The sequence below is a fragment of the Humulus lupulus genome, chromosome 3 (genome assembly GCF_963169125.1).
Source record: "Humulus lupulus chromosome 3, drHumLupu1.1, whole genome shotgun sequence".
In the NCBI taxonomy this organism is placed as follows: domain Eukaryota; kingdom Viridiplantae; phylum Streptophyta; class Magnoliopsida; order Rosales; family Cannabaceae; genus Humulus; species Humulus lupulus.
In genome coordinates this window covers 15252847-15323577 of record NC_084795.1, presented here as the reverse complement: position 1 = coordinate 15323577, position 70731 = coordinate 15252847, and the positions used below count along the sequence as shown (strand labels likewise).

Sequence of the window (70731 nt, the reverse complement as noted above, 5' to 3'; positions counted from 1 at the left end):
ATGATTATATGATAATTAATGATATTATGTGATGATATGAAATATTTATGTGATATATGTGAGAGCCACATTATTATGTGGGCAGGTTCATAGAGCGCAACTCAAGACGGTCCTAGGGTTAGATAGCGGGAAAAGTCACAACGGGACTTAAGATATGACTTTGGACAAGTCAGGGGTACTTTAGGTATCAGGTAGTGATTTGGACTATCGGATTATAAAAATAAATATATGGAGATATATTTGAGGTTAGGATGCCTAGGTGGGAATATTGGGGGATTTTACCGTTTTGGCCTCTTGGACGGTTCCGGCACCCCGAGCCTTGGGATTAACTTAACAAGTAAGACAAACCTAGGAAGCCTTTAGAAAGAATTAGACTGACTTTATCTTTTTCCCCTTAGCTGCTTATTCTCTTTCACTCTCAAGGAAAAAAAAACAAAGGAAATTAAACTAGAAATACTCAAGGGAAAAACAGAGGAAAATTGGGGAATTGGAGCTAAGGGATTGCTGGAAACTTAGAGGAATTCAGGGCCAACTTAGAGGTTTAGCTCAGTAAACAATCAAGAAATAAATCAAGGTTAAGGTAAAGGTTAATCCATGTGTTTTTTCTGAAGTTTAACTTTGTGTATCAACTGGTTGTTGAGGTGCTATCCAATTATTGTTTAAGGTGGGATTGAACTGGGAAATCAAGTGGGAATCAGCTGGGTTTTGGTTAAAGGAAGGGTTCTATCAAGAAGGTAAGCTTTGTTTCATGAATTTATAATTTGAGTTTGAGTTTTGACTGATTAAAATTGGGTGTTTATGTTCTTAGAGTTTCAAGGATTGAAAGTGGGATTTATATGGGTTATTGAGCTGAATTTCTGTTGAATGGTGTAGCATAAGTTGTGTAATAAGTTGTGGTAATGTTGGGTGTTGAATTAGGGAGCTTAAGGGTGGTTTTGGCTAAGGTTTTAAGCTTTGAAATGGTGGGTTTTCTGGGTTCGAAAGGAAGGGCCGCGGCTCTGTTCTAGAGCGCTGCGACCCTACGTTGAAAATGAGCCAAGGAGGCTCGGCTAGGGGTGAGCGTCGCGGCGCCCATGCAAGGGCCGTGGCGCGTGTCTTTGCCAGGGTGACCTTGGTTCTGTTTTGAGGCTAGGGCCGCGGCTAATCTTCAAGGGCCGCAACCCTTGGTTGCCCACTTGATCTTTTGGGGTTTTTAAGGACTTAGATCAAGTCTAGGAAGCTCAGGAACCATTCCAGGATTTGTTTTCCCGGAAGTTAGTTTTGTGATCGGAAACCCTAACTTAAGTTTTAATGAGACCCTATAATTTGGTTGTGACTAGGTGATAAAGGCTTAGGCTCATGAACGAATCGTGCTTGAGGGGTGTTGCTCGTAATCCAAAACCGTGAAGATTAAAGGTAAGAAAACTGCATCTGGTTGAATATATGTGACGGGACTAAGGGTTCCCTATTGTAAATGCTTGAAATGATGGTATTATGCCATGCAAGCTATTTAGTGAACCAACGACCGAAGGGTGCCAAGGGTTTCACTAGCGCACAGGGCGCGGCTCGGCCACTGGTAGCCGATGACAGCTTATTATGCACTGAGCTCGGTTTAAGCGGGCCGGAGTCAGTGGGTTAAACAGAGGGTGCGACCTAAGGTGTCGGCCCTAGTATTTGTATAAATTGAAAATTGTATTTGGTTATAGATGAGATTGTTGAATAATCTAAGTGTAGTTGGAGTATGCTTATATGCTATGGATTGAATAAATGAACATGCTTACTGGAATATATGTTTGAGATTGCTGTATATGTTGCGTATGTTGTTTTCTTGCTGGGACTCGACTCACGGGTGCTGCGTGGTGCAGGTAAAGGCAAAGGTAAGATCGATCAGCCCTGATTGGAGAGCTCTGCAGGGTGAATGTACATGGCAGGCTGCTCAGCTGCCACGGTTGAGGAGATTACAGAGATAAGAGGACCAGAACTTTGTATTTTGCCTTAGTATGGCCAATGCTTACTTTTAATTGTTGAGTTTTGTAAACCAGCTTTTAAGCATTGATCTTTTGGGGATCCCTTCTGTAAACTTTCTATAATTTATAAGATGTATCTTTTGAGGCCAAAATGTCTTTTAACCCTAGAACACTTAAACTAATGACACGTTTTTTTAAAGTTAATGGCTTGATTAGCAAGTCATGCCCTTTATAAGTACACAGTGTAGCGGTCTTGGCTATCCAAGGCGTTACAACTTGGTATCAGAGCATCCTAGGTTTAAGGGTTCCTGAAGACAGGTTGGACATGTACATTCGCTGCTAGAGACAAGCTCAAATCAGGGTTTGGTAATGTGTATATGTGTTTATGTGCTTATGTGCTTGTGATGAGCTATGAATGTGTTATTTATTGGATTATTAGGAAGCATGAGATACTGATAGGGCCTGGCCTTTGACTGTTGGGTGAGAATATTGGGGCATGTTTATCAACATTGTCGTGCATGTAAATGAATATATGGATGATTAATTGTATATAGTGCATGGATGAATGCTTGTTTACAGTCATTGTGTAGTGAGATTGAGGGCGTGCTTATTAGCAGCCAGTGCATGAGAATGGTTGTATTTTACTGATGGATCTTGGAGAAGTTTGTTTTTACCCTGTCATCATGGTCTGACTGCCGAGTTGTTATTTGCAGATTGACTTGGATAACTATGCGTCCAAGAAAATATACACGGCTAGCCGGCACTAAGTCTGGGCCCGGTAGTGATGACCAGGGCCAGAACCCTCTGCCAGTTCCTGAGAACTGGTAGTAGTTAATGGCTGATATGCAGGCTCGATTACAGAGTCAGGACGAGCAAATCCGTATTCTGCAATAGCAGGCTCCATCAGGGAGTGCTGCCCCTATTGTACCACCTGCAGTGGTACAAGTTGTGCAGCCTGGGGAGGTTGTTTATAGGTGGGAACCGTTATATGAGTGGTTCAGGAAGCAGCAACCCCCAATCTTCGAGGGTGGACCGGATCCGTTAAAAGCCGAGCAGTGGTTAACTAAGATCACTACAATTATGGATTTTATGAGGATTGAGGGGCATGATAGAGTGGCCTGTGCCACTTATATGTTGAGGGAGGATGCCCGCATTTGGTGGGAAGTGGCGTCGTAGACCAGGGATGTTTCCACTCTGAGTTGGGAAGGTTTCAAAGATTTGTTTAGTCAGAAGTACTACAATGTTGCTGTCAGAGCAGCAAATGTCAATAAGTTTGTGAGTTTGGTGCAGGGCAATATGACTGTTACTAAGTATGCCTTGAAATTTGATAGGCTTGCGAAGTTTACACCAGATCTTGTGCCTACTGATGCTGCTAGGCAAGATCGATTCATCAGGGGGCTTAATGCTATGATAGCCTGGGATGTCAGGATCAAAACGGTACCTGGAGGAACAACTTATGCCCAGGCCGTTGAGAAGGCTCTTACCGCTGAGGAAGCAGAGAACAAGATATGGAGGGAGAGTGCAGTGAGGCGTGAAGGCCGCAGGGCGGTGCCTTCTTATTCAGGGACAGGTAGGGGCGGAGGCCCCAGTGACTTCAAGAGGAAGACTCTTGACACTTCGACCGCTGCTGGTCCTGATAGGAGGGGTCGGGGTGGCCAGGATGGCCGTCAGGGGGGCGGTGAGGCATGGCGGACCTATCCAGAGTGCCCGAGGTGTAGAAGACGCCATCTGGGCGAGTGTCAGGCAAAGGCATGCTTTGTGTGCGGGGCAGTAGGGCATCTCAGAAAGGACTGCTCAACGGTGAAGAATGGTGAAGCGGGAAAGGTGGATAGCTTGACTCCAGCACGAGTATTCACCTTGACTCGGGCAGAGGCCGAGGCTAGTCTTTCGGTAGTGACAGGTCAGCTTTCTAGCGCTGGCTTTCTTTTTTCAGTGTTGATTGATTCTGGTGCCACACATTCTTTTGTTTCTTGTAGAGTGATTAATAGATTGTGTATACCTAGTGAGTATCGGACTGCAGGGTTTGAGACTTTATTGCTACAAGGGAACTGGTAGTCTCTAGGAGATGGATTAGGGCACTGCCAGTGATGGTTGATGGTAGGGAGTTGTCTGTTGATCTGATTGAGTTAGAGATAGATGATTTTGACATGATTTTGGGAATGGATTGACTATCCAAGTATGGGGCAACGATTGACTGCAAGCGCAGAATGGTGACTTTTGAACCAAAAGGGGAGGTACCCTTTGTGTTTGTGGGGTCAGTTAGAGGACCGCGTGTACCAATGATTTCAGCCTTAAGGGCTAGAGACCTGATGCAGGAAGGTTGCATAGGATTCCTGGCAAGCGTTGTGGATACTTCTAGGGCAGTGTCGGTTGGACCGGGTGAAACTAGAGTGGTGTGTGAGTTTTCGGATTTGTTTCCAGCAGATCTTCCAGGGTTGCCGCCGCAGTGAGAGATTGACTTTGTTATAGAGTTGGTACCAGGAGTGGAGCCGATATCTAGGACACCTTATAGAATGGCTCCGGCGGAGTTAAAGGAATTGAAGATCCAGTTGCAGGAGTTACTTGATTTGGGGTTCATCAGATCGAGTTTCTCGCCATGGGGTGCTCCAGTGTTGTTCGTTAAGAAGAAGGATGGGTCCCTTAGGATGTGTATTGATTACAGGGAGCTGAACAAGTTAACCATTAAGAACAAGTATCCACTGCCTAAGATCAATGATTTATCTGATCAGCTACAGGGAAGGACAGTGTTTTCCAAGATAGATCTCCGATCAGGTTACCATCAGTTAAGGATTAAAGAGGAGGACATACCAAAGACCGCTTTCCGAACGAGGTATGGACATTATGAATTCCTGGTTATGTCCTTTGGATTAACCAATGCCCCAGCAGCTTTCATGGACATGATGAATAGGGTTTTCAAGGATTATCTGGAGAAGTTCGTGATAGTGTTCATCGACGACATTCTAGTGTACTCCCAGTCAGAGGCAGAGCACGAGCATCATCTACGGTTGGTTCTACAACGGTTGAGGGAGCATAAGTTATATGCTAAGTTCAGTAAGTGTGAGTTCTCGTTGCCGCAAGTTACATTTCTGGGCCATATCATCAATAAGGAGGGGATTTTGGTTGACCCAAGTAAGATTGAGGCAGTCAGAGATTGGCCTAGACCGAGCAATGTTCCTGAAGTGAGAAGCTTTCTGGGATTGGTAGGGTATTATCGGCGGTTTGTTGAGGGGTTTTCCAGAATAGCTACGCCATTGACAGAACTGACAAAGAAGAAGACAAAGTATGTCTAGACAGACAGGTGTGAGAACAGTATTAAGGAACTGAAGCGGCGATTGATTACTGCGCCAGTGCTTAGATTGCCGACAGAGAATGAAAAGTTTGTGGTTTACTGTGATGCATCCAGACAGGGTTTGGGGTGCGTGCTGATGCAAGCTGGTAAAGTGATAGCCTATGCATCGAGACAGTTAAAGGAATATGAGCAAAGATATCCTACGCATGACTTAGAGTTAGCAGTGGTGGTGTTTGCACTTAAGATTTGGAGGCATTATCTTTATGGTGAGAAGTGCGAGATATACACCGACCATAAGAGCCTAAAGTATTTCTTTACTCAGAAGGATTTGAATATGTGCCAGAGGCGGTGGCTGGAGTTGGTTAAGGATTACGATTGTGATATCCTATACCATCATGGGAAGGAAAATGTAGTGGCTGATGCATTGAGTCGGAAAGGCCCAGGACAGTTATTTAGTTCAAGGCAGATATCTGACAAGTTAGCTGAGGAGATGTCCAGAGCAGTTATAGAGTTGGTGGTTGGTCAGTTAGCCAACATCACTCTTCAGTCTACACTCCTTGAGAGGATCAAGGAAGCGCAGGGGAAGGATTCCCAGCTGCGAGGTCATAGGGAGAGTGCCTTAGTCGGAACGACTAAGGACTTTTCCGTTTCAGAGATGGGGTTACTGAAGTACAAGGGTTGAATCTGTGTTCCAATGGATTCTGATACTCGGCGAGAGATCTTAGATGAATCGCATACCACTCCCTATTCTCTGCACTCGGGTACGACGAAGATGTACCAGGACTTGAGAGATCTGTATTGGTGGTCAGGCATGAAGAGGGATGTGGTGGATTATGTGGCTAAGTGCTTAACTTGTCAGCAGGTTAAGGCTGAGCACCAGAGGCCAGCGGGGTTGTTGCAACCTTTGGGGATCCCAGAATGGAAGTGGGAAGATATTACTATGGACTTCGTAGTTGGTTTACCAAGAATTGTGGGACAGCATGACTCAGTGTGGGTGATTGTGGATAGGTATACCAAGTCCGCCCACTTTTTACCTGTTAGGACAACTTATATTGTGGAGCAGTATGCTGAGTTGTATGTGAAAGAAATTGTCCGACTTCATGGGGCTCCGAGGTCGATAGTGTCGGACAGAGACCCCACCTTCACTTCCAAGTTTTGGGAGAGTCTGCAGAAGGCTATGGGCACGCAGTTACGGTTTAGTACCGCTTATCATCCTCAGACGGATGGGCAGTGTGAGAGGACGATTAAGATATTGAAGGATCTGCTACAAGCCTGTGTGCTTGATTTTGGGGGATCGTGGAGTAAGTATCTCCCTTTGATCGAGTTCTCGTACAACAAAAGTTATCAGGCGACCATTGGTGTGGATCCGTACGAGATGCTTTATGGAAGGAAGTGTAGATCGCCTATCCATTGGGATGGACAGGTGAGAGGAGGTATTTGGGTCCAGAGATAGTTCAGAGGACCAATGAGGCAATTGAGAAGATTAGAGCGCGTATGCTCGCCTCCCAGAGTCGACAGAAAAGTTATTCAGACCTGAAACGCAGGAGCGTGGAGTTTCAGGTTGGTGATCATGTGTTCCTTAGGGTTTCACCCATGAGGGGTGTGAAACGGTTTGGTGTTTGGGGCAAGTTGAGCCCTAGGTTTGTTGGCCCCTTCGAGATTCTGGAACAAGTTGGAGAGGTAGCTTACAGGCTAGCGATGCCTCCAGCTTTATCAAGGGTTCACGATGTTTTCCATGTATCCATGCTCCGGAAGTATATACCAAATTCAACGCATGTTCTTAGTTTTGAGAATCTGGAGCTTGATCAAGATTTTTCCTATGAGGAGAAGCCGATTCAGATTCTTGACCGAAAAGATAAAGTCTTGAGGAACAAGACCATCGCCTTGGTAAAAATGCTGTGGAGAAACAACAAGGTTGAGGAGGTGACGTGGGAACTTGAGTCAGAGATGAGGGAGCGGTACCCCGAGTTGTTCAGGTAATTTCGAAGACGAAATTTCTGTAAGGAGGGGATAGTTGTAACGACCTGAATTTAGCTGAGTATGCTAGAATTCTGTATTTGCTTGCTATGCTAAGTAGGTTATCCTGTGAATGATCGGCAAGGGCCAAGAACGGCGTTGGGCACGTTGAGTGCAAGGCCGAGAACGGCAAAGGGCTGGGAGCAGCGTTGAGCACGTGGAGTGTGAGTTGCCAGGGCGAGTCCCTAAAAGGATACCTGGGATATCCTCACGGCGTGGTCCGCGAACCCAGGGCTTGGTAACGCCTGGGACAGCTAGGCCGTATGTGTTTAGCCCGTTGGTGGCCTGTGTATATGATTGATATATGTGTTGCATATGTTATCTGTTTGTGGGTTTTCTTGCTGGGCTTCGGCTCACAGATGCTCTGTGGTGCAGGTAAGGGTAAAGAGAAGGTCAGCCAACCATGAGTATAGCAGGCGTGAGGCGGCGTGTACATGTTTGGCCAGCCTGGCTGCCACAGCCAGAGGATTTTGGGAGATGCTTGTAAATAAACTTAGATTTTGTCGTTTAGTCGACTTGGTTCAATTTTTATGTTGTAAATGTTTCTAAAATGTATTTTGGGATCCCATGTGTCAAACTTTTATGGTTTTCAATGAAATGGAATTATTTCTAAAGTTTTTCCTCTGTTTATGGCTTAATTACACTGTTTACTCTAAAACCTCGATTAGCGAGTTGATCGCACGTCTTTAAACTCACTTAGTAACGGCTCTAAGGAGGTAGAGCGTTACAATCCCAAACACCAATAATTCATATCTCGTTACCCTTTTATTCCCGGCAACGTTCTAATCATTAAAACATCCCGAGACTCACCCCGAGCCTCGAACTTAATCCCATTATGACTAAACTGCTACCTAATATTCAAAGATCGTCCCATGCCGAATAGCTCGAACAAATCCACATTATAATGTGGCCTCAACATTATATCACCGACATGCATACAAATATACAATTACGCCCTCAACTGGCCCAATTACCAAAATACCCCTGTCATGAAATGTGGACCCACATGCATGCATTTAACATCATATCATAATATAATTCACTCAAACATGCATATATTCAATTAATGGCATAATTAAACAAGTATGGCTCCCCCGGCCTACTAATCCCGCCATTAAACCATATCGGAGAATTCGGGGCATTACATTCATCCTCCTCCGCCTCCTACTACTTCGACGAATCCTGCTCCGGTTCTTCCAGCTCAAACGGTGGTGATTCCTGCTCACATCGTCGCTCTTAATCTCCATCTCACTCGCATGAACTACACATACTGGCGTTCATAAGTTCTACCTACTGTTCGTGCTCACGATCTTGAAGGCTTTCTTACTAGTGAGTGTCTCAGGCTTCCGGCAACCATCGTTGATCTTGCTAATCCTACTCATCTTGTTCCGAATCTGGAGTTTAGCTCCTGGCTATGCCTGGATCAGTTCTTGATTAGCTGGCTTCTTAACTCCATCTCTGAGAACATGCTCGAACATGTTGCTCGCTGCACTTCTACAGCTCAGATCTGGCGTGAGCTTGCTTAGATCTTCTCCAATACCTCAAAGGCCAGGGTTCTTCAGCTTCATACACACCTTCAAATGACCAAGAAATGAGCAACTCTGGTAGATGAATATGTTCTTAAGATGCGTTGTATTTCTGATTCCTTAATGTGGCTTAATGCCTGGATTAGGGGGCCAAGATGGCCATAATTGATTTATTATGCAGTTAAATGAGTACATGCATGATTATGTGAGTTATATTATTATATGATAAATGCATGCATGTGAGTCCACTTTTCATTATAAGGGTATTTTGGTAATTTGGCCCGTTGAGGGCATATTTGTATATTTTCATGCATGTTGGTGAATTATGGATGAGGCCACATTATAATGTGGATTTGTTCGAGCTATTCGGCATGAGACGATCTTTGAATACAAGCGGTTTGGTCAAAACGGGGTTATTTTTCGGGCTCGGGGTGAGTCTCGGGGTAATTTGATAATTAGTACATTACTGGGAATTACAGGGTAATGGGATATGATTTAGTACTATTTGAGAATATTGGGAATAACAAGAATTGGAGGGAATTAATTATAATTAAAAAGATAGATGGGAAATGACGACTTTGCCCTTGATAGCCTTGAAAGGAAATTATTTAACCTAGGGGCATTTTGGTCATTTGACCAAGGGATATATTTAACTAAGGAAGGTTGTAGAAAGCTCAAGCAAAACATAGTAGCTCTTTCTTCCTCCATGATCATCTCTTCCTTCTCCTTTCCTTTGGAATTTTTTAAGCTCCAATTGAGGATTCAAGCTAGGGAAGCAAGGCTTGAGGGTTTAGGTTTGTGTTCAGCCATTAAAGGGGGTTTAATTCTGAGTTTTAGGTAAGGTTTCAGTTTGTTTTTCCTAGTTTTCTCCATTTTTGAGTTAGTTTGAAGCTATGGATTTTGATTGTAGAAGTGGCTATTTGAGGTAGTTTTAAATGGTTCAAAGCTTGGGTTTTGATGAGGTTGAGGTAGTGATGAGGTTTTTGGGTTAAAATATAATTTTGGAAATGTTTGAGTAGGTTTTTGGAATGGTTTAGAAGAGGAAAAATGAAGATTTTTGGCTTGGTTTTAGGTGGGCCGCAGCACTTGGGAGGCTGGCTGCGGGGCGTGGTGCAGGCAGTGAGGCTGGTGTAATGCCCCAAATTCTCTGATTTGGTTTAATGGCGGGATTAGTAGGCCGGGAGGGCCATACTTGCTTAATTATGCCATTAATTGATAATATGCATGTATGTGTGAATTATATTATGATATGATGTTATATGCATGCATGTGGGTCCACATTTGAATATTATGATATTTTACTAATTTGGCCATTTAAGGGTATAATTGTATATTTGGGTGCATATTGTAAATTGTGAATGAGATCCCATTATTATGGAGATATATTCGAGCTATTCGGCATAAGACGATCATATATAATGGATTAGCGGTTTTCTCATAACGGGGTCAATTTTGGGGTAATAGGAATGTTTATTTGATGATAAATTGGGAATATTTGAGATCAGGAGGAAATTTCGGAGGTTTTGACTATAATGTCATCGGGGGTGTTTTCGGGACCCCGAGCACTAGGTTTTATTTGAGGTTACCTAAGCTTGAAGTAGCTTATCAGATAGAATGTACGTTAGAAAACCTCTCGTTCTCCCTTTCGTTAGTTCGTTTTACCGTTTAAGCCTTTTCGAAGAAATCTCGAGTTCTAGAAGTCAGAATCAAGCGAGGATCGAGTCATAGCGATCCTAGGAAATATTATAAGCTTCTTAATCGAAGGATTTGACGGAAAAAAACTCAATCGAAGGTAATCGAAGTTTAAGCTTTGAATTAGATTTTGTAAATTGTTGAGTTTTCGGTTCGTTCGAACCATGGGTTTTGAGGGTTTTGGAGCATTGGGAAGCTTGGGAACTTTGTTTTGATGATTGGGGAATGTTTAGGTATGATTTTGGAGGATTTGGAGTGTTGAAAACACGTTTGGGAATGGCCCAGAGTTAGGGGCTGCGATCTTGTTCTTGGGGCGCCGCGGCCCTGCTTTGAAGAAGCAGGTGGGGCTCTTTGTGCCTGCTGGGCGCCGCGGACCTTGCTTCAGGAAATTCTGGGGGCCGCGGCCCAATGTGCTAGGGCCGCAGCCCTTGCCCATTTTTCACCTCGTTTGCATGTTTTGACCCCGGGAACTTAGTTATAGGCCTCGGGAGTGTTCCTACTACTTGGATTAGGTTGGATTGTTGTCCCGGAGGCTAGATATTGGTTTGGAAACCTATGTTGATCATTATTATTAATGATGTCCCGTGTTTGGTTATGATTAGGTGACCACTAAAGGACTAAAGGTTGATCGTTCTCAAGGGTCGTTCTTTTAATCATTCTAGCTCGAATCTGAGGTAAGAAAATAGTGTAAGAAAACTGCACCCTATGTATATGTGACATGCGTGATTGTATTGAGGCATGTTTATTGATAAATGTGGACATCGATTGCATATGAAATGCTAGCGAATATTTTTTATTTGTATATGGCACTGACTAGTCAGGGACACTGACCTAAGAGTCAGAAACGGCATAAGCGTCCTGAACGCAGGGCCGAATGAAGATTAGATCTAATCGATATCAGCGTTGAATGGCTCGTAGGCATTAAAGCTGGATCGACCCTAAGGTCGATGAACTTATAAGCGCTTGCCTAGTCTAAGAGTAGTTACTGAGAGCCAGGGCTGAAGGCCCAGGTGACCGTTTGTCACATGGCTAGGGAACGATGTTCCAGGGTTATGACTCTATGGTCATGAGGAAGGTTATGTTGGTGACTAATCATCATGCACCTATCCTGTTTAAGCTAGTGAAAGGCTCACTTATTTGTTAAGCCCTGGTGACCCTATTGTCACATGGCTGAAGGGAAACTGTCCCCATCTTAGTGACTTTTGCAACTGTTACCTATCTGTTTGGACTAATAGTCTTGAATGATTATTAACATTATTGTTGATATTATATCATGCTATATTGTGTTTTCTTGCTGGGCTTTGGCTCATGGGTGCTATGTGGTGCAGGTAAAGGAAAAGAAAAGCTCACCCAGCCTTGAGTGGAGAGCTTAGGTGGTGATGTGTACATATGTGGCCGCTTGACCACCACGGCCAAGGAGTACTCAGAGGAACTAAGGGGTTTACCCTATTTTTGCCGCTTAGGTCGGCGGGATTGTAAAATTTGAAACAGTAATGACCACTTTGTACTGAGAACAACTTGTAAATGTCTTGATTAGATCTGCAGAGCAGTTTGTAATGAAAAATACCCTTTCCTTTTTATTGGTTTTTCCACCTTAACCTGTTAATCACATTTAGAGCACGTTTTTAACCAAAGGACTCGGGTAGCGAGTCAAATTTCCGGTTCACCGTTCACCGTAATTGTTCTAGGGTAACCAGGGTGTTACAGCTGGTGCCTCTGTTTTTGGGAGGCGAGCCGCAGTTCAGTAGGGTGGGGCCACGACGCTTTAGGGCATTTGTGGCCAGAATGGTGTTTTAGTCATGGGAACTCAAACCTTAGGCCTTGGGATCGTTTCTACTATCCAGTTTAGTAGGATACGATGTCCCAGAGGCTAGGTCTTGGTTCGGGAACCTTTTATTACTCATTTTATTGATGGGAGTTTATATTTGGTTATGACTAGGTGACCGCTAAGGGACCAAAGGATTGATCTTTCTCAAGGGTCATTCTTTTATTATTTCACGCTCGAACCAGAGGTAAGAAAACTGCACCCAGTATGTGACATGCATGGTTATTGATGAGGCATGTTGAGTGCTCTATATGTGGACATTGATTGCATTGTAAATGCTTAGCAGTCTTGCTTATCTGTGAATGGTACTGACTTATTAGTCAGAATCGACAATGGTGTCAGTATTGACTATGAAGCAGTGACTTATTAGTCAAGTTCGGCAGTAGTACCGAGCACTGGTCGTATGGGATTGACCTATGAGTCAAGAACGGTTTTAGCGTGTTTAACGCAAGCCGAAAAGATTAGATCTAATCGACATAAGCATTATCAACATAAGCATGAAATGCTTGATCGACCTTAAGTTCGATGAAAACAAAAGCGCTTGTCTAGTCTAAAGGATAGTTATTTAGAGCCAGAGCCAAAAGGCTAAGGTGACCTACACGTCACATGGCTTAGGGAGCGGATCCCCAGAGATAGGCTTATTAGCCATCTATTTAAGGAGAAAACCCCTAGAGATGGACTTATTAGTCATCTATACAGGGGATAGATCCTTGAGGTAGACCTATTAGTCACCTATCAAATGTGTGACTCGTTAGTCACTTAAACAACGTGTGATTCATTAATCACTCATCTGATTGTGCGGAAAGCCCCAGAATGATTACCATAATCATTTGTTGATCTTCACTTATCTAATTTGGGCTGCAAGCCCAGTATGATTATCATAGTCATCAATTGATATTGTATACATGCAGTAATGAGTTTTCTTGCTGAGCCTTGGCTCACGGGTGCTATGTGGTGCAGGTAAAGGGAAAGAAAAGCTCACTCAGCCTTGAGTGGAGAGCTTAGGTGGCGATGTGTACATATGCGGCCGCTTGACCACCACAGCCAAGGTGTTTTTCAGGGGAACTAGGGGTTACCCTATATTTTGCCGCTTAGGTCGACAGGTTGTAATTTTTACACTGTAATGACCATTTTGGATTGTAAATAACTTGTAAACACTTTTATGGGCCCATGTACAGTTTTATGTTTTAAATAAAATATACCCATTCCTTTTGATCGAGATTTTTCACCTTAGCCTATTAATAACACCTAGATGCACGTTTATAACCTAATGACTCGTTTAGCGAGTTAAGCAATGTTTAAAGTTCACAGTAATAGTCATGGAGTAACCAGGGCATTACAGTTATAACTCTAGTCGTGGTAATACAAATACCACTCACCTAATTAACACAAGGTCACATAGCCTTGAAGTGTTATCACCGATTTGACTTGAGCTATCAAGGAGAAAACAACTCCTCTGGAACTGAAGTTGAATCTACTAAGCCTGCTCCTCAAGCTAATCTTGCTTCACCAGCCACAGTAGTTGACACAAATTGGTACGTGGACAGTGGAGCCTCTCACGATGTTGCTTTGAACACAACTGCTCTCAATGCTCCTACACTGTACAAAGGCAAGGAGAAGCTAGTTTTTGGTAATGGTTCTAAACTTCTCATTAAGAATATTGGTGATGCTCACATTATTGCAAGTATATCTATGCATCCTAAGAATGTTCTTCATGTTCTTGCCATAAAGAAAAATCTTATAAGCATTTCCAAACTAACATGTGATAATAATGTTTCTATAGAATTTACACCTAACTATTGTTTTGTCAAGGACATTGTTACGAACCAGGTTCTTCTTCAGGGAATGCTTAAACATGGACTCTATCAGCTGGTGCTACCTACTTCACACTCATCTTCCAGTCAAGAACCATGTGCATCAGTCTATCACAGTGCCTTTCCGACCTCTATTGATTTTTCATCATCATCTATCAGTTGTAATACATCCATTCCTTCTACTGTTTGTAAATCTTTCAATTCAGTAGCAAATCTATGACATAAAAGGCTTGGTCATCCAGCCTCAACTATTCTATCAAAAATCTTGAATAAAATGTCAACTTCTTGTACCAAATCTGAGATTAATTTATGTGATGCTTGTCAATATGGAAAAAAAATCATCTTATGCATTTTTCAAGTTCACAAATAAAAACCAAAGCTCCTTTACAAATGGTTCATGTGGACTTATGGGGTCCTTCACCTCATCCTTCTCCTGAAGGCTATCGTTATTACATACTATTTGTGGATGACTTCACAAAGTTTTCTTGGATATATCCTATGAAGCTAAAATCTAAGGCCTACTCGATTTTTATTCAGTTTAGAACCTTAGTTGAAAAACAACTAGACTTATTAGGGTGGGGAGTTTCAAAAATTACAACCTCTATTACAACAATTAGGAATCATTTTTAGGCATCCCTGCCCTTATACACATCCACAACAAGGAAGAATTGCGATATCTCTACAAAATAGAGTTATTTTACCACTATTTATAAGCTAATTAGTGTTAAGTTCTTAAGTTTTTTATTAATTTATTAAGTTTTTAAGTAATTTTGAATTTATTAGTCTTATCATGATTTTATGTATTTTTGTGTGTTTTTATAGTTATTTTGTTGTAGTTTAATTATTTGAATTATTGTTGTTAAGTTAGAAGTAAAAAAAACATTTTTATTGATCTTAAATGTGAAATTAAATTAAGTTTTAATTAGTATTTTCAAAGAATTAATATGATTTATTTTATGATTGAAAATATTTAATTATGATTTAATTTATGTTTATTTTGTAGATAATTTGTTGCATTTTTGCTCTTGAAAAGCAAGAAAAGTGAAGAAAGAAGTGACATTTTCAAGGAAAAGAAAGGAAAAAAAATGGCATTATTGAAATACCAAAAGAGAAGCTTATTGGCCCAAGCCTTTTGCCCCAGCCACAAGCCCACCCGAAGGCCTCTTGCTGCTGCACTCCCTGACCAGCCAGCTCCAGCCCACGGTCCAGGCCCATCCGAAGCCTCCTTGCCTAGCTCGCCTGCCTGCCTTTAGCTGCCCCAGACCATGGCCCAAGCCCGCCTCTTCCCAGCCAGCAGACCCGTGCCCCTCCTCAGCTGCCAGCAGCCCAAGCCACACGGCCCAAACCCGAGCCCAACAACCAGCTGCCTCCCCTGCCTAGCCCAGCCACCCAACCAGCCCCCTTTGTGCTTTTTGAGCCCAACAATTGCATCCTTGTCCCCTTGTCCCCAATGTCTAAAAATGCCATATTTTTATCCAAACTTTTCCATAAATTTTACCCCAAAATCATCATTACACCCTAAAATTTACCCATATTTGCCATATTATTATTAATTTAAATTGATTATTTTAATACTCTCATTTTGGCTATAAATATGAAATTTTCAAGACCATTTGGGTGTGCTTGGAGGAGGTTATACTACAATTTCTACACTTTCAAGACCACTCCATTCTCTTAATCTTTTTTGTCATTTTTTTATGAGTTTTTAGAGGAAAAATTTAGGGGTTCCTCCTCCAAATTTTACTATTTATGTTTGTAATTTATATTCTAGTTATGAGTTTCTGATCTTTTTAAGGTTATTAAGGTGATGATAAAACAATATATAACTGATAAGTGGTGAAAAATGCACATTTGTTTATTTTAATTATCAAAATAAATTAAGTTTTAATTAATATTTTCATGGAATTAATATGATTTGTTTTATAAATGAAAATATTTGATTATAATTTAATTTATTGTTATTTTTTAGGAATTAAAGTTGTATTTTGACACTTTGAAATGAAAAGAAGAAGAAAGAGTTAAATCTGAAACAAATGAAAGAAAATTGGCAAATCTGAAAAGAAAAGGCCCAAGAATTCGGCCCAAAAGCTTAAGCCCAGCCTTCTTTTCCCTCTCTCCCAGTGATAACTCTACAAAATAGAGTTATTTTACCACTTTTTATGTGCTAATTGTTGCTTAATTCTTGAGTTTTTAATTGATTTATTAAGTTTTTAAGTAATTTTGAATTTATTATGTTTATTTTGATTTTATATATTTTTGTGTATTTTTATAGTTATTTTGTTGTAAAATATTGTAGTTAATTATTTGAATTATTATTGTTAAGTTAGTGGTAAAAAATTGTTGTATTATTAAACTTAAATGTTAAATATAAATTAAGTTATAATTAATATTTTCAAATAATTAAATTGATTTATTTTATAATTGAAAATATTTTAGCATGACTTAATTTATATTTATTTTGTAGGAATTATGTGGTATTATTTTAGCTCTTGAAAGCAAGGAAGAAATGGTATTATTCAAAGAAAAGTAATAGATGTGGTGTTTTTGTCCAAAGGCTCAAAGCCAGGCCCATAGTTTCCTTCCAAGCACATGATGCTTTGGCCCATCAGCACTTAGCCACTTCTCTCCAGCCGAAGACACTCCTTCAGCATTTGCATATATGCTCTTCCATCAGCTACATCCAAGGGCCAGCCTACAACCTGCCACACTCCAGCCTTCACGCCAAAGCTGCATGCTTCCCACGCCTCACACCTGCCAGCACCAAGATCAACCCAAGCCCATGCATGCCCAATTTTATTGAGCCCAACATTGTCCCTTTTGTCTAAAAATACAAACTTTTTACCCCACTTTCTACACATTTTACCCAAAAACATAATTATTATACCCTATAATTTACCCCTATTTGCCATATTATAATTAATTAATTTAATTTAATCAATTTAATTAATTTAAATTGATTATTTTAATAATCCCATTTTGGCTATAAATATGGTATTTCAAGACCATTTAGGGGGATATTTTTGGAAGAGGGAGGTTAATATACCAAAAACTCTACACATTTCAAAACCTCTCCATTCTCTTCTTCTTCTTCTTCTTTTTATTATTTTCTATGTATTTTTAGAGGAAATTTTGGGGGTTTCTCCTCCAAATTTTCCTATTTATGTTTGTAATTTTTAGTTTGTATTTGCTATTCTAGTTATGTGTTTCTAATCTTTTTAAGATTATTAAGGTGATGATGAAACAATTTGTAACTAGATAGTATTTATTTTGTATGTTGATTTCCCATTTTGTGCAATAAAGTTTATGGATTTTCTTCTTCAAATATTTTCTTTCATCTTAAATATCATGTATTTTGGATTGTTAGCACATATTTACACTTTGTTATTCATTAGTGCATAAACATAATATTCTTTGTGTAAGATGTGTCATTAAATTGTACACATCCATGCTTAGAACAAAAATATTATGTTTTGCCTTTTAAATAATGTTCATTGATTTATTTGTTATTTCATTAGGTTGATTTACACTAAATGCTTTGAAATTATAATTTTGAAAAGTGAAGAAAAATCCTATCATTTTAGAAATAATTTGTGCTTAAAGTTATAAATCTATTTAGAAAATGATAGTTTGATTTATTTTAACTATCACTAAAACTTGGGAGTCAATATACTTATAAATATTATTGAACTTATATTTTGTGGATTCTAATCCTTAATAATCTTATTTTACCATCTTGTTTACAATTATTAATTTAGTAATATATATTGTCTTTAATTTCTTTATTATTGTCTTTTATTTTATTTTCATTATACAAAAATCACATCAATCTTTGGAACTAGGTTAGAATTTGTTAATTTTGGTTTAAAATAGTTTTCTTTTCGATTTTAGACAACTCCTTTGGGTTCGATCTCGTGCTTACACGAACACTATTCTATAAATACGATTCGTGCGCTTGCGAGTATAAATATTTAAAACATACCCGTTTTGGGTCCATCACCCAGCGCTAGGTGGCACCTCTCCATCGCGCCCCGTGCCCCAGCAGCTGCCTTGACCCGATCCCTTGACTCGGCCTCATCTGGTGACCCACGGCCCAAAGCCAGCCTTCTCCCCAACCCAACGTAGTCCTCCAGCAAGCCCAACTTCACCCAGCGGCCCAAACAACTCCAACGGCCCAACGTAATTCTCCTCCAGCCCGCTGACCCGGTCAATCAGCATTCTCCTTCAACCAGCCTACCTACGTGTCGCACTCCCATTGGCTGGAAATGGGTCAATGGATCAGCTGCCACCAACCACCTTTGGCCCAATTTTTTGTGCACTTTGGGCCTTGCACATTGCCATTTTGAGCTTTAAAGCTTTTTTTTTTTTTTTGGTGATTTAGAAAAAGGGCATAGTGACCATACACCAAAATAACTAGGTTAATATTTATAATAAGATTTAATTTTTCAAAATCATATTTTATTATTAATATTTCAGATTTATTTTGTAAACCTCATTTTGTTGTTTAATTTCTTTTTAGTCATTTTCTCCCTCTATAAATAGGGACTCTCATTTCACATTTTGTATGTAATTTTTAGGTAGCAAAACTCTACCAAATTTTAGTCTCATTTCTCATATTTTCTCTCTAGAATTTCATAAGAATGTCTAGCATAATAGGCTAACCTTCTTAGGAAGGTTAGGATGATCATATATGCACTATGACTTTGTTTGGTATTTTTGATTCACCATGTGCTTAATGTTTATATATTTGAGTGATTTATTTTCTTTCATCTCTATTTCTTCATCTTGCTATTTATATTTATGTTTACTAATAGTATATAGATTTTGTCAAGCACTTTCTATGTATTATCAAATTAGTGAAAATAATATAGATAATATCTTTATCATTTTCTCCATCTCATTCATATATATTTACTTTTGCTAAAATATATATAGAATCAGTTATGCTCTTTCTATGTATTTTATAAATAGTAAAAGTAATATTTGTGTTAGGTTTTATGTCCAATCTTTTATTGCATTATTGTCAATGGTATAATGTTATTTTTAGATTTCTCATAAGATTTAAATCATCTTTCCATGGCAAAGAATAATAACTTAATACATTTTTGTAAAACATATTTGTGCTTCAATGTTAAATCTTCCAAATGAATAGTTGGGTTGTGAACTTCTCATTTGTGTAATTTTTATGAATCAAATATCCAAATAAATAAGTATACATATTGGTGACTCTTGATACTTCCTACTTGTTACCTATTGTTACATCACACTTTAGTCTATCTTTATTTCTAATCTGTACATCTCAAAAACAACAAAAATATCACTTGTTCTATTTTCTACATATTATTTATCTCTTAACTTTATTTATTGATTAACTTTATTTCTTTGCCTCCTTGTGGAATCGACCGCCCGATCTATACTACAACCACCGCTTAGTGGATGCACGTTTTAGGCGTTAAACAGTAACTAGATAGTATTTATGTTGTGTGTTGATTTATCATTTTGTGCAATAAAGTTTATGGGTTTGTTCTTCAAATATTTTCTTTCATCTTAAATATCATATATTTTTTATTATTATAACATATTTACACTTTGTTCTTCATTAGTGCAAAATCATAATATTCTTTAATTAAGGTGTGCCATTAAATTGTGCACATCAAATGCTTAGAACAAAAATATTATGTTTTGCCTTATAGATAATATTCATTGATTTAATTGTTATTTCATTAGATTGATTTACATTAAATACTTTGAAATTATAATTTTAAAAGTGAAGATAAATCCTACAATTCCATGATAATTTGTGTTTAAATAGAACATCTAATTTGAATAAGTGATAGTTGATTAATTTCTACTATTAATGAAACTTGGGAATCAATTTGCTTATAAATATTATTGAACTTATATTTTGTAGATTCTAATACCTTAATAATCTTCTTTTACCATCTTGATTTCTACTATTAATTTATTTTTATATATTGGCTTTAATTTCTTCATTATTATCTTTTATTTTATTTTCATTATACAAAAATCTCATCAATCTTTGGAGCTAGGTTAGAATTTATTAATTTTGGTTTAAAATAGTTTTCTTTTTTATTTTAGACAACTCCTTTGGGTTCGATCCCGTGCTTACACGAACAATATACTTCATATACGATTCGTGCGCTAGCGAGTTATAAATATTTAAAACATACCTATTTTGGGTCCATCAAGTTGAAAGGAAACATAGACATGTCACAGAAATGGGTCTTACCCTATTAGCTCAAGCCAAACTACAAATCACTTTTTTAATGTCTCTATAAACTTGTCCCTGATTACAAATTTCTAAAGATTTTTGATTGTGCATGTTTCCCATTTCTAAGACCTTATAATACCAACAAGTTTGAGTTCACAACTTCAAAGCGTCTTTTTCTTGGATATAGTCCATTCCACAAAGGGTATCGATGCCTTCATCCTAGTGGCAGAATTTACATTGCTCGAAGTGTTAACTTCAGTGAAAAAGAATTTCCCTTCTCGGGCCTATTCTCTAGCTCTCAATTACTCACCTAAGTCAAGTTCAAAAACAATTTGACGTCACATGCTTTTGTTATACCTTCCTCACCTCCTGGTTTCTCTCCAATACCAACCACTTCTTCATTATCATCTTCTAAAACATACTCCAACACGCTATCACTTCCAACTCATGCTTCAACTTCAAATCAAGGTAGCATTCCAGTTGATATTACTCCAACCCCTGAAGTTGAACCTTCTTCGGAACATATTCAAGAAAACACTGAGGTTAGTGAAAATGCTACTTAAATTTTATTACCACTTACAAATGCTTTCTCTACTCATGACACAACTCGAATGAGTGTTATTCCTTCAAATCCACCTCCACTACCACCACGACATCCAATGCAAACCAGATCAAAATCTGGTATATACAAACCCAAAGTTTGCATGGCTACTACATCTCCTCTCAAATGCTATATGAAGAGCCTACTTTTGTCAAGCAAGCACTTCAATTACCTCAATGGAAAGCAGCAATGGAAGAGGAATTTAAAGCACTCGTGACAAATAATACATGGATTTTAGTCCCTGCCAAAGACAACATGAATATAGTCAATAGCAAGTGAGTTTTTCATACCAAATACAAAGTAGATGGCTCTCTAGACAAGTTCAAAGCCAGACTTGTAGCAAAGGGCTTTCAACAAACACCTGGGCTAGACTTTACAGATACATTCAGCCTTGTTATAAAGGCTTCTACAATCCGAGTTGTGTTCTCTTTGGTTGTTCAGTATGGCTGGGACATTCAACAAATAGATGTGAAAAATGCATTTTTAAATGGTCACTTAAAAGAGCAAGTATATATGAAACAACCAACTGGGTTTGTTGACTCCAAACATCCTCATCATGTTTGCCTATAGCACAAAGCTATCTATGGCTTGAAACAAGCTCCTAGAGCATGGTTTAAAAAGTTAAAAAGTGCTCGACTTGATTAGGGTTTTCGGTGTTCTACTTTAGACACGTCACTTTTTTACACATCTACAAAGGAATCTCCACTCATTGTTCTAGTCTATGTAGATGATATACTCATCACTAGTGCCAACAATACTTTGATTTCCAAGCTTATTTTAGACCTCCATGCTCAATTTGCTCTCAAATCTCTAGGTTTTGTTCACTACTTTCTAGGCTTTGAAACAATGAGAACTCCTGCTGGACTTTATTTAACTCAGTCCAGATATGCCTTCGAGTTAATCAGAAAAACAAGCCTGGATACATCAAAAGAGGGTCCTACACCAATGGTTCTTGGCAATAAACTATGCTTAGGTGACAATCCCTTACTTGACAACCCTAAAACATATCGAAGTGTAGTTGGTGCTCTTCAGTAGTTGACTCTCACAAGGCCAGATCTATTATTCTCAGTCAACAAGCTTAGTCAATTTCTCAAAGCACCAACAACCAATCATTGGAATGCTTGCAAAAGGGTTCTTCGATACATAAAAAGAACACTTCATCTTGGTCTTCATTTTAAATCATCCAACGTCTTGACCTTAGAAGCCTTTTCTGATGCAGATTGAGCATCAAGTCTTGATGGTAGAAAATCCACCACTGGTTATTGTCTTTTTCTTGGTGACAATCTCATTACCTAGGCTTCACGCAAACAGCAGGCTGTCTCACGATCTAGTGTTGAGTCATAGTATCGAGCTCTTGCTTCCACTGCCACTGAGCTTACATGGCTACACTCTCTGCTCAAAGAACTCGACATTCAAGTTTCTACTGCTGTTCCCATCCTTTGGTGTGGCCTTAAATCCTCTTTTCCACTATAAAACAAAGCATATCAAGTTGGATGTCCACTATGTTAGAACTCATATTCAAGAAAAGAAACTTGATGTTAGATACATTCCCTCTGAAGAACAGCCTGCAGATCTTTTTACAAAGCCTATTTCATCACCACGTTTTCAATTTTTATGTAACAAGCTTCATTTGGAATACTAGCTATAACTTATTCAGTTATGACTAGTAGGTTAGTTAAATCTGTCAAATTGTACAAATTGGCTTTCTGTTATAACCAATTTGTAAACAAACTTTTCTTTTAAAAGCTTCTTGAACTGATCTTGTAATATATATACTGTTTTATTCAATGAAATAAGACGTAACAACATTTTTCAAATCTCTCTCTCTCAACTAGGATGTACCAACAAAAGTAGGATCTTTTATGGGACTAAAGAAGAGTCAAATGGCAGCAGCGATTGGGGTCGTTTTACTGGCTTCATTGCTGTACCTATACCCATCCAAAGCTTGTCATTTTCCAGCCATTTATAACTTCGGCGACTCCAACTCCGACACCGGCGCTGACTCGGCGGCGTTTGGCCGGGTTCCTCCTCCTTTTGGTGAGACCTTTTTTGGTAAACCTTCTGGTCGTTATTCTGATGGGCGTCTCATAATTGATTTTATAGGTATGTTGGTCCATCTTATCAGAGTCAAACACAACATAATATTTTGAATAGAGATAACCCTTTTGGGATTTTTCTCCAAATAAAACATTTTTCTTGGTTAGCATAGCACCTCATATATTGTTTGTGCTATGTGGTTTGGTTCAATACTGGTATTTCATTGTATGGTAGTGATAAGTATGGCCTTTCTTTGTTACATTGACAATGTTTTGCCTTTTATTTTCAGCTGAACATCTGGGATTACCATCTTTGAATGCATACCTTGATTCAATTGGATCGAATTTCAGCCATGGAGCCAACTTTGCCGCAAGTGGGTCTACTATGCAGCCAATGAATGCCAAGTTATATGAGGAAGGTTTTAACCCCTTTTCCCTCAATTTGCAGCTTTTACAGTTTGAGCAACTTAAAGACCGAACCGAAGAGCTTTATTCAGAAGGTTAGGACTTCTAGCTGATTGAAACCATAGAATTAATATCATAAGCTGTTTTGTTCATCAATTTGATAGAACCTAATTGTCTGCATTTTTTTTGTTTTTTTTTTTAGCTAAGAGCTCTCAGATCACAAGTAATCTCCCAAAACCAGGGGACTTCTCAAAAGCCCTTTACACATTGGATAGCGGTCAGAATGATCTTCACTATGGATTTGTGAAATTGACAAGGGAGCAGTTAAAGACATCCATTCCCTACATAGTTAACCAGTTCTCTCTATCCATAAAGGTTAGTTTGTGTCTTTTATCAGTCGATTTTCTTAATATATATAATTCCTTAACAAGAAGAGTATACACAAGAAAAAGGATCAACTATATAAGAACATGGGCTAGTTATTATATTGATTTTGTCATGTTGCCTTGACTGTTCATTGGAGACATTATTTCATTAGTTTTCCAGTTTCATATCAGTACAAAAGCACAGTTCATCAAATATGATCATCTGTTTTTCGGTAATACTGTTTAAGCCTCCTCTTTTTATGAAATTGATTCAGAAACTCTACCAAAAAGGAGCGAGAATATTTTGGATACATAATACTGGTCCCATTGGCTGCTTGCCTTTTTTTGTGATCACCAATCCCTCAAAGCCTGAGGATACTGATCAAAGTGGCTGCATAAAATCTTACAATGAGGTGGCTCAAGAATTTAACAAGCAGCTTAAAGAGCAAGTGTCCAAACTAAGGACTCAGCTCTTTGGTGCAGCTCTTTATTATGTTGATACATATTCTGTCAAATATTCATTAATCAATGAAGCAGAAAAATATGGTAAAGACTAGTATTTATCTGTATTTAAGTTTCAGATTTTTTTGGCCGAGCATGAAAAGGGTGCTTTCTTAGTTCTTGGTATCTTAATCTAAACACTGTTGTCTTATCTCTGTTGATAATTTGGGAATTGCAGGGTTCCTTAGTCCTCTTGGATACTGTTGCAAACACTATGGGGATAGTGGTCTCCAATGTTGGGAGACAGAAATAAGAAATGGGACTGAATATTTTGGGATTTCATGTAGTGACCCTTCAAAACACATTAGCTGGGATGGCATACATTATAGTGAAGCTGCAAACAAATGGATAGCTAATCATATTCTGGATGGTTCATACTCAGACCCTCCAGTTCCCCTCTCCAAAGCATGTAGCAGCTCTGGTTCATAACTTGTATGAAACTAAGTTCATAGCAAAATGAGAAATTTCGGTTTCACCTGTTAAGATCATTCTACAATGCCTTTGTCATCTCTGCGACTGGATCAGAACAATTACTGGTATTGGAGGTCTCGAGTTCTTCCAACTGTTCGTGCTTAGGATCTCGATGGTATCCTGCTTCAGACAAGGGGTCAACCTCAGCCATTAATGAAAGGTTCTTCGAAGCTATTGGTGTTGCCTATACCACAGATGTAGTGATTAGTAAAGTTGTACTTTGATGTTATTGCCTCTTCTACCACAATTTCATTTTTTTTCCAAATTTACTTTCTCTGATTTATTAACATTCTTGCATTTTTCCTCAATATAAAGTGTCACTGTTCGCTCACGGACCAAAAAAAAAGGTCTTGTGTATCACTGTATCTGTTGGAAAATCATTAGTCATTACCATTGCTGTTCTAGGTACGAAGTCTTTTCCAATTATTGTCCTGTTTCCTATGATGTCCGTTTGTTGGTGTAATTATCTGCTATTTTCCCTCTCTTTAATTGATGTCGTTTTTTGTTGTCATCGTTTTTCTTTACTTTGTTGTGTTATTGTCGTTTTTCAGTAAAGTTAATTTGCCTCTCTTATTTATCAACCGTAAAATAAATCGGATGAAAAATGATATAACAAATACGAAACAATTCAAATTGAAGTAACATCTACACTTGTAAAAATAATGTTATTTTTTTGTTACAAGAAATCTAACTACTAACTATATTATTCATAGATATACACCAAAATTTATGGTGATGTCATGATGGCAAGAAACGACTTGTTATAGTTTTCTTGTTAGTTTAGCTATCCTATTAGTTGAGATATCAATTTTCTTGACTACAATGGTTTTTGAAGATAATAAATTTCACATGGGGCCATTTGATATGGGAAATTTGACTTTTTATGCTTAATGGTGTGGTGTAATTCAAAAAAATGCTAAGCATTTTTATCATTACAAAATAATGCCAAAAGTTTTGCTAGTGCCCAAAATGCCCCTGTCACAATTCCCCCCAATCCCCCTTTTGATTCTCCTTCTCTCTCTAAAACTCTCGGTTCAAACTCTCCCCCGACCGTTCAACTAACCAGAACCCAAACCCGTCGCAGCCCCTGTCGAAACCCCGCGCTGCTGCCTGTCGTCTTGCCTCTCGCCGTGCGTCCGTCATCCAAAACCCACAGCCTCTCGCCGTCCGTCCGTCATCCAAAACCCACGGTTCGAGTTTCTCCATACCCAAAACAAAGGTAAGATTATTACATTGAATTTGTGTTTGTAGTGTTATATTTTAGGATTGTTTGTGTGTTTGTGTCTGGTTTTCAGTTTGAATCTGGTTAGTTTTGGGTATGGATTAGTGTGGGTATGTTGAGAGTGAAGTCTGGGATTTTTGTGGGTCTGGTAAGGTTGCTCGATGGTGGTTCGACGGGGGTATGACGGTGGTTCGATGCATGCTCGATAGGGGTTCGATAGGTTAAGCCGTTAAGGGTTCCAAGTTTAGGTTTGATGCTCGATGGGGGTTCGATGCATGCTTGATGGGTTGGGTATTTGTTGGGTTCGATGGTTGTCGATGTTGGTTTGATAGGGTAGGCCTTAGGGGTTCGATGTTGGTTCGATGGGGTAGGCCCATTATGGGTTCTAGGTTTAAACCTAAGAAATTAGATGCATGCTCAATGGGGGTTCGATGCATTCTCGATGGATTGGGTCTTATGTTGGGTTCGATGGTGGTTCGATGCATGCTCTAGGGGTTCAATAGGGGTTTCGATGGGTACTCGATAGGGGTTCGATGGGTGTTCGATATGGGTTCGATGGTTGCATGTATGTTTATTTATGGATTTTTCACGCGACTTTGTTTAACTGTATTATTTTTATCTTTATTTTTTGCAGATGCCGAAGTTTCTTTTACCCTTGACAAATCACTTTCCTGGACGAGTCACATATAGGGGCAATGATTACTTTAAAACAATCAAGGACAAGTTTGAGGAGCTCGGGTTAATAGAAAGGGTGAAGGAATCCCCTTTCAAACAATTTTTCATGGCTGAGAAGTTAGACTTCTCTGCATCTCTCATACATCAATTAATGTTGCGCAAAATCCAGTGCATCAAAGAGGATGAGTTGCATTTACATTTGGGATCTAGACCCTATAGATTTGGTAGAGGCGAGTTTGCTTTGGTTACGAGGTTGAACTTTAGTTCCGGGCCATCTGAGACTGATTTGAAGAAACACTTGACTAGTGACCGATTAATCAAGGAGTACTTTAATGATGAAGAAACAGTGAAGATAATGCATTTAGAGGCTGTTTTAAAAAAATGCACTGTAGTTGAAGATACCTACAAGTTGGGCCTATGTTTCTTTGTTGAGGGGGTTTTACTTGCACGAGATGGCAAGTTAAATGTCTGGATAGATTCGCTGAAGATGGTGGAGGACACTGAGTATTTCTTTACTTACCCATGGGGGAAGGTGTCTTTTAACAAGCTTATGGATTCATGTAAGAAAGACATGCATCATCAGAAGATGAACTATGAGAAGAAGAAGGAAGTTAAGGGGAAACAGAAAGAAGCAAAATACAGTTTGTATGGTTATGTCCCTGCATTACAGTATTGGGCATACAAAGCCATCCAGCAGTTTGCACGTGAGTATGGTATTAACCATGGAAACCAGTTTCCGAGGATGCTCAGTTGGTCGAGCAATAAGGAGCGTCCTATTTCGAAGGCCGACCTTGCACCGATGTTCAAGAAGACGAGTGTAAGTTCTGCTATATTATGTCAAAATAGAGTATTCTTTGGTGGTTTCAAACTAACTTAATGCTTTGTATTTGATGTCGTTGATTGTGTTGTCCATGTTGAAGCCCCGGCCTTCGGAGATAGATTATTATAGCGCTCTGACGGAGGGTGATGCTCCCTTGTATCCCGGGTTGGGCCAAGAAGAAGAGGTAGAAACTCCCACTGATTTTGAGAAGGTGGCAGAGATAGCTGCTGAGGTTGCGAAGGCAGCCAATATTTTTGTAGATGGCCCTGATGATGAGGATACCCCAGTCCCCATCGGCCCCACACCCTCGGCCCCAACCCCATCAGTACACCCCATTTCTGATCAACCTGATTTACGGGAGGTGTTGGAGAGGTTGGAGCGAGTCGAGAGTCGTTAGGATACCATCCTAAAGAACCAGGCGGTCATCATGGATGCTGTCAATAAGATCTTGACATTCGTACAAGATCTTCCAAATGATTCTGATTCCAACTCACTTGACCTCCTAGATGATTTTGTCTCACATGACATAGGCCCTCCTCCCCCGATAGTACTCACAGCAAATCCTGAGACCCCAGGTGTTGCTATTGTAGAACCTGGGGATGTTGCTCGTGTAGAGTTTGAATTGGCCAAGAGGAAAAGACGCAAACCTAAGAAATTTGAAGACTACATCGACCCAACTAGAAAGAAAGCTCGTTTGGATGTGATTGATGACATGCCATTAGTCCTCGACCCTTTAAAGAAGCCACTTGCTACACAGTACAGAACGGTCGATAAGTGGTTGCTTGGAGATATTCCGAACAAGACGAAGAGGGATGTCCAAACTGGTGTGTATGGTCCGAGTTGGTTTCTGACGATGAAGACACCACAGTTTTGGATCGATGATGGGGTAAGTAATTTTATTAATATCTGTTATCTGGTATAAACAGTGGGTTCGATAGGCAGAGATGGTTTGGGTTCATGGGGTTCGATAGGTAGATGTTTTGGGTTCGATGGGGTTCGATAGGCAGGTGGTTTGGGTTCATGGGGTTCAATAGGGGTTCGATGGGGTTTCGATAGGGGTTCGATAGGCAGGCGGTTTAGGTTCATGGGGTTCGATAGGCAGGTGGTTTGGGTTCATGGGGTTCGATTGGGGTTCGATGGGGTTCGATAGGCAGGTGGTTTGGGTTCATGGGGTTCGATAGGGGTTTCGATGGGGGTTCGATGGGGTTCGATAAGGGTTTCGATAGTGGTTCGATGGGGGTTATATAGGCAGATGTTTTGGGTTCATGGGCTTCGATGGGTTTCGATAGGGGTTTCGATGGGGTTCGATAGGGGTTTCGATAGGCTGATTAACTGCTTTCCTATCATTTTTGTAGCATATTGATGCGGCCAAGCATATGCTACGTAGGCGTCGACAGTTCTATCCCGGGGCATATCGGCAAGATGCTGTTGTGATGAATATTATATTCTCACAAGTGGTACCGGCCCGTTATGATGCATATCAGAATGCCAAGGAAGCAAATAAGAGAAGGTTTTTGTGGGATTCAGATGTGATATAATTGATTACAGGAATTGACAATCAATTTCTGGCATCGTGGAAGGGAGTAGACATTGTATATTGGTGCCAGAACTACCTTCAAGCGCATTGGTTTGCAGTTGAAGCCTCCATTTCTACTTGGACTCTGAATGTTTATGATTCGGACGTGACAGTGATAAGTGATAAATAACTACAATCGTTTATGAAGTCATGGTCTACTTTGTTCCCATCGTTGTTATTGCAGTCACAACTTTTCAAGGACGACCCTCAGTTGACGATTCCACCTGGAGCTAAAAGATGCAAAGAGTTCAAAGTGCACCGCATGCCAGTTGATTCAGTACCCCAAACCAAAATCAGGTAATCAAAAGTCTAGTTTTTATTCAAGTTTTTTAAATTAAATTCTATGTTGATTTTGTTACTAATGCAATTTATGTTTTGGAGTGGAGATTGTTGTGTGTACGCCATCAAGCACATCGAACACTTATTAGGTAGGCTACCACTTGACACGATTTGCGATGACAACATGGAGTTGTTCAGAAACAAATGGACAGTTGACTTATGGTATCAGAATGTTAGACATTGAACATTCTCTTGTTGTTATATTTATTTGCTTAAAATCTAGATTATTAAGAATTTTTTTTGAGTCGAGCATCTTTTTATTAACAACAATTAACGACCAAAATTCATTAACGACAATAAAAAAAGAAAACGAAAAATAACCTTCAACTTCAAGTTTAAATAAAATACAACAAAAAATAAACTCAAAGCCGAGCTTTGCATGAGGACTTGTTGTGTCCACGACCACCACATCCACTGCACTTACGCATTGTAACTGGTTTTTCCCCGCCAGATGGCCAACGGTTTGTCCTTGGTCTTCCTAGCTTTGGATTTTTGGCCTACCAACTTGTTGTTTCTCTATGGGTACACCAACTACCATATTCTTAATGTCATCTGGAAGTATCCAGTCATCCTCGTTCCCAGTTGGATAAATGGTTTCTTTGTACGAATTCTGTAATGCCCCGAATTCTCCGATGTGTTTAACGGCATGAATAGTAGGCCGGGAGGGCCATACTTGCCTAATTATGTTATTAATTGATAAAATGCATGTATATGTTGATTATATTATAATATGATGTGAAATGCATGCATGTGAGTCCATATTTCTAATTACAGGGGTGTGATGATAATTTGGCCCGTTGAGGGTAATTTGTGTATTTGGGTGCATGATGTGATTTGTGAATGAGATTCCATTATTATGGAGATATATCCGAGCTATTCGGCATGAGACGGTTATTTTTAGTGTATTAGTAGTTTTGTCATAACGGGGTCAATTCTGGGGTAATAGAAATGTTCATTTGATGATAAATTGGGAATATTTGAGATCAGGGTGAAATTCTGGAGGTTTTGACTATAATGTCCCCGGGGGTGTTTTTGGGACCCCGAGCATTAGGTTTTATTTGAGGTTACTTAAGCTTGAAGTAGCTGTCAGATAGAACGTACGATAAGAAAACTTCCTGTTCTCCCTTTTCAAAGTCTGTTTTACCGTTTAAGCCTATTAGACGAAATCTTGAGTTCTAGGAGTCAGAATCAAGTGAGGATCAAGGCATAGCGATCCTAGAAAAGATTAGAAGCTTCTTAACCGAAGGATTTGACGGAAAACAACCCAATCGAAGGTAATCGAAGTTTAAGTTTTGAGTTTTTCCGAGTTTCTAAGCTTTGAATTGATTTTGTGAATTGTTGAGTTTCTGATTCGTTTAAACCTTCGGTTTTGAGGGTTTTGATGCATGGGGAAGCTTGGGAACTTTGTGTTGATGATTGGGGAATGTTTAGGTATGATTTTGGAGGTTTTGGAGTGTTAAAAACGCGGTTGGGAATGGCCCAGGGTGAAGGGTCGCGGCCCTGTTCTTGGGGCGCCGCGACCCTGCCTTAAAGAAGCAGGTGGAGAACTTGTGCTTGCTGGGCACCGCGGCCCTTGATGGAGGGCGCCGCGGTCCTTGCCTCAGAGAACCCTGGGGGCCGCGGCCCAAGGTGCTAGGGCCGCAGCCCTTGCCCTGTTTTCGCCCCGTTTGCTCGTTTTGACCCCGGGAACCTAGTTTTGGGCCTTGGGAGTGTCCTTACTACTTGGATTAGTTTGGATTGATCTCTTGGAGGCTAGATAATGGTTTGAGAACCCTTGATTATCATGATTATTGATGGTGTCCTATATGTGTTACGATTAGGTAACCGCTAAAGGACTAAAAGCTAAACCGTTCTCAAGGGTCGTTCTTTTGTTCACTCTAGCTCGAATCAAAGGTAAGAAAACTGCACCCCAAGTGTGACATGCATGGATATTCATGAGGCATATTGGTTGTATAAATATGGACATGGATTGAATATAGAATGCTTAGCATATGTTGCTCACTTGTGCATGGTACTGACTCATTAGTCAGATTTGGCAAAGGTGCTAGTATCAACTGTGAAGCTGTGACTTATTAGTCAGGTTCGGCAGTGGTACTGGGCACTGGTCACATTGCGCCGACTCATTAGTCAGGGTGGCCTTAGCGTGTTAACGCAAGCCAACAAAGACTAGATCTAATCGACTATCAGCATTGAATGACTCAAAGAGCATTAATGCCAGACCAACCCCGAGGGTCGATGAATGAAATAAGCGCTTGGAGGCTAGTGGCTTACCTAACAGCCACTCTCCCACTTGAAACAGTGACATGCTTGTCAGTCACTCAGTATGGTTTATCAGAACCTGTTGAAGGCTAGTGGCTTACCTAGCAGCCACTCTTCCATTTGAATTAGCGACTTGCTTGTCAGTCACTCAGTATGGTTTATCAGGACCTCATGTGATGTTCACTCATTTGCTTGAAAGCTTCATGCTCAGTGCGATTATAATGATAATCATTTGATAATGTTTATGAAAAGTGTTATGTTTTCTTGCTGGGCTTTGGCTCATGGGTGCTATGTGGTGCAGGTAAAGGAGAAGAAAAGCTCACCTAGCCTTGAGTGGAGAGCTTAGGTGGTGATGTGTATATATGCGGCCGCTTGACCACCACGGCTGATAACTCTACAAAATAGAGTTATTTTACCATATTTTATATGATAATTGTTGCTTAGTTCTTGAGTTTTTAATTAACTTATTAAGTTTTTATGTAATTTTTAATTTATTAGTCTTATTGTAGTTCTCTAGATTTTTATATGTTTTTATAGATATTTTAGTATAATATGTTGTAATTTAATTATTTGAAGTTTGTATTGTTAAGTTAGAAGTTAAAAGTGTAATTCTTGTGAGCGTAAATGCTATATTAAATTAAGTTATAATCAATATTTTCAAATAATTAATATGATTTATTTATATTTGAAAATATTTGATTGTTATTTAATTTATGTTTATCTTGTAGGAATTATATTGTAGTTTTGGGAAAAAGAAAGAAAGAAAAGTGGCATTTGTGAAGAGAAAATAGCACATTTTGGCAAAAAGCCATCTCACTTCAGCCCCACGGATTGGGCCTCACAACTAGCCAGTAAGCTAGGCCCATGCCTGATACATGCCTGGCTATCTCCAGCCTCCACACCACTGTTGACTCCAACATCACACAATTCCAACTCTTCAGCAGCAGCCTCCTCATCCGTGTCCTCCAAGAAGCCGCCAGCTGTCCATTTCCTTCAACTTCCAAGCAAGCCTCATCACTTCAGCAAAGCACCCATTCAGCCCAAGTCATCTCCCCAACATGCAATCAGTCGTGGCCCTTTTTTCTTCACCACAGCTAGCCCAATTGGGCCTCCTGCCCAGCGTGAAGCCCATTCGGCCCAGCCCCTGTAATGACCCACTAATCTAGACTATTGGACCATTATCGAACTATACATACAAATTCTTACTAAAACATACATTTGCGAAAATACCATAATTTATTATAAACTTGTAGAAACAAAGGTTACTTTCATAAAAATAAGTAGGATATGGGTACCCATTGTCTTTAAAACAAAAATAACTTAAAGTAAAAAGAGTTACATAGAAAATGCGGAAAATACATTTAAAACCATAAAAAATAAAATGAGACTACATCCTCGAATCGAATAACGCTCGGCCCCTTGACTCCATTCACCATCGATACACATCCTCTAAGCGTCACGAATCTTACCGCCTCTAAAGCTTATTTTCCTGCACATAAAACAGAAAGGAATGAGCCTAATGCCCAGCAAGGAAAATCTAACACATAGTCATAAACATAAACTTCATAATAAACGTAAAGGCATATCATAACACTTAATACATACACTTATTATAATGCCCATTATTACTTGGGGTCCCATAGACTAAACAAGCTTATGCCCATGAGATTAGTGGGGTCCTACTAGCTAAGTAGGCATATGCCCATAATCTTTTTGGGGTCTTGTTAGTCAAATAGGGCATAAGCCCAAGCCTACAAACATACACATTCATAACATATTCATAACATATCATATTTCATAACATAACACATAAGATAACATAAGCAATACACATATAGATTCTATCCTATTTTCCTTACCAAAGTTACCGAGATGTGTGGACTGAGTTGGGACTTTTTGGAACACTCCTAAAACCATAAGAAAGAGTGAGTCTAAAGAAGAAAGGAGATGAAATGAAAGGGATGGAAAGACTAAACCATTTGAGAAACATGCTTACTGAAACTTATGTGCTCAAGAACTTAGATTCCCTAACCAAAATGAAGATTAAGGTTAGAGATTGAGTAGAAGACTATGAGAAAGAAAATAACATAATACAGAAATGAACTAGAGTTTTGGTTACCTCAAAGACTTGAAAGACCAATCTACTCCTCAACCGAAATACTATAGAACCTCACTTCCCAAAGTGTTTGATAAGCTTATGATGTTTAAGCTTATGATTTTCCCAACCCAGGTGTTTACACTCTCACACTCACTTAACACTAGCAGCTTCTGAACTTAGAGCAAAAGGTGAATAATGGATGGGTACTAGGTCCTATTTATAGAGTTTGGGAATGAAAGTATCTTGATTTTACTTGAATAAAAATAATGGCTTTTTAGGTGAAAATCATTTGAATAATCGTTCAGCAGAGGCTGAAGACTCGTTCAAAAGATGCTGGACTTATGGAGGAGTTTGAATGGCTGAAAGGAAAAGAATTCAAAAGTGTTTGAATTCATGCTGGAGGAGGCGATATATCGCCCCCTGTAGGCGATATATCGCCTGGGCTAGTATGCCCGAGGCGACCGTGCATCGTCACGTGTTTTCCGTATCTACGTGCTGCGATATATCGCCCCCTATAGTTGCGATATATCGGCACACGCTGAATAATTAAACACGAAATTACACATTTTTAGCTAAGTTTGAATGGAGTAAACAGCCTTGACTAAGCCCTCAACGTATTCAAAGCTGCTGACTGACCCTATAACATTCAAACTTTACTCCTTATTAAATTTAATCCTCAAAAATACTTAATCCTTTATCACCATTCATAACATGTGCTTAAAATCCTATTGGTTGATGTCTAAACCTTATAATATAATAAATATAATCCTTAATATCAGTCACATTAATCAAACCTTAGGTTATACTTAATATTCTTAAACTATAGATTAAACTTAGAAAATCTATAAGTACTACTATGAGTGTCCAAATAATTCCCGGTCTGAACCAAAAATCCACAGTAACAAAGATAATACTAAACATACTATAATACTACTGAACAATTAGCTAAGTAAAGTTCTTGGACTCTACAGCCCCAAAGCCCAGCCGAAACCACCTGCCACCAACACCTTCAGCCACCTCTTGAGCCCATCATTTTGCATTTTGTCCCCTATAACAAAATTGCCAACTTTTTACCCTTTTGTCTACACATTTTCACCACAACATCATCATTACATCCTATATTTTACCTCTATATACCATATTTATTTTATTTAATTAATTTAATCAATTTAATTAATTTAAATTGATTATTTTAATAATCTCATTTTGGCTATAAATATGGAGTTTCAAGACCATTTTAGGGTGCTTAATTTTTTGTTACCATCTTTTTTCTCCCATTTTCTCTCTACCATTCTCTCTTCCATTTGGGTTTTTCAAGAGCATTTTGCAAGTATGTATGTCTTTTATTTTGTAATTTCTACTCTAGTTATGTGCTTCTAATCTTTTTCATAAGATTATTAAGATCATGATGAAGCAACTTGTAACTAGGTAATATTTATGTTGTATGTTGATTTCCCTTGTAATGCAATAAGTTTATGGATTTTTCTTCTTCATATATTTCTTTCATCTTAAATATCTTGTATTTTAGATTGTTAGAACATATTTACACTTTGTTCTTCATTAGTGCATAAACATAATATTCTTTGTGTAAGATGTGTCATTAAATTGTACACATCCATGCTTAGAACAAAAATATTATGTTTTGCCTCATAAATAATGTTCATTGATTTATTTGTTATTTCATTAGATTGATTTACACTAAATGTTTTGAAATTATAATTTTGAAAAGTGAAGAAAAATCCTATCTTTTTATAAGAAATTTGTGCTTGAAATTATAAATCTTTTTGGAAAATGATAGTTTGAATTATTTAAAACTTGGGAATCAATATACTAATAAATATTATTAAACTTACATTTTGTGGATTCTAGTATCTTAATAATATTTTCTTTTAACACTTATTGTCAACTCATTATTGCTTTATTTTTATTCTCTTAAATAGTTTTATTTTTCAATATTTTATTTTATGTTCATACTATTAAAACTCATCAATCTTTGGAGCTAGGTTAGAATTTATTACTTTTGATTTAAAATAGTTTTCTTTTTTATTTTAGACAACTTCTTTGGGTTCGATCTCGTGCTTACACGAAAACTATTCTATAAATACGATTTGTGCACTTGCGAGTATAAATATTTAAAACATACCCATTTTGGGTCCATCAACGGCCAAGGAGTTCTCAGAGGAACTAGGGGGTTTACCCTATTTTTGCCGCTTAGGTCGGCGGGATTGTAAATTTGAAACAGTAGTGACCATTTTGTACTGAGAACAACTTGTGAACGTTTTGTTTAGCTCTGCAGAGCAGTTTGTGACGAAAATCTCCATTTCCTTTTTATTGGTTTTATACCTTAACCTGTTAATTACACCTAGAGCACGTTTTTGACCAAAGGACTCGAGTAGCGAGTCAAATTTCCGGTCCACCGTTCACCGTAACTGTTCTGGGGCAACCAGGGCGTTACAAATTCCTCCATGACTCAATGGTGTAAAACGGTGAACACAAAGAGTAAAGGTTCACTCCACACTCTATAGCTGCTGCAGCTGCATGGGGACAAGGTGTGCCTATGAGCTGGAATACCCCACATGAGCATGATTTTGTCATCAAATTCACCTCAGCATCGCTGTCTGCACCAGTTACATGAAACTCGAATTGACCAAGGGCATAGACATTCATGAACCTTCCTTTGTCAACATTGTTCGATACATTTGCCTCCATCAGGGTGGATAATTTGGTGGTAGTCTTCTCTATCACACTACGTCTTTCAGAAAACCAAGACTGTAGTGTGAACTGAATGAATTCTAAAAAAATTGTAACTGGAAAGGTTCTTGCATCCTTGGTCTTGTTGTTGAAGCTTTCAGCATAGTTGCTTGTCATTATATTATATCGTTTTCCAGGAAAGAAAGGACGAGACCACTTATCGAAACCGATTCCCTCCAAATAGGCAGCTATAGGAGGATCCATTCACTTAATATTTTCAAAATGCTTTAGAAATTCGGTCTTCTTCCATGCATAGGCTGCTGCCCACATCTCACTGTGATAATGATCAGTCTTGAACTTGGCTTTCACATTCATACTGATGTGATGGTAGCATGCGCCGTGGTAGGCATCCGGAAAGACAGCCTCTAGAGCATGAATAATACTCGCATGCCTATCTGACACGAAAGCCAAGTCATCAACGTCCCCAATGGCTTCCTTCAACTTCGTCATGAAATATTTCCACGAGTTGTGGTTCTCACCATCCACCAACCCGAACGCAATTGGATATAAATGACTATTCGCATCCAAAGCAACGGCACATAGCATGTGGCCACCGTACTTATTCTTCAAGAACGTGCCATCCACACATATCACAGGACGACAAAATCTGAATCCTCTCCTACAAACTCCAAGGGAAAAGAAGCAATGTAGGAAACGACCATCTTCAGTGACAACATCAGTAATTGTACCTGGATTCTTTTGCTGCAACATGTGCAAGTAGGATGGCAACTTGCAATGCGAATCATCATATGTCCCCCTAACATACGTAAGTGCATTCTCTCTACATCTCCATGCCTTTTCATAACTCATATCAATACCAAAAATTTTCTTCATATCCTCCTTTATGTTATTTTCCATGTAACTGGTCTCATCAACTGTGTATTTTTTCTTTATGAGGTGTCCAACGACCCACGGTGCAGCTTGACGATGACCTTTTTGTCGCACTTCTAGTGAGCATGTGTGCACGCTCTTGTATACCGTGATCTCAAACATGGGGGACATTGGTAGTTTTTTCCCTCTCAGTCTCCAACAACAGTCAGGATCTTTGCATGTGATATACCACATGTCAGTACCAGACTTTTTCACCATATACTCAAAGTTATTCTTCATTGCAAATAGAGCAGCTTTGGTTTTTAAATCAATCTTGTCCTCAAAAGTCTTCCCAACATATATTTCTCCCATTGGTCCACCAGATGATGAGGAATGGGTTTTATCAGATGCCTCAATATCTTCTTTTGTAAATATTGGGGCACTCCATCTAGTGTGATCTTCTCTTGATACAATTGTCTCCCTCCACCCAGTGTTATCTTCTGTCCTAGCAGGTTGATTACTGCTTCGAGCAGGTGCTCGGCGTCCTTGAGTTGGGAGGTGTGCCTGTGCAAGAGGCAGTCCTGACTCTTCTTCTACTTGTTGGGCTTGGGAAATGTCTAACTTCTCATTTGAAACATCTGCACTATAATACGAGTCATCCTCGGAACCATAATCATTATCTTCAAAGAAATTACCAACTGGATCATCATTCACATAAGGATCGTACTCATATGCCTCAAGCACACCTGTGGGACCTCCTTGTGGTATATCAAGCTGAATAGTAGCCATCGGATCAGTAACTGGAACAAAAGTGCCCACCTCGCTAAGATGCTTGTAACTGCTACCTGCAGGAGATGGATCGACACTAGTCGTGTCTTTTTTGTTCACACTAGGAGAAAGATCTGATATGACATTCTTCTTAACTGGAGTCACACATAAGACTACCCGTTCTTTCAAGCTTATTCCTAAGAATACACGAACTTGACGATCATTCTTCAATTGAACCGGTGCAAATGGTTGGTCACCGCATACGTATGGCACCTTGAGATTCAATTCATACACCTCTCTATCCACCTGAAATGTCTCGTGCAGTATGTCAAGTAGTTGCAAGTAAGTGACATCATTCTCTGCTGGTATCACTTCACCTTCAACATCCTTAAAATACCATTTCCTACCATGCATTTCCCAAACACCGTTGTAAGAAACAAATATGTAAACAGTAGAACCTGAAATAAAAAAACATAAATACAGTTAGCTGAAAAACAGATGGTAGGAAATGGTATTTTAACGATGCTGAAAAACATGAGGCATCGAGCCTCCATCGAGCATGCACGAAATAGTGAGAATGCACATTACCATTGAGCTTGCATCGAGTAGGTATCGAGTAACCATCGAGCACAACATGCAATGTAAAAAATGATGTGTCATCGAGCTTGCATCGAGCAGGCATCGAACATCCATCGAGCATGAATGAAATAGTGATAATGCACATTACCATCGAGTACCCATCGAGTAGGTATCGAGTACAACATGCAACCTAAAAAATGATGTGCCATCGAGCTTGCATCGAGCAGGCATCGATCATCGATCGAGCATGCATGAAATAGTGAGAATGCACATTACCATCGAGTACCCATCGAGTAGGTATCGAGTAACCATCGAGCAGAACATGCAACCCTAAAATTGATGTGCCATCGAGCCTGCATCGAGCATCCATGAAATAGTGAGAATGCACATTACCATCGAGTAGGTATCGAGTACCCATCGAGCAGAACATGCAACCCTAAAATTGATGTGCCATCGAGCCTGCATCGAGCAGGCATCGAGCACAACACAAACCCCGAAAATTCCCAAAAAACGCAGATCGACAAAAAACCAGAAAAAACCCAAAAAAATGTACAAATATTGCTTAGATCTATTCGAAATGCTCAAAAAGTTTAAAGGAAACATCACTAATCCAAGTATTTAAGAAAAAATTGCTTACCCATTAAATTTTGAATTTAATTTAAATTAGTTAGCAATTAACTCTAATTTTTTTCGTAATTATAACATTAGAGATATTTACTAATTGGAGGTAAGTTTAAGGACTATAATGTAAATGAAAAAAATTAAAGGGGAAAATTAGTAAAAAAATTAATTAATATAAATATACTGTCTTATTACAAATATACTGTCTTATTAATATAAAAACTCTATTTAGACTATAATTGAGGTGGACAAATTAATATTTGTCCTATATTATTACAAACATAAATATACTGTCTTATTTTTGTAGGTAACATATTAAAAACAAAAATTTTACTAAACGGATCCATTATAGTTTACTATTTTTTTAATTTTAATATTAGTTGTTTATTTTGTGTTTAAGGGAATAAGAATTAAATTTGTAATTGATTTTATTTTATATGGAGATGTATCAAAAAAAAATTATTGTTTTTTTTCCAATTTCTTTATAAAATGATAGTTTTGTACGAAATGAAATTAGGAGGGGTTGTGAAAATAAATTTTTTAATTTTAAAATTTACTTAAGAAAGGGGAAAGAAGAGAAAAAATATTTAAGGACCATAAAAAATAGAAAACTAATTAATTTTTTAAAAAAGACTTAAAAATTAAGGACTATTTTGATAATCTCTACAGAGGAGGGAAGCCATGTTAGAACGAGAGTCTACTACCAACCTTTATGGTATGGTTTGACAAAAGCTCTGACAGAAAAGAACAGATCCATCTCTCTCGATGGACTGGTTCAGACCCATTTTGGGCACTGTCAACAGGAGATTGGGTGGTGTCGCTTCTTCTTCTTGGCCACTCCCACTCAGAAGGACTGTAGAAGCGTTTACGTTGGTCTTCTTTCTCGCCATTACTTCCTCGATCATTTCTCAATTCTTAACTAACAACGCTCTGTCCTCTACTCGCCGGAGCAACTGTCATTTTCCGGCCATTTTCAACTTCGGAGATTCCAATTCTGATACCGGTGGAAAATCAGCTGCCTTTCATAGGCTCCCTTATCCTAACGGCGAGACCTTCTTCCACAAGCCTTCCGGGAGGTACTGCGATGGGAAAGTCATCGTTGATTTCATCGGTTAGACTGAAATTACTTTACTTTATGGCACTTTGTTTAAGCCATTGTTGTTATGATTTGGGAAAATTGAATCCCATTTGATATTAGATTCTTTCGAACACTTTGTAGCTGAGAAATTGGGTCTACCATATTTGAGTGCTTATTTGGACTCCATTGGAACCAACTTTCGACACGGAGCGAATTTCGCAACTGGAGGGTCAACGATTCAGTCAGTGGATGTGAAGGTTTTCGAGGCTGGTTTTAGTCCCATCTCTTTGGAGATACAGCTTTTGCAGTTTAAACAATTCAAAGCTCGGTCTGATGAGCTATTCAATGAAGGTTAGGTAATGTTTTGTTTTGGAGGAACATTCACGAATCGAATAGATGTGATGATATAACTATAGTTCTTAGGGACACAGTATCCGAATCCAATAACTTAAATTACTATTAGAGATCTGAAATTTAAGATTGAGACTTGGAAAGATCCATTCTTTTGAAATGATATATAAAAGTATCCTATGTCGATCTATAGATCTGAGGATATCAATACACTTATAATACCATAGTTTTCTTCACTTATTATTAATTGATTTTGGTACACTTGTAATACTATAGTTTCTCCACTCATCGCCATCAATTTTGAGTTAGAACCGATTCTTAACAGAAACTTTTGGTAGAACAGAACCTTGAAAGTTTCTTTTTTGGTATTTGATTCTTCAGCTACAAGTTCAAATCTCAAGAACAGTCTCCCAAGACCAGAGGACTTCTCCAAGGCGTTATACACTTTCGATATTGGACAGAATGATCTTCATTTTGGGTTTAAAGCCATGGGAGAAGAACAACTAAAGGCATCTTTTCCTAAAACTATCGGTACGTTTGCTCAGGCAATCAAGGTAAAAGAGAGAACTTTAAGCCTTCAGTTCCCTGGTTAGTCAAGTATAGAGTCATAAGTCTTACAGTTAAACTGTGATTTTCTGCTTTAGGAACTATACCAACTAGGAGCAAGAGCGTTTTGGATCCATAACACTGGTCCTATTGGATGTTTACCTTATACTGTTATACGGAACTCTCCAAAACCTGAAGATACGAACCAAAATGGCTGTGTCAAGTCCCATAATGAAGTGGCCAAGGAATTCAACAGGCAGCTCCACCAGAGAATTTCCCAACTTAGGGTGCAACTACCTGATGCAGTTATTACTTATGTCGACATCTATTCAGCCAAGTATTCTTTAATCTCTGAAGCAAAGAAGTATGGTATGTCCCTGATATGATCCAACTGTTTGCATTTTTTACCTGGAAAACTTGTATTTGTGCACTGAACTTTGATGTATTCTAATCATAGTTTCCAAATTGCAGGTTTTGCTAATCCACTTGAACAATGTTGTGGGCATTATAGAGATTACTATGTCCAATGTGGGAAGAAAGCAATGGTAAATGGGTCTGAGATCTTTGGGAATGTATGCAGTGATCCATCAGTATCCATTAGTTGGGATGGTGTGCATTATTCTCACGCTGCAAATAGATGGGTAGCCCACCAAATTGAAGATGGCTCTCTCTCAGACCCTAAAATTTCCATTGCTCAAGCTTGTCACAATCCTGCTGAATCATGATGAAAAGTAACTCATCCTAACTTTTTGTATCAGATTTTTTGTTGCATGTTTGGTCATTTAGCAAGGTTATGAAAGATTAAAGAACTATTTTTTTTTTTGTCTTTTAGAGAGAGAGAGAGAGAGAGAGCTTCATTTATTGGTCAAAGTTCTTTTTTTTGCCTTTCTTTTCCACTTCTACAATTGGTGGTTGACGTCTTGTGTATGGCTAACTCTGCTACATCCTATTTCTATTTGTAGCACTATATCAATAACAAGTGAAAATAAGTCTAAATATTCAGCAAACAAAATGTTCTACAAGGCAATGATATAAACTAAAACTAGGTAGGAAGTGTTCTATGAATATAGGTATCATTAGGCTTTGACTATATGTCATATGTGCTCAAAATAATATGACTAAGTAAAACAATGTTCTCATTTGTTTTCATTATTTCAGCGACTATACCTACAAATGGCACAAAAAATTTCGAATACTCAACACTGCTTCCAATCAAAGGTGTCAGCTTTCAGACGCAGTCCTTACAGAAGCATGGTAATAATTGATGAGACTTAAAGCTTACATTATTTGATAAGATAATGTACTTATTAGCTTTTATCTTGCTTGGTACTTGGAATTTGTAGGGTTCACAAAATTTCTTGGGAAGATTGCTGTGGGAGTTATGTTGTATACTGTGAGGAATGACAACAGTTGTGAATGGGATTGACTTTGAGGACTGACTCTACCATAACTGTCATTTTGTTTTTGTATATACTTAACATCTCTTTTTAATAAATGGTAGAAAAAATATTTAAAAAAAAAAAAAGAAAAAGACCATTTTTGAGGCAAAAAGACGACTCCACTGGGGATCGAACCCAGAATCTCTGGTTCCGTAGACCAGCGCCTTATCCATTGGGCCATGGAATCCTGATATTAATTCCTTACATACCATATATTATTCAATTTGACTAATAAGTGTCCAAAACAGCTCTGTTCTTCTTTATTATGTAAAAAACAGTATACGAAAAGATGAATTAAAGATAAGGACAACCCCAAATTTATTAATAAGTTAGACCAACCATATTACCTTTTCTGGGATTCTCACTAAAGTTAGTCAGAAATTTTAGGGATCGTGCTAGTGTATTTTTGGAATAATTTAAACAAAGAAAATCTGGTAGTATTTTCTTTCTTAATTTAGTGGGGGATTTCATCTTATAGTTTGATTTGGTCCGAGTCATATGATTTACATATACCAATACCAACTCAACTCCTATATATTACACTGTAATTTTCATTCTAATCTCAAGAAAAATCATAGCAATTGATCATCACATTTCTTGTAATCTTTCTTTTGTCCAAAAAGTTTCAGGACCAAACAAACCTTTTATATATCGAAAAAAACAACAAAATTGGCGCACGCCTGTCTGCCTTTTCTTCATCTATACTATTCCCAAAAAAATATTATTATATAAGTTGCCATTACATGTGACTATAGTACTGGAGACCAATGGTAACTTATTTCACACCCCATTGATTAAAAACCACATAAACATTTTGTGTTCTTTCTCACTATGCAAAGTAACTTATCTCTTTTAGTGATGTGATTTTAGTGTGACATAAATATAGCCCTTGAGTCTTGTCCATCACTTTCTCTACCTCAAAAACACACCTTTTTTTTCCTCATGGAATCACATTGCTTGAAGTTGAAACTTGTTGCGGCTTGTTTGTTGGTAGCTCTGTCTGTGAGCTTGGTCTCGGCCAAAACAAGTAGTCAGTGTAATTTCCCGGCCATATTTAACTTTGGTGATTCCAACTCCGACACCGGCGGCTTGTCTGCCGTGTTTGGTCAGGCGCGCTCACCTCATGGCGAGTCATATTTCCACAAGCCCGTTGGTCGTTACTGCGATGGACGTCTTGTCATTGATTTCATAGGTACAATAAAAATCTAATCCTTCATAACTTTTCTGCACTTTTGATCTTCTTAGGAAAAAACATGAACAAAAGGGTCATGAAAACTTTGATTTGTTAGTAGTAATTATGAACCACCGACACTACTGAAGATTCAGAATTTAATGAAGTGAATAGTGTGAGTGATAGAGAAGATGATTTCACTAACAAAATACTGGTCCCATACACTACTTTAGTCCACTGCAACTTGCTAGACAGTACACCCAGCCACTATGGCCTCCATAATTTAGAAACTATATACCTTTCGTTTTGGAAGAAAGTTCAATGAATTTGAAGACCGAAACCATGACATGATGTTCAATTTTTTTACATACCATCTTCATATTTTTTTGAGTTGGATGTTCAATTTGTAAGGGTATCAATAATTTATGTTTATTCCTTTTAACTAAGAAACTTTATTCCTTAGTTCATGTATGATGTATTACTATTTTTGTTTCTTCAATAAATTTATTCATTGCCACAAGACCATGATGTAAAAGCAAGGCTTATGAATATTGCTTAAAATAGAGAAAATAACTCTTTTTTTTTTCTTTTCTGATAATGGTTTCTCAGCTCAGAGCCTTGGATTGCCACTTCTAAGTGCCTACCTAGACTCAGTTGGAAGCAACTTCACTCATGGGGCCAACTTTGCCACAGCAGGCTCAACCATTAGACCCCAAAACACAACTCTTCGTCAGGGTGGTTTTAGTCCTATCTCCTTAGATGTTCAGTTCAATGAGTTCTATGATTTTCATAGTAGATCTCAAACTACTCGCAGCCAAGGTCAACAATACTCTTTCCTACATTATTACCACCACTAGTAATAATATCTTTTGGCTGGCTCATATAGATTCTAGAGTTTTAACACTTAGAATTGCAGGTGGAGTTTTCAAAAAGCTATTGCCTAAGGCAAAGTTTTTCTCTCAAGCTCTGTACACATTTGATATTGGTCAGAACGATTTAACATCTGGTTACTTCTCAAACATGACCACATCCCAAGTTAAGGATAATGTTCCTGATGTATTAGAACAATTCAAAAACGTTGTCAAGGTAATGAGCCACTACAATTATCTCTGACCAACTTTTGGGTTTTGTTGAATGTTTTAGCTTTAAATTATTTAATGAAATGGTTTTGTTTTGTAGTATGTATATGGTCAAGGAGGAAGATACTTTTGGATACACAACACTGGTCCCTTTGGTTGTCTTCCATACGTACTGGACCGGTTACCAGTGGCAGCTAGCGAGATGGATAAAGCTGGATGTGCCACTCCTTTCAATGAAGTGGCTCAGTTTTTCAACCGTGGCTTAAAACAAGTTGTGGTCCAATTAAGAAAGGAGTTACCTTTGGCTGCAGTCACTTATGTTGATGTTTACAAAGCCAAGTACTCCATCATTAGCCAACCAAAAAAGCATGGTACATTGCATACATATACATATATATCATCAATAACAAAAGGGTTTGGCAAAATAGCTCTCTTTGCATAATAATTTTGTATTGACAATTTTTTGCAAAATGATTTTCCAAACACCCATATCATACTTCAAGACTCATTCAGAAAATCTTGACACTAAGTAGAAAACTCTGGACGCTCTGTCAAAAATTCTCGACATTTTGTCTGGATTTTTGACATCCTGTCTGAAAAATAATTTTGCAAAAAATTATCGAAATAATACCATTTTGTAAATTTGTAAAGTGATATTATAAAAGGGTCTATTTTCACCAATTACTTATAACAAAATGTTGGATTAGAATTATAAGTTTCTTACATTAATATGTGAGTAATGGTGAAAATAGACCTATTTTTAATTTCACTTTACAAAATTATTTTCTTTTGATATTGTTTTTGCAAAAATAGTCTCAAGGTATTAAGAATTTTCAACTAAATAACGAATAATGCAGGGTTTGAAGAGCCGGTGAGAGCGTGTTGCGGTCATGGCGGGAAATATAACTTTAACAAGAACATTGGATGTGGGGGCAAGAAAAAAGTTCATGGAAAAGAGATTTTGGTGGGAAAGGCTTGTAAAGATCCTTCGGTTTGGGTGAATTGGGATGGAGTACATTACACTCAAGCTGGTAACAAAGGCATTTTTGATCAGATTGTAGGAGGAGCATATTCTGATCCGCCAATTCCGTTGAACATGGCTTGTCATAGAATGAAATAACCACTTTTCTGATCACTCAATCATGTGTACTTGTTAATTTTCAGACTCGTTGCTTCTTTTGATTCAATACAATTTCATATGAAGCTCCGTATGGAAATAATTTAAGTATTCATATTCTCCCACATTGTAAGTGATAGATTTGAAGACCATCCATGTTAATCTAATATCAACCAATTGAATTCTACTATAGCTTTCAATTTTTTATTATAATCTTAAAATAGATTACAGATTACTTTTAAATTCTTAATTTGTAATATTGTGCCCTTTGTAATTTTTAAGCTGTTTCGAATAACTTATTGCCGTGTTGAATCCGGTTTTGTGTCAAAATTTTCAATTCTGCTTTGTAATATATAATAAGGTTGTTTATTATATCCATATTTTGAGTGCAAACTTTAAATGTAAAAATAATTCCACAGAAAAATCAATAAACGCCAAACAATCACTCCTCGGTTGACATATCAACAAGATTAACCCTCACACCAACCAAAATCACAAAGATTCGCATAGGATGATGATAATTCATTCACATCCATAACTACAAGGCCCCACACAACACAACAAACACAATTACTTAAACACAGCCACACATCTCTGTCGTTTTTGCTTCTTTTTTTCTCTCTTTCTCTCACTAACTTGTCCAATGGAATCACATTGCTTGAACCATGTTATGACTATAATTTTTGCAGCATTGACTGTGAGCTTGTTATTGCCTCCATGCTTGGCAACACAACCTAATCCAAGTCCATGTAAATTTCCAGCCATATTTAACTTCGGTGATTCCAATTCAGACACCGGTGGCTTGTCTGCCGTTTATGGACAGGCGCCTCTACCTCACGGCGAGACATTCTTCCACAAAGCTTCTGGACGTTACTGTGATGGCCGCCTTGTCATTGATTTCATAGGTATATAACTATATTTGTATATGTATGCTTTCTATATGTAAAATGTCCTCAAAACAGTTCAATGTTGAGACTCTAATGATGATATTTTCTCTATCTCAAACTCAGCTGAGAGCTTTGGATTGCCATATCTGAGCGCATACCTCGATGCAATAGGAAGTAACTTCAGTCATGGAGCCAACTTCGCCACAGCAGGCTCAACAGTCAGACCCCAGAACACAACATTTCGTCAGACTGGTTATAGTCCCATCTCTTTGGATGTTCAGTACAATGAGTTCTATGATTTTCACAGTAGATCTCAAACTGTTCGAAGCAAAGGTCAAATTTTCATTTCTTTTTTAGCTTCTGTTATATATAGAAGAATATTAGAACTCTCTCTAATATTAATGTTTGTTGTGTACTTACAGATGAGGTTTTCAAAAAGCTTTTGCCAAAGGCAGAGGTTTTCTCTGAGGCCCTTTACACCATTGATATTGGTCAGAACGATTTAACAGCAGGTTACTTCTTGAACATGACTATTAGTGAAGTTAAGGCCTATGTTCCGGATGTATTGGATCAGTTCAAGAAAATTGTTGAGGTAAATGAAGATGACCCTTTTTCTATTTTAGTACAGTAACTATAATTTTGATATCATTTGGTTGATTTGATAGAATATCTATGGTCAAGGAGGGAGATACTTTTGGATACACAACACCGGTCCAGTCGGTTGTCTACCATACGTTTTAGAACGCTTGCCATACACAGCTGCAGAGGTTGATAAAGCTGGATGTGCTTCTCCTTATAATGAAGTAGCTAAGTTCTTCAACCAAGCATTAAAGGAAGTTGTGGTTCAACTAAGAAAAGAATTGTCATTGGCTGCAATCACTTATGTTGATGTTTACTCAGCCAAGTACTCCATCATTAGTGAGCCAAAAAAACATGGTACATAATATGGATTACTCACTTGCTTTGTTGACAAATAAACTCACCTTGATGGTTATTGATATGGTAAGTGAATATGTCAATATGCAGGATTTGAGCAACCATTGGTAGCATGCTGTGGTCATGGAGGAAAATATAACTACAACCAAAACATAGGGTGTGGATGGGGAAAGATTAAAGTGAAAGGGAAAGAGATTTTGCTGGGAAAGTCATGTGAAAATCCATCTGTTTGGGTGAATTGGGATGGAATACATTTCACTGAGGCAGCTAACAAATGGGTTTATGATCAGATTGTAAATGGGGCATTTTCAGACCCACCTATTCCATTGAACATGGCTTGCCATAGAAATATTTGATCTAGTCGTATTAAACTTTGCATCTCTTGTCTTTGGTAATAAAAAATATTTAGTTTTAAAGTAGCTTTTGAATTGTCCCATCTTTTTATTTTTATTTTTTATTAATTTGCCTAACACCATTCCATTGCTTGAAATAAGGGTCAATGTAAATTAAATTAGTCAATATAATAGTATAGGTGGACCAACCAATACTAAAAGTCTTTTCCTTTATAATTCAAAAGAAAGAAAAATTAAGTTACCAAAACCTCCTAATGGAGGAGGAGGAAGGTTCTGTGGAAAACATATAAATAAGTCAAAGAATAAACAAAAGGAGCAAAGACAAAACAGCCCATTCAAAAAAAACTTAATATGGGGAATTTTTTTCTTCTTTATAGTGAGCAGTGACATAACATAAGCCTTCATCTCTATAGTGCTACACTCCTTTCACATTCAAATGGAATCTCAATCCTTCTCAGGAGCAAGTGTTCTTATTATATTTAGAGTGGTGCTGCTAATATGGGTGGCTTTGGCTCAAAGTGTTGGGGCAAAAACTGATGATGGGTGGTGCCATTTTCCGGCCATATTCAACTTTGGAGACTCAAATTCAGACACAGGTGGTCTCTCAGCTGCATTTGGACAAGCCCCTTTTCCCAATGGAGAGACCTATTTCCACACTCCTTCTGGACGCTACTCTGATGGTCGTCTTGTCATTGATTTCATTGGTATTTCAACTCAATCTTCTCTCCTCTTTCTAACAAATTTTCTTCTTTAAAAGAAACGTTACAGAAGAAAACAAAAATGTGACATTATTGCATTTGAACTGTTCTGCGTGTCTGTCTCTGAAATATCACAAGCATAGATCTCAAGACCAGTCAAATGCAGTTATATTATTATTATTATTTTTTAATCAGGGTTGATAAGATATACATGAATAAGTACATTTTGGCCTCACTATATGTAAAATTCAAACTCAAATCTTTAAAGGGTCTTGGCTAGATTCATCGTAATTTCATTTTTATGATAGATCCCTCCAAATTTTGAACTGTGTGCGTGTGACTCCATGTTTATACACACAGTTGTAATAATAGTATTTGAATTTTGTTTGTTCTGCCTTTGAAATTGAATTTAGATGATAATAGATATCTATTTAAACATTGTGCAAATGTCTTAACTCTCATTATTTACATATTAAAATGGGCTGAAATGATTTTATTTGTAATTGGTTTTTGCTAGCTGAGAAGTTGGGATTACCTCATCTCAGTGCTTACTTGGATTCATTGGGGTCGAGCTTCAGCCATGGAGCCAACTTTGCCACTGCTGGATCAACCATTAGACCTCAAAACACAACCATTTCCCAGAGTGGCTATAGTCCAATTTCCTTAGATGTCCAATTTGTTCAATTCACAGATTTTCGTAGCAGAACCTTAAATCTTCGCAAGAAAGGTGATCATTTGTTATTATTTTTGGCTTTGTTATACATGTAATGTGGATTTTGTTTGAATGAAATTGACCATCAGTGAAAAAATAAAAGAAAAATGAAGTGGTTGTTTTGTATAGGACATCAATTTGAGAAATTGTTACCCAGGGAAGAGGACTTTTCTAAGGCCCTATACACTTTTGACATTGGCCAAAATGATCTCACTGCTGGTTACAAACTCAACCTGACCACTGAACAAGTTAAGGCTTATGTTCCTGATGTGCTGAGTCAATTTTCTAAAGTTATAAAGGTCAGCCAAATCAAACCCATATCTCATCTCTCTTTTTTTCATAAGGATTAAAGTAGAATTTAGAGAGTTGCAACTTGAAATCATACAATTTAATTTTAGATAAATTTACATCCAACACTATTTTCTTAAAAATATATAAATTTTATGATTTTCTTTTCCAATTATACAATTTTTGGTCTCAGATACAAGTTTATATTTTTGAAATAAAAAATCTTAAAAATTAGTTTTTTTATTTATTTTTTTATGGTATTTGTAGGGTGTTTATGGTCTAGGTGGAAGATCATTTTGGATACACAACACAGGCCCAGTGGGCTGTCTACCTTATGTTTTGGACCGGTTCCTTGTGACAGCAGCCCAAATCGATAAATTTGGCTGTGCTACTCCATTCAATGATGTGGCCCAATTTTTCAATAGTAAACTAAAATCAACTGTGGCCCAACTCAGGAAAGATCTCCCATTGGCTGCAATCACCTATGTGGATGTCTACTCAGTTAAGTACACCCTCATCAGCCAAGCAAAGAAATTTGGTAAAGCTCATTTTCACAAATAACAACTCTTTTCATTATGGGCATTATCTGAATTTTCATTTTATGGCATTTGAAGGATTTGAGCATCCACTTGTGGCATGTTGTGGCCATGGTGGAAAGTATAATTATAATAGATTCAACAAGTGTGGGAGCAAGAAAATTATCAAAGGCAAAGAGATTGTGACTGCAAAATCATGTGCCGATCCGACGGTCAAGATTATTTGGGATGGGACTCATTTCACTGAGGCAGCTAACAAGTTGATATTCAACCACATTGCTAATGGTTCATTTTCTGACCCACCAATTCCATTGGAAATATCCTGCCATATTAGGGACCAATGAGTCCCCCCCTACATTGCTATTTTCTTTTCTCAAATCCCTTTTCTATCTTCCAAAAGATGACAAGTGAACCAACTTTTTTTATGTGGAATTGTACCATCTTACTTCTATGAAAAGTGTTAATGGGCTTTGTTTTGGCAAAAGATGTAGCCTCTTTTTTAGTAGGATGGCCCACCACTCGGCCCAAATTGTGAAAGTTTTCATACCCATCTTTAGGTTACAAGGATGTCACAGGCATGTTGTGATGGGCCATTCAAGTCCTCTTGTGCCTTCTCTTTCCAACTAATGTGACAAATGACAATCCACTAAGGTATGTTGAACATAATAAACAAAAACATGAAAACTCTTTTAAGTAATTTTTTTTTGCAGCAGAAAACTCTTAAGTAATGAATGCATTTAATGTGTTTAAATTTGCCCCTTTGAAACATATATTCTTCTTTTTTATTCCCTTTCTATTCTTAGTTGGGATAACAAAGGTGGATTACAATTTACAATCCCAAAGAGCACCAAAAAGGGTCTATAGAACATGTTCAAGCACAAGTTCCAAATTCTCATCTCTACTCCCCCAATAACAAGGCCAAGTTAAGATTTAAGTCACATTGAAAAAAGTAAAAAAAAGGGATATTAACTTCTTTCAAGAGATGGCTTGATGTTATCATAGCATAAAGAAATACTAAACAAAACCACTATGGAAGATCCCCATGCTTTGAAATATCATTAGAGTCTATCATAATCTCTAAGTGCATTCAACTAGTACCTTTAGTTCTAAGCATTAGAATAGAACTAACATGATAACAATAATAATAATAATAATAAAAGAGTTTATTATCATTAATTAGCTCATGAGCTATGAATTCATAGAAAAAGAAACATCTTTACATGCACAAATGGCACATACAAACTTGAAATACAAACACTCAAAGTCAAACTAAGGGTTATAACACAAAGAAAGAAGAGTAGATAAGAAATGTCAAACAACATGATCCACAACCACAAACATGATAGAGCAATTATGGTAATGGGCACAGAAGGATCATTTGTTATGTAGTGTGTGATCCTATCTGGCTACAGTCCAATCATGTCCATATTACATAATAGTAAAGCATATAATACTCCCCCATGTCCCTCTGAGTAGGTCCATGTGCTTCCTCATCATATGTCTTCCATGGTCCTCTTTCAACCACAACCATAACTCTCTTCTAATTTTCCTGAAATGATCATCATATTCACATACCTCTCTTCTTTTCCATGGTGAAGTTGGAAATTTTTGGTCAAAGATCTTATATGAACTAACCAACACTATTCCACTTTCCAAGCATAGACAAACAAAGAAAATCTAGATGACCCATCAACGTTGTTATCACACTCTCCTAACTCAGTAGAACTCATCACTTGATCATGATGGTCAATACTCGAACTTAATGAAGATGAAGATGAAGATGATGATGCTGACGATGATATGGGACTAAATATAAACATGCCCTGTCTAGTACCAGAGCTGAATAGCCAATCATGAACATCCCAATAAACTTCAACCTTAGTTTTACTAACAAAAACTGACTCATTACCTCTGAACTTCCATTGGAGATGTTTGACATGAAGAACTTGCTTCCCATCTACCTGGACTTCCAACTCAGGATCCGACCCGGTACTGATCATCCCTGTTGTGTTATCATAACTGGGTATGATGCTGTTGTTACACTCGATCAAGATTTCATGAGCGTTTGCCTTCTCATGAAACTTAACTCTCGTTGAAAACTTCCTTTTCCCGAACAAATGCTCTTTTCTAGAGACCAAGATGGGGTCTATCAAAGAAGGACGACAACCCGTTTTTCTAAAGGCATCTTTCTTCATATCACCAACTAGTAAAACCACTTCTTCTTCACAAACAATGGCGACATAGTAATCTGATTGAGGCTCGGTTTCGCCATTGAACTTTGCAGCTTTCAGGTCCCAAGCGACATTAACAATCGTGCCATCAAGAACAAACTGCTTGTCACCATTTTTTCTCCAGAAGTACCATGGCTTCAGCTCAACCTTGCACTGGTACTGTTCGTCGTCTTCTTCTTGCACTCCCTGGATTGAAACTGAGAGGCCTCTCAGAAGCAAATTCTTGCACCAAGTGATAGTGATCAAACGACACTGACCAGCTATCTTTGTTCTATACACTGACATGAAGACACTCTGGCCTGACCTTATCACGGCGGCTGGATCATCGGCCTGTGGCCTCTCGCCAGATGAAAAACAAGCTGGGATTACTATTGAATCATGCATGGTGGTAGATAAATAAGGCCTAAAGGGTATCGATTAGTTTGTAAAGATAGGCAAAGTTTTGGCCAGGCTCACAAGAACAAAAGTAGTAAAAGATGAAGCCAAAGAGGTTTTTGTTGGAGAGGTTTGCTTTGGTGTAGCAGTATATAAATCATCAAGAGAATATTGAGAAATCTCCAAAGTGGGGTGTTTTATATATATATATATATATTTCATGCAAACACACTGTGTGTTATAGTAAAGCTTTTTCAACCAGCTTAGCTTTTCTGTTTTTTTTTTTTAATAACTAACAGACACTTTTTCCTTGGTTCAAAGTAGTTTCTATTCAATGAAAGTTGTATCCCAATAACAATCTTTTTCATGCATTGTAAAAAAGCAAACAAACTTCTTTTTTTGAAGCTCATGTGATGGTGTGTATCTCCACCTCCCTAGGAAAAAAGGGGACCCACATGGGGTTAAAAATAGAGGAGAGGGGTAAAAAGGTCACTAATGAATATATCAATGATCATAATTTAATAGCAACCACAAAAAAAAATGTAAGGCTTTTTGGATATTGAAGAAAAGAAAGTACTACTTCAGCATTTCTAACACTGAAATCAACAAATGAAAAGTGGTGATTTTGAGTTGATTGAAGCAAAGCCAAGGTACATGCTGAAAAAGCTGCCTAATCAGATAGTGGTTGTTAATATGTACAGAGAGGAAAAGGAAATAATTATTTGATTGTGAGGTAGCTATCCAAATGTGTTTTGCTGGTGGCATCTTGCTTCTGTTTCATTTTTCATGTGACTAGTCTCTCCCAATCCCAACACACTAAGAGAATTGGTGGTTATAATTTTTGTTTATAACTTCTTGTTTGAGTTGCATCGATCTATCATCTTACTGTATGTTCCTTCTATATCTTGAATAAGTCTTTACTATTTTTTAGTATAAATGTACATGTATAATTGTTACTTCAACAGTCAAAACCATATATTCAAACCCTTGTTGTTATTGAGTTACAGATTCCTTTAATACATACATCAAAATAATGGTGTAGAAGTTGTGGTCCAGACTATATAATTAGAATCAGATATAAATAAATGGTCACCCCAATAATGGAGCACTATATTTCTGCTACAAAACACAGTAAATTAAAAGTGAGGGGCAAAAAAAATACATGTAAAGAATCTCACAGCAGACAATCCCACTTTCTCCAAAAACACTTCTGTACACTATTCCACTTCCTCTTTTGTACAACATTCATGCATAGCTTTTAGGCCAATCCAGAAGAGCGGTTGTTGTTGAGTCTGAACTGATTTAGATCAATTATCATCACAGTAATATCATCCAGACTACCCCTGCTTACAGCCAGATTCACAAGCTCCTTACAAGCAGCTACGAGTCCACTAGAGTCAGCTCTCTTCTTACTACTAATAAACACATTATTATTCTCCTTTGTGGGAGATTCCATCTTCATGTTTACTCGCCTAGCCAGAGATATTCTTCGTGATTTTGATGGAGAGCTTTCATTTTCAATGACATAATCATGTTCACTTTCATTCAATCCATTATTACTTGTCTTCTTGTAGCTGCTTATCCCTTTCGCTTGCTTAACAAGAGAAACCCTACGTAACTTTGATGAAGGGCTCACGTTAACACGGCCATATTCACAATAATCATTCTCTTTATAATCTCCGGAGGGTCCCAATTTTTTCTCAACTGAACATAACATTCGTTTAACTGTATCTACGGCTTCTTGGTTGCGAACCTAGGAAAAAGACAATCAATGGTATGTTAGGATTTATGTAATGAAGATTTGGAAATCTCAGTTTTCATGCAACAAGACTATACAATGTAGCAATGGCTGAGTTGTACTTTTTTTTTCCTTCAAATTATAGTGAGTTGCGGTGTGTGATTTGAAAATTTATAAACACATCAAATGACACTGTGCCGCACTCTTATGTAAATATATCAAGTTTGGTTATGTTATTTATGTTTTATTAGAGTTGCTATCAGTATTGTTTGAAAGATTTGAAGTTTAAACTTTAAATGTTATATGAATTGTAAAGAATAAAAATAAAGGCAATATGCTTTTGCCTTGAAATAAAGCAATAAATCTATTCTATACGAGATCCACATAGCAGCTAGACAATAGAAGATCTTCTAGCAGAAGCAATAAATATAAGAAATAATGAGACATAATGATAAATTCCAGATTCCACAGGTGGAGAAACTTCCACTACTCACCTGTTCCCACAGTCCATCCGAGGCCAAAACAAGAAACTCCATGTCTGGTGTGAGCTGCAGAATCTTGGTTTCAGGCTCAGCTAGCACCCACTCCTTTAAATGAGCGTCTCCAATACTTCTAGAAACAGTAAGTATCCCATGAACTCTCCATGCTCCTCTATGAATCTCCACATATCCTCCCTGAATCAAAATGTCAAAAAAAAAATTATAAAACTATTTTAGCTTTTCAAGTGAACTTGACAAGTTATAAACTATGTGCTGAAAAGTACCTTGGCTTCTATTCTATTTCGTTCTTCTTCTAGTTCCGCTCTGTGATCTTTTGTAAGAGCTTCAGCTGCTCCACCTCTACAAAGAACAGCCCTGCAATCTCCCACGTTTGAAACTATAACCTCATTCCCTTCTTCAATTACAGCTGTGACGCAGCAGGCACCACTGCACATATCCTACACATTGACTTTCAAGAATTAGCCAGCAAATCACCATTAAAATATAGCAGGAAAAATTGGACAACAATGAATTATCCATAAAAGAAACTTAACCTTTATTCCTAACCAAATATTAGAGCGTCCATGCTAAATAGAAACAACAATAACATGTGGAGACGAGTAAAGTAACTCGTATTTTAATAAATTGTAATTCTATCTCAGTAAATGATCAGAGGAGCAAGGAATCTGATTTATAGAAAATAGAAGAGGGGTATGAAAGAAACAGAACATGAGTAATTAGTTACAACTAACTGAGAGAACAATTGTCAAGGTAGTTAGATACAGCAGACCTAACAGCTAACTAATCACTTGGTCTTAACCTAAATAACCTATATTTTATAAATAGATCAATATTTCAACACTCCAAGTGTGACACTCTAATATAGAATACCAATATAGTAACTGAGTTGGAGTATGACTAAGCCTAAGTATGCTTGTCAACATAATCATGGCCAATTGTAACCTAATCAAGAAACCAAGATTCACAAAAGCCAAAACTTAGTAATCAAATTTGTTTAAAAGAATGAGTTTGATGAAATCTTCTTCAAAGGCGAAGAAGCTATACTTGGCATTCGACTTTATGAATCAAAAGACCATTTTTTTTTATTATATTTTCCTTCAGCATCAAAAAAATTATCATTCGGGAATAATACCCCAAAATTTGAAACAACCTGCTTCAAGAAGTCTTGGTCTGTTTTGAGATACCCAGCTTTAACGCCTTCCTCTTTCTCAGCACAATTCTTCATCATTTCAAGAACATTGTTGTGCAAATGCTCTGCTACAAACTCCGCAGCCTTCTTACCACCATGTCCATCATACACCCCAAAGAATCTCTACCCAAAATCCAAAACAAGTATATCAAAAGAAGGAAAATAACAAAAACCCAATTGAGTAAAAGAACAAAGGATGAATTTAGATTTACTTTGCTGGCATTTTCTTGTAAGAAAGAAGCTATCTTGTGAGTGTCTTCCATGAACTTTTTCTTGCCTTTACGGGAGAAAACCCCAACTCCAATATCCCCAAAAGAGACTCCATCGTTCCGGGGAGTAGAATTCTCGATTCGAATCTCTCCCAAGGCGTTTGGTATCTCAATACTGGGGGGTCTTTTCCGCTTCAAACAGAGGGAACCATTAACATTGGCAGTTTCAGCATCCGTGGCCATGGTATGAACTATCCTCTGAGCTGAGAGAGAGAAAGCCTCCAACGGCTATAATTAACGTATGCGTGAGAAAAAAAGGAGTGAGAATAGTGATTTGTAGTGAAGCGAAGATTGAATTGAAAGAACAAAAGGTCGTCCTTCAAAGTCTCAAAGTGGAGCTTTATAATGAAAGAGCCGTTATCAGTGAATTTACCTGTCAAACAGTTTGAATATGGAATTCAAGCAAGTGGAGCCAAATTTAGGATCTAATAATGGATCCGTACAAACGGCGTTGTTTATGTGTTTATGTCATGTCGTTTATATGCACAAGAGTGTAGGGGAAGTTAGATTATATATACAGTAAAACCTCTTCATTATCTTATGTTAGTAGAATTATGTTTATAAAATATTGTAAATATACATATTTAAATTTAAATTAAATAATAATTGATAAAACATATCAAATTTAATATATAATTATTGATAAACGAAAATGATATAAAAATATAATGTTGAAAATATATAAAATTATTTTAAAAGTTTAAATTAATAATTAATTTTATCATGAATTTTTAGTATGTGTAAAATTACATATATAAATATATTTAATATTAAGATAATTATTACTATATTGAAGTATATTTTCTAAAAGTAGAATCAATAAATATTATAACTTATTACAATATAAAATTTATTTTTATTTATAACTAATTCTAAGTTGAGACTACAAAATGTTATGACTACATGAGAGTTATTTCATTATAAAGTAACATTTTATGGAGGTTTTACTGTATATATTTTTGAAGGATGGGCAAGCTAGAATTTTAGATAGGGTAATTATAAAAGAAAACCTATAAGATTTTGTAAATAAAAAAAAATATAAGGTGATATATATAAATAAAAGAACACTCTTTAGGAACTCTTATTTTTTATTGTTAATTTTAGTATTTTTGATACATAGAGAGACTCCAGATTCTATACATAAAGTCATACCTTATAACTAAAAAATGTTCACTATCTTTCTTTTTACCAAACCATGCTAGTCTTTGCCAAAGTTCCTAAAATGAACCCAACATAATTTCCCACCTCTTTCTCTCTCTTCACTCTTTTCTCTCTCAAATTTTTTTCCCAAAGCCCATCTCCTCCAACCCTAAGATCCACCACCACCCCGACGGCATCTCCACCCCAAGACGTGGTGACGCCGCCTCCTCGATGCTTCTTCTTCATAAACAACCTTCCTCTCCACTAAGGAACTCCAAATCCTCCAAAGTTTTCTTTTGGAGGACAAAATCAATGGGTAAGTACATTTAGTGTTTGAGTCTTGTTTTTTTATACTTACTATCATATTTCGAACATATATTCTTCATTTTTGGTTTTTCTTGAACTTGATTTTTTCAACAATTTTTGCAACAACAAAAATCAATACACGTCATCAAGCCTCATTAGACATCGATAACATTCAATATGAACATACCTCACCAGACCTCACCAAGCCTCACTAGACCTCGATAATGTTCAATATGAACACATCTCACCAAACCTCGCTAGATCTTGATAACATTTAAAATGAAAATAAATCACCAAGCCTCACCAGACCTTGATAACATTTTAAATGAAAACACCTCACCAGACCTCACCAAGACTCACCAGACCTCGATAACATTTAAAACGAACAGACTTCACCAAGCCTCACCAAAGTATTTTTTGGTTTTGTGGAAAACATTGAGTATTTTTTTGTTATGGGGTATCACTATGCATATAAAGTCATATTTCCCATCTCATAACAACGACAAAAAATCAACCCAAAATATGTATGTATATATAATGGGTACACTTACATTTATGTCACATGAAGATTTTATAGTTCAATTAATACTTACCTAACAATTACAATTGTTTCTATTTATATATATATATATTGCTTGTAGTGGAGATTGTGGCATATGTACACCATCAAACATATTGAGAATTTTCTTTAAAAAAAAACATATTGAGCATCTTATTGGGAGGCTACCACTAGACACCATTATTGATGCGAACATAGAGTTGTTTAGAGAGAAATTGTAACGCTCTACTACCCAAGAACTGTTACGTTGTGCATTTTAAGCAGTGCTAAACTCGCTAACCGAGCCATTTGGCCATAATCATGTAACTAAGTGTGATTAACGACTTAGGGTAAAAAAATTTGATCAAAGATACAACGTATCACTAAAAGGTTTACTGTATACATTGGGATCCCAAAACATAATTTAAAGGTTAATTACAAGAAAATATTTACAACCAGCCAACCTAAGCGGCAAAATAGGGTTAACCCTAGTTCCTCTTTAAACCCTCGGCCATGGCGGTCGAGCAGCCGCATATGTACACATCGTCACCTAAGCTCTCCAACTCAAGGATGGTCCAACTTTCTTTTGCCTTTACCTACACCACATAGCACCCGTGATCCGAAGCTCAACAAGAAAACTCAAGCATGCTAACAAGTAATAACATGTCACTAAATCATAATAGGCATGCCTAGCAGTAATAATCCTACTCATGCATGCAAACAAGTACAAATAAATGTTTGTGGAGTCATATGCTCTAAGTAGATGACTAATAAGTCTCTCTGAGGTAGACGACTAATAAGTTTCTCTCTGAATGGATAACTAATAAGCCATACTCTGTATAGATGACTAATAACTCTATCCATGTGTAGATGACTAATAACTCTATCCATTTGTAGATGACTAATAAGTCTATCCCTGTATAGATGACTGATAAGTCTATCTCTATATAGATGACTGATAAGTTCATCTTTGTATAGATGACCGTAAGTCTATCTCTATATAGATGACTGATAAGTCTATCTCTATGTAGATGACTAATAAGTCCATCTCTGTACAGATGACTGATAAGTTTATCTCTGTGTAGATGACTAATAAGTCCATCTCGGTATAGATGACTGATAAATCTATCTCTGAGGTCTCACACCCTCCTAGCCATGTGACATTTCAGTCACCTGAGCTTATAGCCCTGGCTCTATGTAACTAGCCTTTAGACTAGACAAACGTTGTTGTTTTCATCGAACTTAGGGTCGGTCAAGCATTTCATGCTTATGATGATAATGCTTATGTCGATTAGATCTAATCTTTTCGGCTTGTGTTAAACACGCTAATACCGTTTTTTACTCATAAGCCAATACCATACGACCAGTGCTCAATACTACTGCCAAACTTGACTAATAAGTCACAGCTTCACAGTCAATACTGACATCATTGCCAATTTGTGACTCATAGGTCAGTTCCATTCATAAGTAAGCAATGCAACCAGGCATATATCATATGTCAAATATCCAAATATAGGGCATTTAACATGCTTACTCAATAATCACTAGCATAATTATGATCATGCACATTTACAGAGACTCAAGCTATGATCATTCTCATATTCAACAATCATGCCATGCCCTAATCACATGTATCTTATGCATCACATGCCTCACATACTTGGTGCATTTTTCTTATCTTTGGTCCAAGCACAGGTTACCAATAAATGAGCCGCAAGCACGATCTTGTTTCCAAGCCTCTAGTGATAACCTAACCACAATCATAATATAAAACCTCATAAAAAACGAGTAGATAAATACTTCCGGACCAAGTCTTAGCCTCTGGGACATCGAATCCTACCAAACCGGGGTAGTAAGATCGATCCTGAACCCTTAGGTTTAAGTTCCCACGATTAAAATCCTACTCTGGGCAAAACTGCCCTTAAGCGCCACGGCCCCCAAACCCTGTGTCGCGGCCCGCCTGCCCATCAGCAACCTTCACCTTCTTCATTAAGCCCGGGCCGCGGCCTAATCACAAAGCCAGCTGAAACCTCTGTTTTCTCCATTTTAAAATCTTCCAAAAACCTACCCAAACATCTCCAAATCCAAAAATCAAAGTTCCCAAACATCCTAATTATCCAATACCAATAAAACTCAAAATTCAATTCATTCAAAAACTCATCAAAACACAAAATCCAATCAAAGCTTAAAAAATTTAAAAACTTAAAACTTGAATTACTTCCGATTGAGTTGTTTCCCAACTAAATCCTCTGGCTAAAAAGCTTCTAATCTTCCCTAGAATCGCTATGCCTCGATCCTTGCCTGAATCCGAGTCTTAAAACTCAAGTTTCCTTCGAAAATACGATTGGTGTCAAAAAGGGAACAGGAGAGAGAGAGAATGTACTGAACTTTCTTTTTATGTTTCCGACATGTTACTTCAAGCTTAAGTAACCTCAAGCAAATCCTAATGCTCGGGGTCCCGAAAACGCCCCCGGGGGTAAAATAGTCAAAACTCCCAGAATTTTCCCCTGATCTCACTAACTCCCAATTTATCATCAAATATTTATTCCCATTACCCAATATCCCGGTAAGGTGCTAAATATCCCTTGACCCACTCTGGGTCAAGTATGAATCCCATTGTGACTTTCCCTCTAGCTTGCTTCTTAGGATCATCTCGTGCTAGTAACCCTAGCATAACCAAATAATAATGAAGAACCACACACATACCACATATATGCCAAATATGCCAAAAATTGCCAAAAAATGAAAATTTCCCAATTAAAGAGAAATGGGCCCACATGCATATTTAATACACATAAACATGCATATATAGTCATATTATAATATAACTCACATATTCACATAATGATACACATATATATCACATAATCATATAATTCCAAGATTTATCATCCTGGCCCCCTAATCAAGGCCCTAAGCCTTATTAGGAAATTTGAGTCGTTACAAAAATGGTGTGCTGACTTGTTCCACCAAAACGCGGTTCCTTCATATGGATTTTTTATCTAACTCTATCATCATTTATTTGTTTTTAGTTTGAACTAGGACTAAATGTTCTTAGTATAGCATGACATTTTATTAACTATTGTATGTAAATTAAAAGATGTCAAAGTTTAGAGTCTTTCAATGAAGGAAAATAGTTTCAGATTTATTCACAATTTTTCTTTAATTCGTGCTAAAGTAAAATAAAATGTCAACATATGTAGTTTCATTAAAATACAAAACATAATGAAATTGTTACAATTAATTCAAAATCTAGTCTTACATGATTTTCTATTGTGACATTTACCACTACATCTATGACATTTACGTTCCATCATCAATTCTTCGCCTAGTGATGGTAAACATAGATTGTCGAGAACTTGAGATAAACAATGTTTAAAAAAACTAATAGGAAACAATGTTTTAGTGAAGTATGCAGAGGTATATTCAAGTAAAAAATAAAGAAAAAAAATACAAAGGGTGTCGAGGTTTGGTGAGGCTTGGTGAGGTATGGTGAAGGTTAGTGAGGTCTATTCATTTTAAATGTTATCGAGGTCTAGTGAGTCTCGGTGAGGTCTAGTGAGGTGTGTTCATTTTAAATGTTTCAAGGTCTGGTGAGGCTTGGTGAGGTTTGGTGAGGTGTGTTCATATTGAATGTGTATCGAGATCTGGTAAGGCTTGGTGAGGTGTATAGATTTTTTTTTGCAGAAAAAAACATATTTGTTCAAATTCAAGAAAAAATAAAAAATGATGATAAATATACCAATATATATGTTCGAAATATGATACTAAGTATAAAAATACAACACTCAAACACTATATGTACTTACCCATTGATTTTGTGCTCCAAAAGAAAACTTTGGAGGAATTGGAGTTCCTTGGTGGAGTGGAAGCTTGCCTATGAAGAAGAAGCATTGGGGAGGCAGCGCCGCCGCGTCTTAGGGTGGAGGTGTCGTCGGGGTGGCTGAGATGTGGGGTGGTGGCGGATCTTAGGAGTGGAGGAGATGGGTTTTGGGAAAGAAAAAAATGAGAGAGAAAGAGGTGGGAAGTTATGTTGGGGCATTTTAGGAACTTTGGCAAAAATTAGCATGTTTTGGTAAAAAGAATGATAGTGAACATTTTTTAGTTATAGAGTATGACTTTAAGTATAGAATATGGAGTTTCTCTACATAAATAAGCTAGACCATCTTTAATGGGTGATAAAAAATGTTAAATTTAGCACACAAAAAAAAGAACAAATGTTATATTTAGCACAATATTTGTAATTGTGCTCCAATACACAATAATATTTTAAGAAGAAGCAAATTGATATAAAAAATATTATTATTAAATTAAATATTTTAAAAAATAATTAATAGCAATATTGTAATTAAAAAATGTATATTAAAGTCTCTCATTAATGTTTAATGATAATATTGTAAATAAAAAAAAATGATAATTTATTGTTGATCTAAATTTGAATCATGTTATATTCTGCTCCAAATTTGAATAATTTTTAGCATGTGTCAAATTTAGTACTTTTAGCACACTGTTAGAGAAGCTTTTATTTGAAATGTGTTATATTTAGCAATGCATCATAAATTTGCATACAACTCTATTTTTTTAACATCATGATGTATAATGAGACCTCGTAATTTTTTTTATGAAATTATGAATAATTTAGGATATCAAAATCAGGATTTAAACAACATACTGCACGTACGTATAAATATCAAAACAAGCACACGTGCAATAGGTTGTTTGAATCCTTAATTCGGCATTCTAAATTATCTGGAATTTCATGAAATTTTGTGATAGCATTCTCTGTAACTACATTATACATCGTCATGTTAAGAAAATAGATGTAATGTCCTGAAATCCCTAATGCGGTTTAATGGCTGGATTAGTAGGCCGGGAGGGCCATAATTGTTTAATTATGCCATTAAATGAATATATGCATGTTTATGTGAATTATATTATAATATGATGTTATATGCATGCATGCGGGTCCACATTTGATTATTATGATATTTTGGTAATTTGGCCCGTTGAGGGCATATTTGTGTATTTGGGTGCATATTGTGATTTGTGAATGAGATCTCATTATTATGGAGATATATTCGAGTTATTCAGCATGAGACGGTCTTATATTATTAATTAGCGGTTTGTCATAACGGGGGTCTTTTATTTGGATATTGAGTAATGAGAATGTTATTTGATGATAAATTGGGAGTTATTGAGATCAGGAGGAAATTCTGGAAGTTTTGACTATAATGTTCCCGGGGAGGATTTTGAGGTCCTGAGCACTAGGTTTTATTTGAGGTTACTTAAGCTTGAAGTAGCTTGTCAGATATAACCGCACGTTAGAAAACCTCTCGTTCTCTTCCTGTTAGTTCATTTTACCGTTGGAAGCATTTTCAAGGAAATTTTGAGTTCTAGGAGTCGGAATCAAGCGAGGATCGAGGCATAGCGATCCTAGGAAAGATTAGAAGCTTCTTGACCGAAGGATTTGAGTTTTGACGAGAACCAACCCAATCAAAGGTAATCTAAGGTTTAAGTTTTGAGATTTTAGAGTTTCTAAGCTTAGAATTGGATTTTGCGAATCTTTGAGTTTTTGGTTTGTTTGAGCCTCGGGATTTGATGGTTTTGGATGATTGGAAAGCTTGAGAACTTTGATTTGATGATTTGGAAGTGTTTAGGGATGTTTATGGAGGGTTTGGGATGATGGAAATCGAGTTTGGGGATGGTTCTGGGTTAGGGGTCGCGACCCTAGCTTGAAGAAGTTGGTGGAGTGATTTTGCCTTGCTGGGCACCGTAGCCCTTGCTCCTGGAGTGGCTGGGGGCCGTGGCTCAAGGTGTTAGGGCTGCAACCCTTGGGCAGGTTCGAGCCCGTTTGAGTGTTTTGGCCTCGGGAACTTGGTTTTAGGCCTTGGGATGGTTCCTACTACCTGGATTAGTTGGGATAATCTTGGTTTGGGAACCTTTGTTATTCATTTTATTGATGGTGTCCCATATTTGGTTATGACTAGGTGATCACTAAAGGACTAAAAGTCACATCGTTCTCAAGGGTCGTCCTTTTATTCATTCTTGCTCGAATCAGAGGTAAGAAAATTGCACCCTGTGTATATGACATGCATGATTGTTGTTGAGGCATGTTGGTTGATAAATGTGGACATTAATTGCATATTAAATGCTAGCAAATGTTTTTTACTTGTGTATGGCACTGATTAGTCAGGGACGACACTAGTCGCGTATCACTGACCTAAGAGTCAGAAACGACATAAGTGTCCTGAATGCAGGGCCGAATGAAGATTAGATCTAATCGATATCAACGTAGAATGACTCTAAGGCATTAATGCTGGACCAACCCTAAGGTCGATGAATCTTATAAGCGCTTGGCTAGTCTAGGACTAGTTACTCAGAACCAAGGCCTAAGGCCTAGGTGACTGTTTGTCACATGGCTAGGGAACGATGTTCCATGGTTATGACTCTATAGTCATGAGGTAGGTTATCTTGATGACTAGTCATCATGCACCTAACCCGTTTAAGCTAGTGAAAGGTTCACTTATCTGTTAAGCCCCGATGACCTTATCGTCACATGGCTAAAAGGAGTTATACCCACCTTGGTGACTTTTCCAACTGTCACCTCTTTATTTTGGATTGAAAGTCCTGAATAATTATTATGATCATTGTTGATATTATGTCATGATATATTGTGTTTTCTTGCTGGGCCTTGGCTCATGGGTGTTACGTGGTGCAGGTAAAGGGAAAGAAAAGCTCACCCAGCCTTGAGTAGAGAGCTTAGGTGGTGACGTGTACATATGCGGCCGCTTGACCACCACGGCCAATGAGTTTCTAGAGGAACTAGGGGGTTTACCCTATTTTTGCCGCTTAGGTCGACAGATTGTAAATTTGAAATAGTAATGATCATTTTGAGTTGTAAATAACTTGTAAAAGATTTTATGGGCCCATGAACAGTTTTATGTATTTAATAAAATATATCATTTCCTTTTTATTGGTTTTCCACCTTAGCCTGTTAATAACACTTAGAAGCACGTTTTTAACCAAAGGACTCGGGTAGCGAGTCAAATTTCCAGTTCACTGTTCACAGTAACTGTCCTGAGGTAACCAGGGCGTTACAATAGAGTTGCAACTTATCCATATTTTGTGGTACTACTTTAATAAATTTGAATAGTTTAAAATACATATTACATCAATGTGTATAGTTTGATTATGTTCCTAACAATACTTAAAAAATAATTTTTATTAAAGTGCACCATACTATTTATATGTGTATAGTTGTCACATGAGTCGATCAATACCAAAACCCACTAAGTGAACCTTGGTGATATTATGTTGCCAACTCAACTAACTTAGTTATGAATTTCCCAATGAAAAAAAAAATTATTAGGATTTTTTTCCCCCGAATTATTACCAATTCAAATCGTGCCCCCCAAATTTTTCAACTTGTTAAAAATTTTCCCTAAATTATTCACGTTACTGAAATGTGGGACTTCCGTCTAATTTCACTAATGGAATGGTGATGTGAAAGTTTGGTGACCGATGTGGTATTGTCATGTCAATGTCTCGTTTATAATATAAATAATAAATATGATTTTTGCCCCCTGAAGTATTACCATTACCAAATTGTGCTCCCCGAATTTTAAAAATTTTAAATTAAACAATCTTTTGAATATTAAAAACAGGAAAAAAAATCATTAAAATAATAAAAAAAAATTGATGGTGAAAAAAAATTGGCTTTGGTGTTGGCCATGCGTCAAAATGAGCTCAAAGTAAGTTGGGTAGCGACATCGTCGATAGACGGGGCTCATGTGGGTCCCTGGCGACATTAAGCTTTGGTGTCGCCTATGTCGCCTTAAATTTTTATTTTGTATGATTTAATTTAATTTAAATGAATTTTTAGTTTAATGCTTTTTATATATTTTTTTTAATATTCAAAATATTGTTTAAATTTTAAATTTTAGAATTCAAGAGGCATAATTTGGTAACAGTAAGAGTTTGGGGGGGGGGGGGGGGGAGTAAAATCTTATTTATTTTTTAAATTATACACGTGACAATTCACATTAGCAGTCCAGTGTCGCCATATCACCATTCTGTTAGCAAAATTAGATGGAAGTCTCACATTTCAGTAACGTGAATAGTTTAGGGGGAATTTTTAACAAGCCGAAAAATTCAGGGGACACGATTGATGGACCCAAGACGGGTATGTTTTAAAAATTTATATCGCAAGTGCATGAATCGTTCATATAGAATAGTGATCGTGTAAGCAAGGATGTCGAACCCAAATGAGTTGTCTAAAATAAAAAAGAAAACTATTTTAAACCAAAATTATTAAATTCTAACCTAGCTCCAAAGATTGATGAGTTTTAATGTTATGAACATAAAATAAAAGATTGAAAATAAAGTTATTTAAGAGAATAAAAATAAACCAATAATAATTTGAAAATAAGTGTTAGAAGGAAAGATTATTAAGATACTAGAATCCACAAAATGTAAGTTTAATAATACTTACTAGTATATTGATTACCAAGTTTTAGTGATAGTTAAAATAAGTCAAACTATCATTTTCCAAATAGATTTATAATTTTAAGCACAAATTACTTCTAAAAAGATAGGATTTTTCTTCACTTTTCAAAAAGTACAATTTCAAAGTATTTAATGTGAATCAACCTAATGAAACAACAAAAAATCAAATAACATTATTTATAAGTCAACACATAATATTTTTGTTCTAAGCATTGGATGTGTACAATTTAATGACACATCTTACACAAAGAATATTATGTTTTGAAAAATGAAGAACAAAGTTCATATTATCTAACAATCCAAAATATGAGATATTAAAGATGAAAGGCATATATGAAGAAGAAAAATCCATAAACTTTGTTGCATTACAAGGGAAATCAACATACAACATAAATATTATCTAGTTACAAGTTGCTTCATCATGATCTTAATAATCTTATGAAAAAGATTAGAAGTACATAACTAGAATAGAAATTACAAAATAAATGAAATACATACTTGAAAATGCTCTTGAAAAACCCAAAATGGAAGAGAGAATGATAGAGAGAAAATGGTAGAAAGAAGATAGTAACCAAAAATTAAGCACCCTAAAATGTTCTTGAAATTCTATATTTATAGCCAAAATGAGATTATTAAAATAATCAATTTAAATTAATTAAATTGATTAGATTAATTAAATTAATTATGATATGGCACATAGGGGTCAATTGTAGGAGTGATGATGATTTTTGGGTAAAATGTTGTGGAAAAACTGGGTAAAAATGGCATTTTAGGGACAAAGGGACAAGGTGCATTTGATGGGTTGGCAGGTGGCTGCTGTTGGGCGTTGGGCCGAGTGGGCCTGGGGTGGCTAGCGCAAGGAGGAGGCTTGGGCTCCTGGGACTTCGGTTGAGCCCGTGTGGCTGGAGAGTTGATTCTCCGTGGGCCTGGGCTGAAGGGAAGCAGGCGGCTGGGAGCATCAAGAGGCTTCGGGTGGGCTGAGTCTGGGCATGGGCCGAATAGCTGATGGGTCGTGGGAGCTAATTGGGAGCATCAAGCCATTTCCTTTGCTTTTCTCACAAAAATGCCACTTTTTTCATCATTTTTCTTGTTTTTCAAGAGCAAATAAAATACAACAAATTCCCTATAAAACAAACATAAATTAAATAAAAACTAAATATTTTCAATAATAAAATATACACATAAGTTCCATGAAAATATTAATTAAAACTTAATTTACCTAACATTTAAGCTCAAAAGTTCATCTTTTTACTTCTAATCTTAACAATACTAACTTCAAATAATTAAACTACAACAAATTATAATAAAATATCTATAAAAACATATAAAAATCTAAAAAATTACAATAGGATTAATAAATTCAAAATTTACTTAAAAACTTAATAAGTTGCTTAAAAACTCAAAGATTAAGCAACAATTAGCATAAAAATGTGGTAAAATAACTCTATTTTATAGAGTTATCAACGATTTGGTAGTGGTAATAGTTCGGGGGGGAAAATCCTAATAAGCCAAAAAAAAAAAAAACTTAGTTGTGAACTTAACGCTAAAGATTAGAGTTATTTTATCTCTCTGTTAGCCTAAAGGTATTGTAATATAATGTTGCATTAAGCTTTAGAGGGTTATTTTAAGGAAAAATTATATTATTTAATACAAAATATATTTAATCACACTATTAAGGCAATTTATCAGTTTATTATATTTAGTATATTTATAAGTGATATTTACATTGTTTAGTTATAGTTCTTGAAAGATACAACAATTTTGCATTATTTATATTTAAAAATCAATTTATTTTAAAATGGAATATTACCATCAATTATCTTTTTAAAAGGAAAAAAAACTAAAGACAAACACTTACCTATGGGTATTCATCTGATCCGATCTAACTTTTTACCCCTAACAATCCTTAATAATGGTTGGATGTTAAAATTCATCATTCAATCCAATACGATTTAGCCTAAAAATCCAATCTAATCCAATTGGTTGGATCAGTTATTTTATCTTTTAACCTAAATTTTAATATTAAGGAAATTAACAAGTAAAAAAAACATACAATAAAATAGACACTATATAGTAATAATACTAAATTAAGTCTTTACAATTGCTACACTGAGTCCTTGAAATATTAAGTTTACAACATTAAGTCCATTAAATTTTTATTACTAATGTCTCAACGCTAATAACTAAAGTGTCATAATAACATAACATGATACACTACAACAAAAACCCATTTTCATAACACAAAAATTTAACACTTTTAAAAAAGTATTATAATATATATAAGTGTATATGTATATAGACGGGACTTAATTGCAATTTGGCGCCTAATTTTCCCCAGCCCCCCAAAAATTTTCACACGGTCCAATTGAACAAAAAAAAAAGAAAAAAACCCATTAGTCGGTCCCCGATTCCCCCCTGTCTCTCTTGTTTCTCTGTGTTTACCCCAGCTCTCTCTCTCTTTGTTTCTTGACCAATCTGCCCAGGAGGAGGACGATTAAGCTTGCCCGCCACTTATACATTTTTTCAGATTAATTCCTTCCAATTTCGGACTCACCCATTTTCTTCTTCGGCTAAGCACAATAAGTCTCCGAACTCAATCCTGCTTCGGTCTCCTCCATCCTGATTCCTCTAATACTCCTTTCTTTGATTCTTTATCTCTCTCCTACATCGAGGCTTATCTATTCTCCTCTTTCCCTCTTGCTTTGTGTCCACCCCCTCTTCACCCTCTCTTCAACGAACAAGCGACGGAGCCTAGTGGAGGCAGAGGCGAGGTCACACGACGACGCTGTGTGTGGATTCATCACCTCGACGCATGGTGGAAGCAAGATCTGGTATGTTTCCTCTTGGATTTTTTTTCTTATTTGTTGTTGTTGTTGATTGGTTTATGGTAGTCCCTGGCTTCCCACCTCATCGTTCTCCCTCTTTCTCACAGGTTAATTAACTATATATATAAATCTCATGTTTTCTTGTCCGTGGAGTTATGATAATATGGAGGTCAGAGAGACCTTTATTTTTTCTGTATATTAGCAGCTTACAATTCAAAATCATATATATAAATATGTATATATATATGTACAGTGGAACTAGTAAAGTTATGATTCTGTGACTTTTGTTTTGATTTTTTTACTTTGTTTTGTTTACTGGCATTATTTTGTAGTTGGAACTTGGGTAAGAAAATCTGAAAATGAAAATGGTTTTCTTTTATGAATGTGATTATAGGGTTTCTAACAGATTGGAAGTCATTCACTTTGTGGAGATTTTAAAAAGTTGATGTGCATAAGTTTGGTAACGCTCTAACTTGCAATTTGATTCTTGGTATATATGCTATATCACTTTGTCGAACCACTGCTAAATTTTGAAGTATTGTATTGACTATTGTAGAGTTATTTTGTTGAAAATTTATGTATTTTTGTGACTATGATGCCCAATTAGTTGTTGTGTTGCATTTGAGTTGTGTAAGGTTTATTCTGCCATATATAGCTTGTATTGCCCTAAGATATTGCAAAAGTTCAACT

At 37.2% G+C, this 70731-nt stretch overlaps 6 protein-coding genes and 1 non-coding gene across 8 annotated transcripts; 5 read left to right on the top strand and 2 right to left on the bottom strand.

The window, feature by feature from the left end:
- Positions 1 to 22705: 22705 nt before the first annotated feature.
- On the top strand, positions 22706 to 25227 carry LOC133822203 (GDSL esterase/lipase At3g27950-like). The gene is made up of 5 exons (XM_062254456.1): positions 22706 to 23041; positions 23265 to 23474; positions 23582 to 23754; positions 24020 to 24290; positions 24424 to 25227. Exons 1-5 carry the CDS (start codon positions 22801 to 22803, stop codon positions 24672 to 24674), a joined length of 1146 nt encoding a protein of 381 aa, XP_062110440.1. The 5' UTR covers positions 22706 to 22800; the 3' UTR covers positions 24675 to 25227.
- A 14654-nt stretch (positions 25228 to 39881) lies between these two features.
- Positions 39882 to 42886, top strand: LOC133822201 (GDSL esterase/lipase At5g14450-like). 2 transcript variants are annotated; one of them, XR_009887812.1, is made up of 7 exons: positions 39882 to 40345; positions 40454 to 40663; positions 41045 to 41217; positions 41308 to 41578; positions 41681 to 41940; positions 42368 to 42463; positions 42553 to 42886. XR_009887812.1 is itself a non-coding variant. In XM_062254454.1 (5 exons), the coding sequence occupies exons 1-5, from the start codon at positions 40000 to 40002 to the stop codon at positions 41932 to 41934; spliced, it is 1254 nt and encodes a 417-aa protein (XP_062110438.1). In that variant the 5' UTR covers positions 39882 to 39999; the 3' UTR covers positions 41935 to 42205. The 2 variants fall into 2 exon arrangements, 1 of the variants encoding a protein (XP_062110438.1); XM_062254454.1 differs by lacking the exons at positions 42368 to 42463; positions 42553 to 42886 and having other exon boundaries at positions 41681 to 42205.
- TRNAR-ACG (transfer RNA arginine (anticodon ACG)) lies at positions 42763 to 42835 on the bottom strand. The gene has a single exon. It is a non-coding gene; the product is annotated as a tRNA-Arg (tRNA).
- A 507-nt stretch (positions 42887 to 43393) lies between the features above and the next one.
- Positions 43394 to 46140, top strand: LOC133822202 (alpha-L-fucosidase 3-like). Its single transcript, XM_062254455.1, has 5 exons — positions 43394 to 43840; positions 44429 to 44638; positions 44736 to 44905; positions 44999 to 45269; positions 45756 to 46140. Exons 1-5 carry the CDS (start codon positions 43591 to 43593, stop codon positions 46016 to 46018), a joined length of 1164 nt encoding a protein of 387 aa, XP_062110439.1. The 5' UTR covers positions 43394 to 43590; the 3' UTR covers positions 46019 to 46140.
- Positions 46141 to 46609: 469 nt separating this feature from the next.
- LOC133822200 (GDSL esterase/lipase At3g26430-like) lies at positions 46610 to 48216 on the top strand. Its single transcript, XM_062254453.1, has 5 exons — positions 46610 to 46920; positions 47026 to 47235; positions 47325 to 47494; positions 47568 to 47838; positions 47929 to 48216. The coding sequence occupies exons 1-5, from the start codon at positions 46659 to 46661 to the stop codon at positions 48192 to 48194; spliced, it is 1179 nt and encodes a 392-aa protein (XP_062110437.1). The 5' UTR covers positions 46610 to 46658; the 3' UTR covers positions 48195 to 48216.
- A 196-nt stretch (positions 48217 to 48412) lies between these two features.
- On the top strand, positions 48413 to 50909 carry LOC133822199 (GDSL esterase/lipase At3g26430-like). Its single transcript, XM_062254451.1, has 5 exons — positions 48413 to 48895; positions 49407 to 49616; positions 49731 to 49900; positions 50157 to 50427; positions 50504 to 50909. Exons 1-5 carry the CDS (start codon positions 48628 to 48630, stop codon positions 50767 to 50769), a joined length of 1185 nt encoding a protein of 394 aa, XP_062110435.1. The 5' UTR covers positions 48413 to 48627; the 3' UTR covers positions 50770 to 50909.
- Positions 50910 to 51579: 670 nt separating this feature from the next.
- LOC133822198 (uncharacterized) lies at positions 51580 to 57052 on the bottom strand. Its single transcript, XM_062254450.1, has 6 exons — positions 56671 to 57052; positions 56420 to 56581; positions 55533 to 55706; positions 55264 to 55443; positions 54310 to 54784; positions 51580 to 53024 (listed from the first exon to the last, which is right to left on the bottom strand). Exons 1-6 carry the CDS (start codon positions 56908 to 56910, stop codon positions 52066 to 52068), a joined length of 2190 nt encoding a protein of 729 aa, XP_062110434.1. The 5' UTR covers positions 56911 to 57052; the 3' UTR covers positions 51580 to 52065.
- Positions 57053 to 70731: the final 13679 nt, after the last annotated feature.

What these genes read in the sequence shown, in the direction of transcription:
- LOC133822198 (XM_062254450.1), bottom strand. Translation starts at nt 56,910, where the DNA reads ATGGCCACGGATGCTGAAACTGCCAATGTTAATGGTTCCCTCTGTTTG. An exon ending in TACAAGAAAATGCCAGCAAA is followed by an intron (nt 56,582 to 56,670) that starts GTAAATCTAAAT and finishes GATTTTGGGTAG; the next exon opens with AGATTCTTTGGGGTGTATGA. An exon ending in ACCAAGACTTCTTGAAGCAG is followed by an intron (nt 55,707 to 56,419) that starts GTTGTTTCAAAT and finishes GTCAATGTGTAG; the next exon opens with GATATGTGCAGTGGTGCCTG.
- LOC133822200 (XM_062254453.1), top strand. Translation starts at nt 46,659, where the DNA reads ATGGAATCACATTGCTTGAACCATGTTATGACTATAATTTTTGCAGCA. An exon ending in AGTTCAAGAAAATTGTTGAG is followed by an intron (nt 47,495 to 47,567) that starts GTAAATGAAGAT and finishes TTGATTTGATAG; the next exon opens with AATATCTATGGTCAAGGAGG. An exon ending in TAGTGAGCCAAAAAAACATG is followed by an intron (nt 47,839 to 47,928) that starts GTACATAATATG and finishes GTCAATATGCAG; the next exon opens with GATTTGAGCAACCATTGGTA.
- LOC133822203 (XM_062254456.1), top strand. Translation starts at nt 22,801, where the DNA reads ATGGGACTAAAGAAGAGTCAAATGGCAGCAGCGATTGGGGTCGTTTTA. An exon ending in TCTCATAATTGATTTTATAG is followed by an intron (nt 23,042 to 23,264) that starts GTATGTTGGTCC and finishes TTTTATTTTCAG; the next exon opens with CTGAACATCTGGGATTACCA. An exon ending in CAATGAAGCAGAAAAATATG is followed by an intron (nt 24,291 to 24,423) that starts GTAAAGACTAGT and finishes TGGGAATTGCAG; the next exon opens with GGTTCCTTAGTCCTCTTGGA.
- LOC133822202 (XM_062254455.1), top strand. Translation starts at nt 43,591, where the DNA reads ATGGAATCACATTGCTTGAAGTTGAAACTTGTTGCGGCTTGTTTGTTG. An exon ending in TCTTGTCATTGATTTCATAG is followed by an intron (nt 43,841 to 44,428) that starts GTACAATAAAAA and finishes ATGGTTTCTCAG; the next exon opens with CTCAGAGCCTTGGATTGCCA. An exon ending in AATTCAAAAACGTTGTCAAG is followed by an intron (nt 44,906 to 44,998) that starts GTAATGAGCCAC and finishes TTTGTTTTGTAG; the next exon opens with TATGTATATGGTCAAGGAGG.
- LOC133822201 (XM_062254454.1), top strand. Translation starts at nt 40,000, where the DNA reads ATGGACTGGTTCAGACCCATTTTGGGCACTGTCAACAGGAGATTGGGT. An exon ending in CGTTTGCTCAGGCAATCAAG is followed by an intron (nt 41,218 to 41,307) that starts GTAAAAGAGAGA and finishes TTTCTGCTTTAG; the next exon opens with GAACTATACCAACTAGGAGC. An exon ending in CTCTGAAGCAAAGAAGTATG is followed by an intron (nt 41,579 to 41,680) that starts GTATGTCCCTGA and finishes TCCAAATTGCAG; the next exon opens with GTTTTGCTAATCCACTTGAA.
- LOC133822199 (XM_062254451.1), top strand. Translation starts at nt 48,628, where the DNA reads ATGGAATCTCAATCCTTCTCAGGAGCAAGTGTTCTTATTATATTTAGA. An exon ending in CTTAAATCTTCGCAAGAAAG is followed by an intron (nt 49,617 to 49,730) that starts GTGATCATTTGT and finishes TGTTTTGTATAG; the next exon opens with GACATCAATTTGAGAAATTG. An exon ending in CAGCCAAGCAAAGAAATTTG is followed by an intron (nt 50,428 to 50,503) that starts GTAAAGCTCATT and finishes TGGCATTTGAAG; the next exon opens with GATTTGAGCATCCACTTGTG.